Source organism: Hippichthys cyanospilos, chromosome 7, assembly GCF_059441005.1.
Source record: "Hippichthys cyanospilos isolate Australia breed blue-spotted pipefish chromosome 7, RoL_Hcya_1.0, whole genome shotgun sequence".
In the NCBI taxonomy this organism is placed as follows: Eukaryota; Metazoa; Chordata; class Actinopteri; order Syngnathiformes; family Syngnathidae; genus Hippichthys; species Hippichthys cyanospilos.
In genome coordinates, this window is record NC_142375.1 from 21,800,857 (window position 1) to 21,853,869 (window position 53,013).

A 53,013-nucleotide genomic window follows, 5' to 3' on the forward strand; every position below is an offset into this window, starting at 1 on the left:
TACCATTCTCACGGTATTTAACAATGAATGAGAGCGATAACCGAGCGGTTGTGCCAAGTTGAACTTTGATACTTTGTCACCATTCAGGTAAGGGCCCATAACCGTAATGGTAATATTTCACCATTTTGAAAGTTACCTTATTTAAAACCCTTCAAATCTGACAAAACGGTTTTGACAAAAACTTTTGTTTTCCCTCCTGCGTCGTCTGCCTTGGCGGTTTGCAGCGGGAGCTTCCTCTCCATGTGACTCGTACTCTTTGGCTGCCGCATCCAATCACGTCCATTTCCTAGCTTGTCGGCTACTGGACCTCTGTACGTTAGCGAACTACCGCAGCAATTTATTGTTCTTTATTACTGCCAATTTATTGTTCTTTATTACAGCCATTATTGCCCTTTCAGTGGTTTTTTTTCTTTTGTTTTATTGCCTACTTTATTATTTGCTCGATTGTGGAGTGTGTGCGTGTATATATATATATATATATATATATATATATATATATATATATATATATATATATATATATATATATATATATATATATATATATATATACAAATCATTTTTGAGTCATTTTCACACAGTAGCTTCGGCAAGGGTTGACTGTTTGATAACTAATAGTTGTGCCATGTTGAACATTGATATGTTGTCACCATCTTGGTGAAATTTCAGCTCCCTGGTGCCTTCTTTCAATGCTTTCCCTTTGATGTAAAAATCAAAGGATTGGATAAAATACTGCTCAAGTGTTAAAAAAAAAAAAAAAAATATATATATATATATATATATATATATATATATATATATATATATATATATATATTTCATTTTCAAATATAACTTTATATGATCAAGTAAAACGGCTACAAAAAATATTTTTAAATTATGTATTTTATAGCTGTTTTATCAATACTGCGATAGCGTGATATTGTTATCATACCGTCAGATTCTGATATGGTCCCATGCTTATCACCATCTGGGTGAAATTTCAGCTCCCCGGTGTCTTCTTTCAATGCTTTGATGTGAAACACCTTCGATCTAAAGAACAAAGAATTAGACAAAAGACCGGCCAAAGGTTAAAGAAGGTTTTTTTTTTTCCTCATGCAAATAGATTTGTAAACCTACTTTTCAATAAGATTGATTGGAATAATTGATTGGAATTGGAATTATGTCATATGTCCTTTCAGTATATTTTGTATTTTTTTTTCCACAACAAAAATAAAATAAGAGAAATGGGATAAAAATGAAGATTTTTTGCTGGATGGCTGCGGGTATTTTTGGGAAGCTAACTTCCGCGATAAACGAGGGAACGCTGCTCACTGTGCCGCCCAGGTTGGTGTCTGTAAACAATATGGCCGCCACTCATTCTAAAAATAGCTCTTTTAGTTTTCTCATGTCCGAGAAACTTTGCCTAGCAACAAGTGACCAGGATAACTTGGACTAATATAATTGAAATGTGTTTAGGTCCCGATCGTCACACACCACATTGTTTGGCCACATTATTTTGCTGTCATTTTTGATAGTCGAGGAAGGGCAAAAAAAAAAAAAAGGTTCCAGCCAGCGGTGAAGCGCACTCACCACTTGTTGTCTATTTTTTTTTTTCCCTCGGGTAAATAAAGCAGTTTTCTGGTCGGGATTACACCCTGTCTTGGTGTGAGGTCCTTTTCGGCGAGGGAGGGGTGCGCGCGTAGGGTGGGGTGGGGGGGGGGCAGTGCCTGCTCGCGTGCTTTTATCTAAAATGTTTTCTATTTCTGCCTTTTGGAGAGACACTTTGGGCAGAAAGAAACCAGGTTTTTCCTGCTTTTTTTTTTTCCTCCGAGGGCGTGCTGGGGACTTTTCTCAGCATTGTGGTGAGATTTATTCGAGGAGGCTGCATTTTTCCCTGATTTGCCGCTTTGTTCTCGGTAAGTAGTTCCAGCTCCCCCGGACCCCCAACCCTGACTCACACACACGTTTTCTGACTGTGTGTGAGCGCGTGTGTGTGTGCGCGAGGCGGGCCGCGTTGTGACACCTGCTGTTGGGAAAAATAGGGTCAGTAGCGGGGCCCTCCAGCCAGCAGCTGCTTGTTCTCACTGCGAGACCCCCAACAAGCGGAAGAATGCAACGCCCCCTGCCTACAGCGCCACGCACTGCGCTTGTTATCGCAAATACCAAGACGGTAATAATCAGGAATAAACACATCCGCGATCTAGCACCTGTGGATTCATCTCCATTTTTTTATGCTTGCTTTTTTTTGGAGGGGGGGGTTAAAATCCTATAGATATGTAGAAATATACAGTACAGTGGACCCCCGGGTTACGGCATCCCTGGCTTGCATTTATTTCAAGTTTTCTCGTCCCCTTTATGACATATTTCCCGCTTTACGGCATCAAGGACTCTGTCATGACCTGTGGGGTTGGCTGTGTTTGTTGTTTTGCCTCCCTCTTCAGGCGTTTTGAGATCATTGCTTTTATTTTCTGTTTGCGTCAAACTGCCTGTGACTGCACGCAGGGCTTATTGGGCGTCATCATTCCAGCGTCCCTAAAATGCCGATATGCTAAAGACCTGATCTTAGGATATCGTATTTATAGTGCATTTTATTGCTTAATTCCAACGTTAATTGGTTAGCCATGGCTCCTTTTTTATTTTTTTTTTACTGGATTTTACTGATTTTACTGGATATTTTATATATATATATATATATATATATATATATATATATATATATATATATATATATATATATATATATATATATATATGTGAAAAGTTGTAGCATCACCACAAATCTTGACGCCTTAACACACTCAAACTTTACCAATATCCCAAGAAAAACACACATACACGAAAATTTCTTCTGCAGGGTCACGCGTTGTCCTCGGGAAAGGGAAGACGGGGAAGGTGGCCTTGGGGGAGGTTCTCCGCTGTAATTGCAGGGTGCTGGAGGTTGAGGTGTGACCCTGTCAAATGAAAGACGACATAAATAACGCCAAAAAAAAAAAAAGTACATTAAAGCGCTACAATTCACAAACTAGGCCTTGGAAGAGCATTTTGGATGAAAATGCTCGCACTCTCATAAACACACGTACGCACAAAACAGACGTGAGGAGGACATTCTTGGACTTGCAAGGATGTTGTTGCACGTGTTTAGCGAGTCGACGCGCAGGTGCACATGAAAGGAAAAATGGGACTTGGTACAGACAGGAAGAGGAAATAGCTGAGCAAAATGCCCACCAAAGTGGTCTGCGTGCTTCAAGACCACATGCAGAACTGAGGTTGGGGTGGGGGGGGGGGGGGGGGGTCACAAACTCCAGGGGACACACGCACACACAATAAATAATAACAAATAAACTACAAAATAAGAGTTAAAAAATCCAAATTTGTTTTCTTGTCTCACTCTCTGAAAACAGTCAGCTGAAAAATAACCCAAATATGATTTAAAAAAAAAAAAAAACTTTTGGGGGAAACATGAATGACTGACAAGTTAAGCCCATCGTCTTTTGATTCAATTTGGGTTATTTTGGACCCAACAGTTTTTTGAATGTATGAACATGATAACCCAAATTGGGTGAAGAAAGAATTGACCCAAATCCTCTTTAGACCCAATTTGGGTTAGTTGTCACCCAACAGTTTTTTTTTTAAGTTAAACAAAGACACTTGCCAAACAATTGGGTAAAAAATGACCAAAATAGGGTAAAAAAAAAGGATTGACCCAACATGTTTTGAGATGAAATTATTAACTCAAAAAGTTGGGTTACTCCTCTACTAACCCAATTTGGGTTATTTATTGTTGAGTTAAAAACATGGATCTTAAAAATTTGAAAACAGGTTGTTCAAAAATAACCCAAATAGGGTCGAAAAAGGATTGACCCAACGGTTCAAATTGGGTCGAGAAAACCCAATGTTTTTGGGTAAAATTATGAATTGAAAAGTTGGATATATATATATATATATATATATATATATATATATATATATATATATATATATATATATATATATATATACACACTTTGCATTTCGCAGAAACTGTGTGCGGAAGGGCCTGATGTCCGTATTGATTCCGGACCTGGGCGAGCAAGTATGAGCGAGCGAGCGAGCGAGCGTTTGCCGCCTCTTTGCTTTCCTTTGGCGCTTTTGCATCATTGCATCATCATATTAGGCACGGCAGCAGCCTTTAGACATGGAGCTTTGCGCGGATTAGCATGCGACGCAGGCGGCCCTGCGTAACAACCAAAACAAGGATTAGCGCTGCGGCGAAGGCGATGCTAAAAAAAAAAACGAGAAAAAAAAATGCAGCGCCAAGGAAGGAGTGAATAGGCAATATTTTTTTTCTTCCCATGTTGATGCTGTTTACTCATTTCCATTTTGGGAGAGGATTTATTTGGAGCCCAATTGGATGCCTTTCAGTCATTGTGTGTGGGTTTGAAATTTTTGTTTTTAGAGCGTAGCCAGTTTGGCAAGTTAGCTTGTAGCTCTTGTTAATAATCCAAGGTTTCACAGTGAGATTAAATTTTTTAATTATATTATTATTATATAAATATTTAATACAAATTCTTATATAATTTTGTATTATTATATTTTTGTTTGATGATTTGATTTTTGTATGATACTACACGTTACTAATAAGTATATAAAATTGTGATGTGTCTACCTGGGATTTTTCAGGTATTAGCTCATTAGCATAGGTTTCTATTGTCCACCATACGAGGATTCCGCCTTATTTTATGTATATATATATATATATATATATATATATATATATATATATATATATATATATATATATATATATATATATATACATCCAAAACTTATTTTCTGCGTATTTTATTGCTCAGCCCTAGTAGCATGTAGTAAAAAATGGCCAACTGTGAGAAGTGAAATGTTAGCTTAGCTTGTTAGCATGTAGACTAGTCTATGTTGTCATACATTTGGGTGTCCCGCGGCTTACATATCATCACATCTTTTTTTCATATCGAAAAAAATTGGAGCAATACAATTTTAGACTTTAAAAAGAATATTTTAAACCATAATACTATACAAAAATAATTGGTTGAAAATGAGCACGTGACCAAAAGAAATGGTTTCTGCCATAACAGCCTTGACTGACTAAAACTGTACTTAAATCTATGGGGTATAATCGGTGTATAATTTTTTCTCATTCAATTCCTGTGTCATTTTTACCTGCTCTGCGACGGGGGTCTTCACATGACAGATTGAGCCTCAGCGGGACGCTACATTGCATCACTTCGAGGACAAGACTCAGTATTGAGGTCTGAACGCGTAAACAAGAGGCCAATCTACAAAACATGAAAACATGAACACGAATTCAAAAAACAACAACAGAAGACATGAATTTAACACCAGTGCGCTATTAGCAGTTAGCATCGCTAATTTTCGCTTCATTGAATCACTCATGACTTTATATGTTAGCAACTTTTTGCTAGCTGTTATTTTCATGTACTTGTGTTCTTTGGGTGTAGCTGTCAAGCTAGCTGACGGGTTGCTAATTATCAGGACGGGGTGCGTGGGAAGAGCAGCGGTGTTTGTACGCTAATGATGAACATTTTAGTTCATTTACAGTACTGTGAAGAAGTGTGTCCCTTATTCCTGATGTGTTCTGTTGTACTGTTGACCGGTCCCGGTCCGCGGCCCGTTGGTCAGTGAAACCTGCTGTGAGCACCAAGTTGGGGAGAAATGAGGAGTCTGTTAAAAAAAAAGGACGATTGGAAGATCGTTTGAATCTACTGAGATTCTCTACCTCTGTAATAGAGTGGTGTTGTTTGTATGCTATAGACTCCATTTACTGCCACCTAGAGTATGGGAGAATATCGTCTGACTACGGGGGGGAAAGCCGCACTGCAGGCTTGTTTTCGCGTAGTGAATTTCAGTGCAACGGAAATGCAGAAAAGAACATTTCATATTCCGCAGCAGAAGATTTTTCCTTCAAGGGGGAAGGAAGAAACAAGGAAAGGCTTCAATACCTGAAGATTTTTCACACTGCGGGGTTATTTTTGCTCATTTCGTTGCAGAGGAGTTTTACTGCATTTTTGCATGTGTAATATATGACACTCCGGCTTTACAGCAAAACCTAATTACATTACTTTTGTAATGCATTACAACCAACACTGGGGATAAATAATGCAAAAACGCAGAAATCATGAAGGGGTGAATATTTTTTCAAAGAACTGAGCGAACCATATTCTCCCTAGTGCTCTTATCGGATCAAAACACCCCCAAAACGGCATTCAAACATCAATGGATGGACGTTGATGTTGGTGTTTACAAGTTTGGAGCCAGCTCAAATGTTTGGTATACAGTCCCCGTCCGTGTTTATTCCCAGTCCAGTTTTGGGAAGCGATAGACCATCGGACCTCGGAGGCTCCGCTGGGAGAAAAGAACCATTCCAAAAAAAATGCAAACTTTTGATTCACGCAGCTGATATATGACGTATAAACTCACATAGATTGAAGAGTTTGGATTGGATGCCAGTGGACAAGACGAGGGTTGCGTTACCACTCACAATATTGTGTGTGTGTGTGTGTGTGTGTGTGTGTGTGTGTGTGTGTGAGGCAGTGAGGTGGGTGGTCTGCACTCGCTATCATTAAACAAGCCAAAACCTCATTGGTATTTTCAGACGGAAATTAATATCTACACCGTGTGTATGTGTGTGTGTGTGCTTCCGCAGGAAAAAAAAAAAAGTGTAGTGGAAAAGGATCACCCACATTTTCCCATGTTTATCAGCATCCTTGCTTTTTTTTTTTATTTAAGAAAATATCTGAAAGCCACACCTCAGATGAACGTTTTTTTTTTCCATCTCAGGTTTGTTTTTAACCCTTGAGCAGTATTTTGTCCGATCCTTTGATCTTTACATCAAAGGGCAAACATTGAAAGAAGGCACCAGGGAGCTGAAATTTCACCAAGATGGTGGCAACATATCAATGTTCAACATGGCACATCTCACAAAAGATATCATTTAAAAATCTTTTTGGGCGAATTGCTGTTTTTCTACGTGATAAAAACAGTTTTATTTTTAAACAAAATATATAACACAGCATTTGTTAAAATAACAAACATTTACCATAATAAATTCAAATAAATATGTAAATAAAATTGAAACAAGCCTTTGGTGAGCAACACGAGCTTTGCTCACCAATAAACATATACACGAATTATTTCTGATTGAGCACATCCTATTTTGACTGAAATATGGGCACTTAATTCGTATAAAATAATATTTAAAAAAATGATCAATCATTCAACTATTAAGTGTACTATTCTGTGTTTCTGTGTATCAATTAATACTGTAGTACAATGTGGATTTTCATTTTGCATTGACTGCCCCTCGAGTTCATTTTAGCTAAGATAGCCAAAGTTTATGATAGTGTGTATATGCCAAAAGACTGGAATTAATAAACGCCAAATGGAATACATTTCCGCGTTCTCTAACCGGAGCACTCGGCTGCTTACCTTGTCGCTCTTAATTGAATCGGCTGGAGACGTCATAACGTTTACGTGGTCCTCTCCGTTTTATCTTGTGTGTGAACAAGGATGGACTCGAACGTTGGTTCAGTCTGCTCACTTCTTTTATTGAAAACAATGCCGTGACAACCTCAGCTAAGATGAGCTGCTGTTAGCTGCAACAGGGACTGGCTGCTAACAGCCAACTGACATCCGGGGGGTTCCGGTCCCCTTTAACAGTGAAAAACGGGGGAATCACTGTAATTCATCTTGTTTTGAGATATTTTTAGACTCCCCCCAATAAAAAACAAGTACAGTGGACCCCCACCATACGAAATTATCGTCACCTGGCGTGCAATAGGAACCTATGCTAATTAGCTAACACGTGCAAAACCCAAGGTAAAATTTGAGGAACAAAATAGTATAGTAAGTACTACATATATGTAATATACATGTATACAATGAAATAACATCATAAATAACAAATATATAAAGAAAATAATGAATTTTGATTTACCTTTCGAGCAGTGCTTCTCAAATAGTGGGGAGGGATGGTGATGCCGACCAATAGCAGACCAGCATCTTAGTGACGTCGCACCAACAAATAGCACACCAGCATTTTAGTGCGGTGATGCAAATGCAGGTTTTTTTTTTAAATAACTTTATTTAACAACTTCAATTTTACCAGTCACAGAGTGATACACACGCACACTCCGTTATATATATATATATATATATATATATATATATATATATATATATATATTATTGTATAAGTTTGAATTTTGTAATTGTTGTCGATGCCATAAAACGGGAAAAATGGCGTAACAAGACGACAAAAAACTTCGTATTTTACTTCATAACGTAAAAATAACATAAGCAAGGGAGTCCGCAACCCGGGGGTCCGCTGCACTTGGGTATGAATGTCTGGAGTCTTAAAAAAAAATATCAAAATATGTCTGGGAATGAATGATTTAATAACAACAGTTTTTTTTTGTACAAAAAGAGTATCTTATTTATTCTCGCTTCTTTCCTCTTGAAAGTAAACACCGAAAACACTTGAGACATGCTATAAATTTTAATAGACATATTGATATTTCTGAAGAGAAAGTTATAACCCCTAAATTGTATTTACAATACAATGAATAATAAAAAACATTATTTAAAAAAAAAAACAAAATGCACACATACAGTACAAAGACATAATTAAATAATTATTATCTCATTTTGTGTAACTACTACTTAAATAATGAAAATGGTTATTCTATTCACACCATGCCATCTCAGCAGCTACAATGCAACAACGTTCACATTAAGTGCTAAAAAAAAAAAAAAAATCTTTTTCAATTTTACAGCATAGAAATTCCATTGTGGACTCATTTTCGCCCAGGTAGACTCAATATGTCAGCAAACGCACCGACGAGGTCATTAAAAAAAAAAAAAAAAAAGACATTGTGATAGCATTTGATGACAAACAAACGCTAGCATGGCAAAAGCGTAGCTGAATATTGGGGGAAGGGCGTTTAAAAAGCCAGCTACAACTACACAAATTGGACACGAAGCTTGACGTAAAATGGATTTTTATAAACACCGATCTCTCCCATATATTATTACACTTAGAAAAATAAAACCCCCTCTATCATAACAATAATAACAATTCTATGTTTTTTGTATTTATTTTATTTGCATTTTTTTTTTAACAATGTTAAGCAATGGTTGGTAAGCACTATAAGGGGAATATACATGGCCATACACTAGCTTTTCTCTTCCCTTTGTGATTTGGACATCCACTAGCCCCTTTTACACGGAAAAAAAAAACACACCCACAAAATTTGTTAGTTAGAAGGATTACACACATGGGGGAAAAAAAAAAACGGTTTCTAAAGCTTTTGGATAATCTTGTATAAACCCGGGTCAAATTGACCCAGGATGTTGTGACTATTCCGGGGAAACAAACGCAACACAAGCATATATTTAGTGTTGCCTTTTTGTTTCTTTTTGAGTTAAAAAAAAAAAGGGTTCCAAGTGTATTTTTGACACTTTCGGATAAATGCACATACCTCCCTCCGGGTCATATTGACCCAGAGGCAATATTACTATTCTTGAGAACTGAACACGTCACTGATAAAAAGCAAACACATTGGATTTGGATTATTCACATTTGGGTGACTAAAGGCGCGCCGGGTTAAAACGACCCAGGGACATTATTGCCGTTCTTGCTATTTCTCTGTGTGAAAGCCTGTTTGCTGGATTCTGTGTCGGTGTCAGGGTGTTGAAATGGGATGCTGCGTTGCTGTATGAAAGCAAAGTTTCTTTGAAAAGACATTCTTTATCTCCTTTCATGACCGTGACAATTTTACAGAGGTCCGTTATATGTGTGTAGACGTTTGTGGTAATATCCTGCCTTTGCTGGCTTCTGTGTGAAAGGCAAAGGCGTAAAAACGCTGGCACCGAGCCCTTTTGCAAGTCTCCGTGTGAAAGAAGCTGGCGGTGGGAGGTTTGTTAAGGCAAAAGGGGGCAAAAGTTTTTTTTTTTTTCATGAATGCAGAGCTGGAAGGTGTGTGTGTGTGTGTGTGTGTGTGTGTGTGTGTGTGTTGGGGGGGGGGGATCAGCCATCCAGCATCTTTTTTCATCCTGTGATGAAAATGTCCAAGAGTTGCGAAAACAGTCTTGTGTACAAAAGTCATGACGACATCAAGGCAAAACTTCTTGTGTGGAGTTTGCATGTTCTCCCCGAGCCTGTGTGGGTTCCCTCCGGGCACTTCCTCACACATTCCAAAAACATGCATGGCAAGTGTATTAGACACAGGGTCCTTAGGTGTGACTGGATGAGTGTTGGGTTAGGGTTAGGGCGGGCATTTTCCGGGGGCAAGTAGCTTATCGTCCAGTGGGGAAGCGTAATATCCGGTGATGTCGATGAAAGGCAGCTGTGAAGGGGATCCTTTTTTTTCCCCCCAATGTTAGCGTGGGCTTAAAAACGAAAAGAAAAAAAAAATATATACCTCGTTGGCCAGTGGCGCTAGGTAGCTGGATGTAGACGGGGAGGATGAAGATCTCTATACGATGTAGCTCGTCAGGTCCAGGAGGTACGACGTCATGTCGATGATGTGATCCAGGAGGCCGTCCTTCTCCTGGTCGTTGGGCATGCCCCGCTCGCTCTGCTCGCACTGGTCGCCCGAGTAGCCGCTTTTGCACAGGCACTTGTTGGGCTCCATGCACACGCCACCGTTGCGGCAGTTTGGCTGGCATTTGGCTGGAAGGGGACGGACAGTACAGTATTGAGCCATCAGACGTATAAAGTCAGCAGGGGGACGCGGGACGAGATCTCGCCAGATTAGGAGGCTTGGCACAAGATGCTTTTACTTGGAGAGTGCATTTCTTAATGCCCTGACAGTAAAACTCGCCAAATAACGTATGGACACAAACGCTTGTATTTTTGACATGAAGGCTTTCACTGGGAATCAATGGGGGGAAAAAAACACTCGGGAGCTGAAATTTCCAGCAGATGATTAAAACGTAAAATTTCAAAATACAATGATTCCGACATTTCTCGCTGGATCTGCGAGATTTTGTGTACAAAAATATTAACTGTCCAAATTTTGGACCATATAAAACCATTATAATTACAGTTTTTGAGATGCATTTTCATCGGATTTAAGACACTGTTCTTCCGGCCATTTTTGCAATATTCTGTTGAGCGGCGGTCAAACTATGTCAGCAGACAGAAAATTCTTTGTTGACGTGTTTCATCTCAAGACAGTAGGTGGTGGTAGAGACCAGTTAATGGCTATATCTTCAAGTGTCAAGTGATAATAAATTTAACCTACATATGTATGGATAGAAGTGATGCCATTGAACAATTTGGGTGGTTAAAAGAACAAAAGTATTCATAAATAACTAATCCTTACACCTTTAAAAGCTTTACAAAATGCAAAAAAAAAAAAAAAATGCAATGTGTCTGTTAAACGGCAGGACCCGATACAACACAACATTGTCCTGGTCGCGATCGCCAATCAGAGCACTAAAAACATTATACTGGCATTATATTGTGCTGCGCCCGTTGCCAACATTTAGCACGGAATATAGCATAAATTAGCCGCTAGCTAGCCAAATTGCAACAATGAAATGAGAATCCCCTAATTCAGCTGTCAGCAACATGCGCTTCCGGAGCCGCATGTGGCTCTTTCGTTCTTATGTTGCGCCTCTCTGTGGTTTGGGAAAATGCTCGGTTCTGTTCAATTGCGTGGACGGCGTAAAAAGCCATTGCAGTCAAATCTCTTAGGGTGATGAGGGCAAAAACGAAGGAAACGCTATCTCCGTATCATTTTCTTTTTCTGCTGTTTGGAACATCGCCTCACTCGAAAGCTAATGTATTGTATAATGTAATGTATAATGTATGTAATGTAACATTCAATGTGACGTTTGTTTTCTTCACGTACCCCCGTTTGAGAAGCACTGCTCTAACAGCCAGGTCCATAAAAATCGGGGAATGGGCACAATTGTCATGTTTTTGGCTCGAAAAGGATTTCAAATGGAAACGGTGTTGGAATTTGTATATATGCCTGCTACTTTTGAAGGCAGAAGAAGAAACCGAGACAAACGAACAGCCATTAATCAAACTTTTCATTTTGTAATACTTGGTTGCAAATCCTTTGCAGTTAATTACGGCCTCGAGTCTGGAATGCACATGTCACCAGATGCTGGATTTCATCCGTGATGATGCTTTGCAAGTTTTTCCCCTCGGTTTCGTCCTCAGCAAGAAAAGTGCATGCTCAGTGGGATTCGGGTCGGTGATTAACCTGGCTGTTGCGCAACATTCCACTTTTTTTGTCTTGAAAATTTTTCGGTTGCTTTTACGGTATGTCTTGGGTTAATGTCCATCTGTATAGCGCCACGCAATTTTGAGCTGACTATAACCGGACCGTAAGATTGTCGGGAACACTTTAGAATTCATCCTACTTTTGTCATGAAGAAAACAAATTTCTTTGGCGGTCACACATGCCCACCTGCGCATAAAACAGCGAAGAGCCAATTGTCCGTTTACGTACGTACGTTACCTGTTTTTGTCGACTGTATGTTTGAGCATGTATATTTTAATGGGGTGCGCCCTAGGTATGTGTTAAGTACGGAAATGGCCTCATAATCGAAGCTGCATCTACGGTGAGCCGTACGGTGCAGAAAATACGGTACGTGTTTTCGTTCCTACATCGTTTACCTGATCGGGGAGTAAATATTAGGGATGGACGAGTGCCAATGACACTTTGGGGTGTCAAGCCAGTATCTGGCCTCATTTCAGGGTATTGGTAGTCACGATAGCAGAAGATACTAGTGGCGGCCGCTCTCTTGGAGCACTTTTACGATGTACCTTTTCAGGTGAAATTTTGTGAACGAAAAGCATTTGTGATATCGGCACTTGGTGTCAACATCTCAAGAGTTCAGTTCGTGTAATGGTATCGGACATCCCAAGCAGATACCTTCAAGTTAAAAACGGAGGGCGGTTTGTTTGTTCCCTTTCACTGCGGTGGACAAAGAACGGATTCCCGGACTGGACGTGCTAACTCCGGCCAGCGGACAACAAAGCAAACGACAAGCACGTCGGACTGCTATCTTGCTAGGACTGGGAAAGATGTTTGACACTTTTGGCATAACAGGCACTAAGGTCCTAACACATTGGATGAAATTTGAAGAAAACGAGCCTCACCAACACGGCACAAGGGCCCCTCCCAGCCAGGGCTGCAGCAGCATTTGCCAGTGGGAGTGCAGTGACCGTTTTTGCAGTGTCTGGAACAAGCTGTCATCAGCAGCTCAGGAGGCTCCACCTGACGCTGGCACTCCTTGGGGATGAGGGGCCTGGAACAGTTGGAAGAGGGGGCAGAGGCAAAGTTAGTTTGTGGGTGAACTTTGGTGGACATGTCTATCATAACAGAACCCGAGAACGTCTCCACGGCCCGTGGCTGAATTCAAATAGGAAGCTGGGAGAGATTTAAGTTTGAAGTTTTGGGCAAATTAGAGGTTTACAAAATAAAAAAATAAAAAAAAGATGAACAGATCCGAATGAATGTGTTCTAATACCATAAAAAATGATTGAAATAAGTGAAAAAAACGATGATTATAAAGGGCAACGTTTCCTTGTAAATCTTTGATGAACATCTTATCGTTTTACAAGGAAGCTACTGCATATACAGTAGCTAGCTATCGTGCAATGCTAACGCTATCGCTAGCAAGTTCACCTGAGGCAAAATTTTGACTGAAAATTTATTTGTAAACTCAAAACCTTTTCCGACACAGGCACAGTTTCAAATTATTTTGCTGGAGAAAAATTAGGCCAACAAGTCTTTTTTTTCTTTAACCCGACCATTTTTAGTATGCCTTAAAAAAACGATTCAACGAAACAATGCTAAAGTTTGAACAAATGTGTCATTTTTGCAGTCGTCCGAAAAGTGACGATTTTTGCGATAACGGGATTCCGTTGGATGCCGGCGGCTTGAAAATTGTCTTGCCATGTATAAGAAAACATTTCCACCTCTTATCACTTCTTTTATATATTTTATAGGGTCATTTTAAAAGTAATAATTTAGATTGATGCGTGGAGGTGAAGAAGGGGCAGATTCCCATGCTCTAATCAGCATCCAACTCCAGTCTCCTTCCCTTTGGGGGTGGCAGGCATTTTTTTTTTTTAAAGGAGTAAACTAGGGGAAAAAAACTAGAGAAAGAATCCCTAGGGGATTGTAGGCGTAAAGGGTGTGCGCAGGGGGGTTTTCTATGCCAAACACTGTTAATAGCAGGCGAGGGGTCAGTGGCGCAACTAAACGGTGCGTACGGGTGCCAGGGTTGCTGTGAAAACAGCACCTGCTGGTAACGCCACTTGACAAAGGCAGCTGGGTCAACAGCCACTGTGGGAATTTTGCAACTTTGGGAGGGGCGAGTACCACAAAGTCCTTGCGCTGGAAACACTTGCAAATGCTAATCGAAATATGATTAGAATAAGGCAAGGGTCCAGAGCCGCTTGGTTCGGATGCGTAGCATTTGAATTGCGGTCATTGACGTTTGAGTGATTGGCTAATAAGGCGGCATCTGTAGGGCGTGTTTGCTGCGACGGGACACGAAACGTGACGCGAGACAGCCAATCAGTTTCGGGAAGGGAAAAACAGGAAACATACATAAATATAGTACAGTGGGCCCCATGTTACGACATTAATCCGTTCCGCGGTTGGGCTCCTAAGGTGAATTCGCCGCATGGCGGGCAATCCAAACCTATGTTAAATAGCTAATGCGTTTAAAACCCCAGGTAAAAATATCAATATTGTACATACATATTCAAAATAGCTACCAAAATAGTATAGTAAGTGCTACGTATATATAATATACACGTATACAATCAGAAAACGTCATAAATAAAAAATATAGAAAGGATTTATTTACCTTTGAGTGGCGCTTGTTTTGGCCATATTCCCTAGTAAGGTTAGCCTAGGCTAGGCTAGCTTCATATTTCTTGATTATCTCCAGCTTGGTTTCCATATAAATCATCTTCTTCTCTCTTTGACATCACAAGCAATCTTGTGACTCATGGCTAACCCTTTCGACTTGAAATTAAGTCAAATAAAATGCACTATAAATACGCTTTTGTAACCACTCACAATCGAACAAAGCTTTTCCGTTCTCCATTAACCACGAAAAATGGGGCTCACTGTGTGTGTGTGTGTATATATATATATATATATATATATATATATATATAATCTTATATTATCTTATATTTTTTCATCTATAGCAGGTAGGTCTGGAACATCGACGCTAAATACGTTTTTGTAACCACTCACAATGGAACAAAGCTTTTCCGTTCCCCATTAACCACGAAAAATGAGGGATCACTGTATGTGAGTGTGTATATATATATATATATATATATATATATATATATATATTATCTTATATTATCTTATATTTTTTCATCTATAGCAGGTAGGTGTGGAACATCGACGCAAGCTTGACCGTATGTGCATTCTTGTGGAAAAAAATTGGTGTTAGAGGTTGCACGTTAAGTATATAAGAAGGAATTTTCCTGTTTGACAATCAACGTCACACAAGTCATATATCGGCGAACGTCTGCGGCTTCTTGTTTATACATATGTATTTATCTGAGTGCGTTTATGTATGTGTGTTTGCCGTGCGCAGATATAAACTGTGTGGGTGGCGGGCACATGCGAACGTGCACATCTGCGGGCCTGTGTGAGAGTGCGACGTGCTAAATCCCAGCATGGTGCCCCCCCCCCCCCCAAAAAAAAAAGTCCTTTATTTTTCTGTCTCTCGTAAATCTTTCAACGTCTCTCCACTGCGGTCCCCACTTCGACAAAGCTGCTTGAATAGAGGCTGCTACAATACACAGTAAATATTCTTCCACAATTCAAATAAGGAGTCGAGATACAAAAGATGGCCACCGCCTAACAAAGCTCGAAAAAAAAAAAAGAAACCGCACTAAGGAAAAGATCGTCAAAGCTTTCAATGATGAATATCTAAGTTGGGACGTGAAAAGTCGTGAAAGTTGTGAGATTGCAAAAAAAAAATGGGACACGTGGTTTAATGAATTGTGATGGTGTGAGGAAAAAAAAAAAGGGCAAGGCTCGAATAGTCGTGATTAAAATTTTGAAAGTTAGACCAAAAAAATTGCGGCAATGAAGTCATTAGGATATGAGACAAAAGTTTACGTAATGAAAAACGTGGGAATTTAACGTCATACAGATGTGCTTTTATGGGAACAAGTCGTAATGTTACAAGAAAAATGTTGTCTTTGGGACCGCAAAATCATAACGTTACAAGAGAAAAAATAAGTTAACAACAGTAAAATCATCATAATTTAAAAATAATGTTCGGAAATTGTCATGAAAAGGTCATAACTTCAGGAGAGAAAAAAAAAAGTACTTTTAGAACCGTAAGACAATATTTATTGTAATTGAGTCGTAAAAAAGTCGGAATTAAATCGTTTTGAGAAAAGGACGTTCGTGAGATTAAAATATATAATATCTGAAAAATACCAAAATAAATCACTAAAATGAGCTTGTATGTGTGCTTTTTAACGAGCAGGATTCAAGATTAAAGATAAGATTTACTGACCTGATTTTGACATTGGCGCATTCGTCAAAATTAGCGCGATTGGATTACTTCAATGACACCAAAAAAAAAAAAAAAAAAAAAACACACAAGCAATCCCTGACAAACAAAAACGTTTAAAAAAATCATACGTATTGTATTTTTCCCACTATAAACCGCAACCTCAAAATTTGAGCCCTGCGGTTTATAGTTCACACCTGTAAATGATCATAAATAAAAATCCATGTAGTACAGGTTGATTTTTTTTTAATAAATAAAATTGCTGTTTAGACTAATTTGACTTGGCACACACACTTTGCAAACAATACAAATTTTTCCCCCTCATTCTGTAAATGCTTTTAAAGGCGTAATAATTAGTTATTTAGGATTTTTTTTTTCCTTCAACCGCTCAAAGTGTCCAGTGGTATCAGTTCCAATTTATTAACGCCCACATAAAATTGAAACATGCTAAGGTCTGTGGAGTGACAATGACACTTAAGGACATAGCCATTAACTGGTCTCTACCGCCACCTACTGTCTTGAGGTGGAACACAAGTCAACAAAGAATGTTCTGTTTGCTGACATAGTTTGACCGCCGCTCAACGGAATGTTGCAAAAATCGCAGGATAATCAACGTAATAAATCCTATTAAAATGCATCTCAAAAATTAAGATTATAATGGTTTTATATGGTCCAAAATTTGGAAATTTTACATGTTTTAATCATCTGCTGGAAATTTCAGCTCCCTAGTGTTTTTCCCCATTGATTCTTTTATGATATAATAATATATATTTTTTTTTTTTTAAATTAAAGGAATTGCCATAATTTTTCACACAATGACACAAGGGTTAAAAGGAAGAAAACCTAAAGTAAATTTGCAAGCGAAAAAGTACTGGTCACGAATAAAACTTTGCAATCACCATGCTAAGAAAGCAGAACTTTCAATGTATAATATTATATAATTGAAATGTATAACTCAGCTTCACTTCACTTTCTGCTTCGCTTTTAAATCTCTCGCAGCCCCTCGGGCGCACATACCGCAAATTGGGAATTCGATCATTCCGTTGCAAATGTACGGTGTCGGCTATCGCATTTTCCTCACGCAAGCTGCCAGCGCGTGCAGGAGGATGCGGCTTTAAATATCTTTTGGGAGGCAGAATTAGACGCCGAGGAGCCATAGTGGAAGTGTACCCAATAAAATGGCCACCGTCACACGATCCTGCGCTGATGCAACCCACGAGGGCGCCGTTAATCACCCGTCCTTCAAACCCCCGGCCGACGCCGAGCGGTCGTCACTCGACGGCCCGTCCTCGGCGCGAAACGCTAACCGGAGAGCGAGCGTTGCGTTTCACTATGTTCGTATCGGGTATTGCTAACGGCGGGGCTGGGCGGACGTGCGGCGTAACCGGCAACGGATCCGCACGCCGGTTATTTTCAGCGCAGTCGGACAGCGGGTTTTATTTTGCTGAGAGCGGGGGAAAAACTCCAGGGCACCTGTTAAGGTCCGCCCGGCGACTTTGACACTTTGTCATTTATTTTAGCACATGCTCTAACGCGGTGTTTTTCTAACCTTCTAAACCAAGTACGCTTTAGGGTTAGCTTCACACTGCAGCCTGAAGTGACCCAATTCCGATATTTTTACCCCTATCCGACCTGTATCTGTTTTTTTTGATGGCCGTATGAACGACGTGGATTCCAACCCCCCCCCCCCCCCCCCCCGCCCCCCAAAAAACAAATATGCAACCAGACAAGTTTACGATACTTATTCATAGGATATAACTAAACATGTAATTTAAGCAAATTATGTACAAGTTATGAAACGTTTATTTTTGCACAATCTACGAATGTTAAAGTTCAAATCTATCTAAAAGTCAGTATCGCAAACTGCACCGTTTTTTGGAATACAGTAGACCCCGCCATACAAAATTAATCTGTTCCAGAGCTGTTTCTTGAGGCGAAATTGTCGTATGGCGGGCAATAGAAACCTATGCGAATTAGCTAATGTATGCAAAACCCCAGGTGAAAACATCAAAATCTAAAATACATATTAAAAACGAGTAACAAAATAGAATAATAAGTACTACTTATATATATTATACGTGTATATAATTAAAAGAAAAATGAAATTCGATTTACCATGAATTAAGCTACTTACGGCTAGCGAGGCTATCAACGCCTTCTTGATTATCTCCAGCTTGGTTTCCATATAAATCATCTTCTTACTTCTCTCTTTAACATCTCTAGCAATCTTGGGACCCATGGCTAACCCTTTCAACTTGGAATTACGCAGTAAAATGCACTATAAAAACGCTTTTGTAACCACTCACAATCGAACAAGGGACGGGAACTGAAAGTGCAATTACCTAAAAACGCCTGCAGACGGAGACAAAAAAACACAAATCCAGCCAAGCCCCGAGGGTCATGACTTGTTTTGGGCACAAAATATCATAAAGAGGGGATGAAAAAACTCCAGGTCGCAACATGAAAATAACGTAAGTCAGGGACGTTGTAACACGGGGGTCCGCTGTACTATATAATTGACACTGACAAGGAAAGGGGCTATGAAGTGGACCACATCAATTTTCCTCTTTCGGAAATAGCATCACAAGCCCCTTTTACACCGCCCGTAAAAGCCGGCATAACGTTACCGGTATTTCTTATAGTAAGGTCTCATGTTTGACCGCTGCTCTCCTGTGTGCAATGTGCGCGTGTATTTTTTGCCGCGTCAGTAAATGGGTGATGTTTAACAAGGAACAGCCAACGGAATGGCTCGCCGATGAACTATCTCCCGTTAAATGAAGAGAGACAGATTAAGTAGAAAAAGCAGACTGGGAATCACACTTGAAATATGTTATGCAGCTGATCAGTCGCGGGTGACGACAGTGCCACCCAGGCATCGCCGCAATTAATGACACTGCAGATGTTTCAAAAAGGGGCCCTGATGATTTGCTCCGTATTTATGTTTTCTGGCCTCAGCCAGCGCTGGATGCCTCCCCCCCAACACCCCCCAATCCCGTCAGAACAATTCTTTCCACCGTGGACTGGGCTTGTTTAGTCTGTGTTGCAGGAGCCATGCTACTTTATTATTAGGATAAAATACAATTATATCAAGATAGATTATAAGACATTTACATTTTGATGATGATAATACTTAATACAATGGGAGGGGACCATTTGGTGAAAAGGAAAATTTTACAGGACAGTGAAGCGGTTGATATTTCACGCTGTTTTCGACACAATTGACAATTTAAAGTGTGAAATAGAGAATGAACCGTATATCACACAGCAAAAGATTGTTTTGCGTTTTTCTCAAAATGGGTAGGCACAAGGGCACAGGTGTCAATCCCCAGTCCTCGAGGGCCGATATCCTGCATGTTTTCGAACATCATCTCTCAAACACACCGGCTTCAAATGATTAGACTGATTTTGGGGCTCCTGCACTTGCTTGCTAATAAGCTAATGATTTAAATTGGGTGTGTTGGGGAGAGAAAACGCGGGTGCGGATGTCCCAGGGAAAAGGCTTTGTTTTTGTCACGCGAAGTGTAATTGCAATACAATAAGAAGTTTATTCTATTTTTTTGTAAGTTTGAGGCACTTTGATGCACTTTTTCAGTTTTAGACTAACCTGTAACCCATATAAATGCTGTAAAAAATATTTGATATAAGTTGAAGGTTGATTGAGATTTGTTGTTTTTCTGTTAAATAAATACATGTTTAGGTATATTTGTTCAATTTTTATGGATAATAATCTTACTTATAGTAAGTGCGTCAAGTGGTGGTGGGAGACGTTTTCTCTTTCCTCGGAGGGGCTTGGCAAAATATAATTGAGAAGCACTGGACTAGACAAAGGCAGGTACCAGATTCTGACGGAATGAGAACCTTGAGCAAAAATTTCACCGCGGCATAGTATCACGGTATTAAAAATCAGGAACAATTTCGAAATTGTGTGCGCGTGTAACTGCCGCAGTAGTTTGCAACTTTTTTTTTCTCGGCCTTTGAGCAGATTAGAACGGGTGCGGCGCCGCTGATGAACTGTAGAAAGGTGCTTTGTGTTTCTTTTCCTATTTCATACCCCAGCGGTTTTTCTCTTTGTATTTACTAGCATTTTGCCGTACGAATTTCATTTCATTTCAGGGGAAGCAATCGCAAAACGCAAGAATACGCGAGTCAAATTTGGAAGACGTGCCGAAGCGTACCTTTTGGGGTCCACCAGCTTGTAGAGCTTCCCGCTGTGTGACTGCGCCACGCTCTTGCTGCTCGCCAGGATGTAGCCTTCACCTGAAAGCAAACGGAAAAACGTTCGAGTCGTTTTTTGTTTTTTTTTTGGTTGCGTCGAACACTCTCGAGCGGGAAGCGCGCAGGGATCATTTAATGAAGAACAGCAAAATTCCAGAAGGGGACAAAGTGTAAACATGTGTCTGCGGGGTTCCGCGCCTTTTTCGGGACGCCGTCCCGCGGGCGGGAAATCTAAAGGCCTCCTTAAAAACAAGCCGGCGTGACAGCTGGCGCGAGAGCGGTGATCAAACATTTATGATGGCCGTTGTTGAGTGAGTGTTTGACTTAATCAGAAACACTGCAGCTGACAGTTGATAATCCCGCCAGTGAGTGGTGGGCCGCAGCTGGTATAATGTTCTGTATCACATTAGGCCGCTCACCTCACTTCACCCGAGCGCTCCCAAATTGACGGCAACACACTACACCCGTGCAAAACTTTGCGCCGTAGGTGGCCCGCCAGGCAAAATGAGAGGACTTTGGATGAAATTGTTTGACGGGAATGACATCTAATCTGGCGGGAAGTATGCATTTAATATCCTGCTGAGTGAAAGGTAAAACCATATTTCCTCAAATGGTGGCCGTCCCTCGAATAGAAAGCCAACGAATGGCCGGCCGGGTCATCCGCTGACAAAATAAACGCCTCCCTCAAATAGTAACTTTGCTTGTTAACTGTTGTTTACCAAAACAGGAGCACCTACTTCGCAAAGCGTGGCAACAGCGGCTGACAATGGTTTAGTTCAGTTTTGTTTTAGACTATCGACATTTTTCGATTAATTAATCATTTTAAAAAGTGAAAATTTGAAAATGAGCTCAAATGTGAAATTGGGCTTTTGCACAAGTGCTAGAATGCTGGATGGGTGGTTAACAAGATTTAGCAAGGTTTACGATAGTTACGATTTTACATTATTGTTGTCTGAACGTTTGGCACAGGTTTTAGCACAGATTTTTTTTTTTTTTTACATTAATCAGACCATTTAATAAACTTATTGGGTTTGTTATTTTGATTAAGCCCTGTGCAGTACAGTGGACCCCCGGTTTGCAACAACCCTGCCTTACATTTTATTCACTTAGGACGTGGACTGCCACGATTTTTCCGTCCACTTTTATTCTTTCCTCATTTTTTTCGCCTTACGACATCAAAAACAACTTGTCTTCTCAAACACGGCGGTCGGTGTGCATGCGTGACTGCGAGTCGCGCGTCACTGCATGCGTCACTGCATATGTCACTGCAATGCCGGTGCTATTGGTCGGCGTCGCTAAGATGCTGGTCTGCTATTGGTCGGCCTTACGGAGAATTTGCATTTTTTTAAAAATCTTGTTCTTGCACTTCAAGTTCTATCAATGTTTTTTTTATTATTATTTCTTTTGGGTAAGTTGTTTTCTTTGTTGTATTTGTTGTGTTTCCTTGTATTTTTTGTAATTACATGAACCACATCGACAGGTGTAGGTATAAATGTTGAGCGTGTACTCCTTATTTCTTTTTAGAACTGAAGCAGGGTAAAACCTTCCTATTCTATTGGCAGATAAATGTAATCATTTGACTTAAATATTCCTCAATTCATGACTTTGTGTTTTGGACGGGAGGCTATTTGGAGCAGTAAACCTGCAAAATATCACGTTAGTGCTATTTGTCTCGTCGTTGCCGAACTGACCCAGTTCGTCCTCTCCGAATCCCAGGATGTGTCCAACCAGCATGGAGCCACAGGAGCCGGAGGAGCCCAGACAAAGCGGTTTCTCCTGCCACTGCTCGCTTGCCGCAGACGCTGTTATCGACGACTTTTGTAGTATCCGCAGGTTACTGAGATAAACACATAAAAAAAAAAGTCAAGTATTTGCTTTTAGCCAAGACTTTGCTGCCATAAAAACACCACAACAAAAAGTACATGAATATATGAAAATTTCACAAATAGGCCGGGGATTCACGGTATGTCACATGACATTGTATTGACATCAACGACTAACTATTATGGGCGGCTTGGTGAAGTAGTTCACAAGTTCAAATCCAGCAGGTTTATGTGTGGAGTTTGCATGTTCTCCCCAAGCCCACATGGGTTCTCTCCGGGCACTCTGGCTTCCTCCCAAACTCCAAAAAAAAACCAAACAAACATGCATGGCAGGTGTATTGTCCTGAGGTGTGATTGGCTGTTGGTCTCTGTGTGCCCTGCAATTGGCTGGCAACTGGTTCAGGGTGTCCCCCGCCCATTGCCAAATGTCAGCTGGGATAGGCACTAGCAAGCTTGCATTCGATTGAGCGAAGCGGGATTCAAAGTAAAAAACATTCAGGAGACGCTCGGAGTCGGACAGACGCAAATCTACGACACTATGAAAAATAAGGAATTCATTCTTGCTTAGTGTTGTGACAATTTACCATTTCAGAGGAAATTGCTTGTGGCTCGACGCACAAGAATCAGCAGACATCAGCCATGATCAACGGGACAATTCCATGCAATTAGCAACACAAATGTTTGAAATGCAGGCAAACATTTTCATCAAGCAAGAAATGAAGCCAACACAACAATTCAAAAGACTAATTTTTCCCCAAGATAGTCAAAACTCGATATTAAAAATAAAGTGTACGACACTGAAATTAAGTACAGTGCTGTACTGTATTGGTGTTACTTTATGAACAGTCCATCTTTTAGACCATGTGTTTGCATTTTCCCGTTCATATACCGTACACGTTCTAAATACTGCTGTTTTTGTTTCATAAACAGGTTTTGGACAATATATTTTTGCATTTTATTGCTTGCGTTGTGACACATGTAGTGTATTTTGTTAACAAACTCGCAGGACATGCGCCGTTGTTTCCCACATTAGGTAATTCCGTTATAAGGAAAGATCAGACAACGCAAATACGATACTTACTGCATTTCCTACAGCGAGAAAGCTTACAATCAACTACTTTGGCCACTTTGCCTTGCCCAAACCAAAATGGAGCCGCTTGAGACGTAACTGCATCACGACAAAGCCAAAACGACACAACCGCAAATTGTGATGGAATTAAAACACATAGTTTCAAACCCGATCCCAAAGATCCCGACAAGAGGGGAATTTTCTCGCCGTTACTTGCTTCCTTTTTCGCCTGTTGGATCATCGGCGAATGAGGATGAATTACAAACCAAAGAAAAGTGTGAACGGCGCGGGGCAGGATGTCTCATCTCTATTTACACTGAACTGGCCGAGCCACCCGTGGCAAGAGTAACACAATACCTGCAGCCTGTCACCCACCCCCACGTGTTTGGAATTTTGTATTTACCCTGACACCGCCCGATGCAAGAGACGGACTGAATAGGCGGACAACCGGGAAGGAGAGCCGCTATCTTCAAGTAAATCCACGAATGGTGTTCCGAACTTGTAAATCTGAGAACTGTCAAAGTCTCTGCGGTTTAAATGTTGGGGCCTTTTGGTAGGGACAAAAGTGTGTGTCATAACTTTACTGTGTGATGTGGTACCAGCAAACCTGAAAGCTTTCAAAGAACAAGTACAGTGAACCCCCGTGTTACAACCTCCCTGACTTACGTTATTTTCATGTTGCGACGTGGAATACTGAGCCTTTTCATCCCCTCGTTATGACATTTCCCCGTTGTGCAACTGTCATGACCCTAGGGGCTTGGCTGTATTTGTGTTCTTTCGTCTCTATCTGCAGGCGTTTTTAGGTAATTACACTTATTTTCAGTTGCCGTCCCTGCAACGCGGCACTACAAGTCTGCTCTTAGTCGGCGTCTCCTCACGGAGATGGCGGTCTGCTATTGGTCGGCCTCACTCGTTTCAAAATGGCGGAACGGTAAAGCTTTGTTCTATCGCGAGTGGTTACAAAAGCGTGTTTATAGTGCATTTTACTGCTTAATTAAATGCTGAGAACAAATGGATACAACAAATGATCAGTCTGACTTCCAGGAGGAGTTGAGGAGCAAAATGTTCTTACCCAAGCTTATCTCCAAACACGTAACTGCCGTACAATCGTCTGGACTGGCAACCCCTGTAGATGAAACCCCCCACTGGTGGTGCTCCTCCGATAGTCTGCAGGTCATAGACGGAAGGTTCGTTCTCTGCACGAGGGAGAGGACATTTGGGGATTTAGTCACTTGGCAGTAATCAAATAATTGCACATTCACGGCACCAGGTGGTGCAGTGGCGCAAAGTGAAAGACATTTTGCAAGAAAATTATTTAAGTATGAAAACGAATGCTGATGATAGATTTGGCAATTTCTTTCTTTCATTTTTGGGATTGCACAACACGTTTTTTTGCTAAAGGGAAAAGTCCCGTTGTGAAAAATTTATGGCAACAAATATGATTTTGTTGTAGAGGCGTTACCGTACTTAGCTTGTCAGATGGCAACTGCATGGATAGCTGTTAATGTGCAGATTAATGTGTTCTTAATGATCAACAATATGTTTTAAATATAATCGTAGGTCTAGTTATCATTCAATTATATCACGCGGGGAGTGGCACTTCTCCGGGGGCGGCCATGTTTTTTTATAGCTAGGGACAATGGTAAATTTAGCTCCTGCAGCACCCCCTGCTGTTGTAATGTTAAACGGTCTAAATCTTACACACTGTCCCTTTAAGGACAAAGTCTGTGTTCATTTTTTTTTTTTTTTTTTTTTAGCATATTTAACTGACAAATACATTGTTAGTTTGTCGCTTCCAAGTGAAGAATCACAGTGTGAAAAAGGGCGGTGAGAAACTACTGTTAAAATGACAGTAGGATAAAGCCAAACAATAGGGCGATTATATAGGATAGTGAAGGTTTTCGTGGAAGAAACCATTAGGGTCCGCATACGGTCCACACCACATTGACTTTGGCGGACGCCCGCACCGTCGCCCCGTCCGGTTCATAAGTTTGACGCTGATGTAATGCGACTTATTTTTGGAGCGTGATGGAAATGTGAATGACGGCCGGCGCGCTGATTTCTCCACGGTAATGACTTTCCAGTTTAGATAATTGGCCCCTGTCGCGGAGCATCCCTCATGGGGGGCCGAGCATACATTTGGGTTGCCAAAGTCGTGGTTATTAAGACAAACAGCCCTAATTTATTTGTGGAAGATAAGTGGGTTAGAAATGGCAAGATTACCATTTCCTTTTTTTTCCCCCCTCTCATTGTGAGCGGAACCCCACCGAGGTTTACGTTTTCAACAATGCAACGCAATCACCCTTGCGGTTAGTGCTGTTGACAGATCAAAATCTACAGCGTGGATGCAATTTTGCACTCTCTTGGCATGGGTGGGTCGGGGTTGGGGGGGGCTAATGGGGGCTCAAAGTGTGTTTGTGCATACGTGTGTGTGTGTGTGTGTGTGTGTGTGTGTGCGGGGGGGGGTGTTCTGGCACGCTCATTATTTTTACATTTAACCTTCTGTTCCTCGGCAGTGGTACAGAATTATTTCTCAACATGTCAAAGCGCTATGTTCTTAGAAAATGACTATTGTAAAAGGAGAAGGCGGGGTCAAAGTTTTTATAATGTGTGGAAAATGATGCACTACGTTTCAAACAGTATCAATGTTAAGGAATAAAGGAATTTGTAAATGACACTATTTAAATAGTGCTTTGACACCATACCTTTGGGGTAAAAAGAAAAAATAAACATCTCACTTTTGGCATGAGCGAAAAGAGTGGAAAGAGCAATTATCAATTTATACACAGATATGAAACGGACCCTGAGCTCTTTTGCTAAACAAAACGGCAGCAGTCGGTGCGAGAAAACAATACGAATGAATCCATATTGGAGAATGTTTTTTTACCATTTTCACCCTCAACTCGGAATAACCGATATAGCCTAAAACTAAAATCTCGATTGTTGCTTCAGTCATTCATGTGAACAACCACAATTTAACAATTTAGCTAACATGAAAATGCAGCTTTTTACTCATGATTTGAGCCCTGCGGCCTATATACCAGTGTAGCTTATCTGCTGTTTTTTTTCGACTTACAGTCCGAAAAACACGGTTATTTATATATATATATATATATAGATAGATAGATAGATATATAGATATATATATAGATATATGAATAAATAAAACCGGACCTCACCGTAATCTTTTCCTTTGTAAATCTCCAATATTCTTCCTATGGTGGAGTTTTTGCCGCTAGCATCCGTGCAGAGCATGAGGAGGCTAGCGTTCTCTGTTTGGAGTCGATCCACACTGCACCTTCGCCACACGCACACCAAAAAAAAAACGAATGAGTGCATTGTCGGTATTTTGGTCTTTTATGTGTTTGACCAACCTGCCTGGGTCGTGTATGCCTTGTGCAAATATTTCCGGGGGCTGGTTGGTGCTGTTGAAGTACGGGTTGTCTTGCGGTATGGAATAGGGAGACGCGCAGCCGTCCGTGTCCACGTCTACCCTGAGCATGGACCCTGTGAAATCACTGCAGAGAAACACGCCTTTTTCGAATTTGGCTGGATCTTTAGGCCTTGATACCTTTGGACCTTTGCTTACCTGAGTCCATCCATCTCCTCCATGTCGTCCAAAGTGATCATACCGTCCCCCAAGACGATGTACAGCAGACCCTCGGGGCTGAAGAGGAGCTGCCCGCCGAGATGTTTCCGGTGCAGCTCGGCCACTTCCATCAGTACTCGGAGCGTCCGGGTGTCCACCTGGTTTGGGTTCTTTCTGGTGGAAAAAGGAAGAAAGGGGGTCTTTTACAAACAGATGCCGTGCTGTGACATTTGTAGGATATTATGAAAGGCTTAATATGGTATTGCTTGTTTTATGAAATACAAAATTATAGAGTGCGGCAGTATTTTCCTTATTAAAAGAAACATCTGAAACAGTTTGGTTTCCATTCATTTCAATTTGGAAAGATCATCTGATTCTTCATTTTTTGCGTCTTGTGTTTCAAATCTCCCGCATTCTGAGCGGTCAGCGAACGTCTCGGCAGTGTAACGTTGAACGCGGTCCAAGCAGTTGTTTTTGCTTTTCCTCGTGGCGCAGCTCGAGTTTATTTGATCATAAATACCCGAAGTTGGGCAGCATTCGTGTTTCACCAAGTTTACTTTTGTGTGTGTATGCCAAAATACCACAATTAATAAACGAGTCAAATGGAGCACCTTTCCGTGTTGTTCAACGGGAGCACTCGGTCGCATACCTTGCCCCTGTTTATTCAAAGCTGGAGACATCATAACTTTGACATGATTCTCTCAGTTTTAGTAATATTCACGTGTTTTTGTTAATATTCCTGTGTGTGAGCAAGGATGGACTCGGTCGACGGTTCAGTCTGCTTGCTTCTTTTATTGAAAATAATGCCGTAACGACCTCAGCTAACACGGGCTGCTGTTAGCTGCAACGGGCACTGGCTGCTAACAACAGAAAACTGATATCCGCCCGCTAGCTCGTCCCGTCACGGTATTTATTCTAAGTAGGAATACGGTCGATATAAAAATGCACATGCACGCTTCAAAACTTATGTGGCTGACAGACCATAATTCCTCAAATTGTCAAAAAAAAAAAAAAGTTTAAGTTACTGGTTAAGACGCACTCATACTTTTGGGCTTCATTTTTTGGGGGGAAAAAGTGTCTTATATTTGAGGAATTGCGGTAATTTGAATTCTATGATTATTATGCAATGGTGTAATTCTATGTATTTATTACAGTTTTTGATGCATTTTAATAATTTATCGCTACTACATTATAAATTTAAATGGATTTTTTTGAACACATTCATTTTTGAAGTAACGGTACCGCTGCAGTTGTCTCTTGAGTTCCAAGCCTCACCTAAAAGAATTAAACACATCTCTAGAAGCACCCCCTTATTTTTTTTTTTTTTTTAATTTTATGTTTCTTTCCGTCACTGATAGACAAAAAAGCTGACGCGAGCCCAAACAAAACCCATCGGTGGCATTAAAAAAACCTTTTAGAAATGTCAAGTTGAGACACGAGGCAGACAGTGGGCGAGTGATGACATCATGCTGTCTATTGCAAAGTGAGGCTTTGGCTTCGCTAGTACGAGTAACATTTCATCCTGGCTTGTTTTGAGTGTCTAAAGGTCCTGCAATTTTTTTTTTTTTTTTTTTAAAAGGGGGAAAAAAACAGCTTTCCAAAGAAAATAACGATGCAGCGAACGTGCCATCGAATCCTCTAATTGAGTTATGGCCCAATGCGCCGCAGTCAGTCACCGAGACGGCGTGCCAAAATTGTAATTAAGATTAGATCATTACGAAAAATGGAGTGCCGTGACTGAAAAGAAGTTCGTGAGAGAAGATCGTTTTCTTTAGCGACCCCTTCGAGTCAAAAGACAGGTATACTGTAGAACAGTGGTACTCAAATGGGGGTACGGGTGAGGGACTCCAGGCGGTACTCCAGATTTGAAATCAAACGCACAAACGTGCAAATATCCTTTTAAAAAATGAATTCTTTAAATGTTTCAGGACACTAGAAATCCATAAATCACATTTTATGTCCAGTGGTTTTTTCCATTTTATTATTTTGAAAAACCCAGACTAGAACGGTTGGACCCAACTTGTCACGTGCCACCTCTCGTTACCTGTCAAGTTAATGATTTATTTTTGTGAACAGATCTCGACTATGATCCCAAAGGTGGACACTATAAGTTGAATATTTTTCTGTGTAAAAATGTTTTCTTATAATTATTTTTTTTTGAGAACAGGTCTGAAACTTTACGTTCAATATTTTGTATTCAACATGCTATAGTACGGACGTTTTTGGGGGTTGACTCCGCCTTTAAAGCCTTTCCCTGATTTGCTCGAGATGTTTCGAGAGTCAGACTCAGATCAGTTGTAATAAGTTGTTTCTTTGGCGAACGAGCCCATTTGTGAGTTAGAGAACTTGCGCCCGACCCATTTCTCCGTTACCTGGACACGGTGTACTCCACTACGCGGAGAATGTGGTCGTGTGGGCCGATGGCCCAGCGCTCCTGGTTGGTGGTGTATGAGATGTAGAGCTTGCCATTCTTCTTATAATTGGGATGGAATGCCAGGCTTAGCAGGCCCCTTTCATCTCCGCCCTGCAGTCAGATGGCAAAGCACAAAAGATCCAGGAGTTAATTATGTCCCGCCTCGGCCTCTCCGTGGTCGTGTGGGTTCGGAACCTCCCTCACCCCACCAACCCTCTAATCCCCCTTTTTATTTATCCATCAAATTCCCTTTGACACCCCTCGCATTCTCTCATTATTCCCTTTCGAACCGTGGGCCTGTTTCACTTCACACCTCCACCGAGCTCCTTGAATATACCATTACCCGCCTTTCTAAACCATTTGACTCTGAGCGCAGCCGTTTGCGCCTCGTCCCCGCCCACACCTCTTGGTTATGCGCGCTTGTCCTCGGGGACGAGGGTCTCGGCAGTAGCCCGCCCCACCCCTCCCATGACGCTCTGAGGCCCTCTGAGGTGGCCCCCCATTGTGCGGTGATTTGTGTGTGTAATCTTTGGGGGATATCCGTGAATGCGGCGCTGAGTGGCTCAAAGAATTTATTAGCTCGCTCACAGTTCATAGAGAGCACAAAAGTGCAGAGTGCTTCAACTCCGTAGCGCCCCACCCACGCCGCTACGCCGCTCGTTCGCACTCCTTGGTGGTTTACACAAAATGCATGCAAAATTTACAGCTTAAAAGGGGTGGCATGAAAAAAAAACTAAACAAGGACGGGTTGCCAACCCCCCGCTATCTATTTAGAAAACATCTAAATTGCTCGTGTGATATGTAAACTTTTGTCTCAGCCCCAAAGGTAGCTCTGCCACTTGTCACTACCCTGGTGGTCCTGCCGTCATAGCGCGCTCACTCGCTATAATAATCAGCAATAGCGCCAAGCTAGGTCTGGCCGCACCGGTTGGGCCAGACAGCTTGGGCATGTCGGTGATATTTTTCTCCGCAAAAAAAAAACAATAACAAAAAAACCACACACAACAGAAGCTCATTAGTATGAAAAATGTGTATGAAAGTTCTTCTAGATTGCTGACCATGTGCTTGCATTTTCAATGAAGATGCACAAAGAGTAGAGGCTCTATTTTGTAGACCGCGCACATGTGCGTAAAAAGTAGCATGTGTTGATTTTTGTGCCGGCAGAATAATTTAAAACGACGGGCAATTTGGCAGACCACAAAGCACCATGCAGGGCGTTTACGTTTTCTTTTACACCGCCCCGAAGTGCACATGACAATTTGGTGGCTGAAAGTAGATTAAAGTTCAGACTACGGGTGAAGTTTTCCAGTTATTTGGTTCAAACATATTGTTCAAGTCGATATTTTGGTTATATGTGGTGTAATTTAAGACTAGAATGCCCAGAGAAGAGCCATTTGGATTTCCCACTTCTATACGGAGAATGATCGCTGTCAAAAAGATGTATGCGTTTTTTCAGTAGTTCCATATTTTTTTCCCCTCGTTTATTATTGTTATAATCACAGTGACCTGTAATCGGCCTGCGTGCAGTCCAGGGTGTACCCTGATAATCACCACAGTGACCCTTGACTATTGTGGTTAAATAGTCACGCCTTGCATCCAAATACACAAGACGGATTGCGACTTAAGTTTTCACATCATATAAAGGTTTACTGCACCGCTCGGACTCTTGTTTGGATGGCGTAACATGTATGCAGACAGTTACACAGGCCACATGTGAAATCAAAATGGATGATGCGGCACACTGGAATGTACTAGGAGTACCGATGAGACCCACGCGAGGATCCTCACGGGTTTCATTGATGTTGAGCAAGTTGTTTTGATGCAGCCGACTCGGACAAGATAGCGGCTCGCTCGAGTCACAAAAAAAAAGGTGAGTTATACGGCGCCAAAAATGTCAGGATGTTTAATGGAGCTCTCCGTATGTCGAACCACAAGATGCAGTGACCCGCATCCTTAAAATAAACCAAAGGTAACCCCAATTCCAAGGAGGCCGTGATCCGAGGCCAAGAGGGCAACACCGCGAATAAACAGTGTTGCGAGCGAATGAACTATTGGCTCCCTTGCTAATAACTTCTTGGACCGCTTGATTGTATGAAAGCGGTCCTTTATGGGAGCCCTAAATACAGCATCTGTCAGCAGAATTCCACTTAGGCAGGGGACTCCGAACAAATCTTTCGAGGTGTTATCTTTGCGTTTGTCACAAACACCTGCTGTTGCATTCCTCCCTTCCCTCCACTTGCGGTCTCCAGAGGGATTTGACATTGCGAAAAACGTCCAAATGTTGGGATTACGAAGCTCGAATAAGGGATGAGGAAAGGCCGTATTACAATGTACTGCGGGTTATAAGGAATGCTAACCCATAATAGGCTCTAAATAATAACAGTCGTGTGGGACGTCTTTATCTGCTCCATAAAACTGAAAAATACATCGAAGTTAATACTTTCACTTATTCAAGTCTGTCAAAGTCTTCTATTGATGCTGATTTAATACGAATCTTTTTCCCTCGCAGCCTCATGCGGGCGAAGAATGTTTGATGATCATTTCTAGGAAATCACAGGGGTGTGAGGTCTCCGTCGCTGCTGGTTTGAGGTTTATTCCGCCTCCTAATTCATCACCGAAGAGAGTATCTGTCATACCGAGGGAAGAAGTTGACTAATTTCCATAAAAAATGAGCCCAAAAATTGGCAGTGACATTTCTCTCCCCCCTGAAGAAAAAAATTCTGAGGCCGTAAGTAAATACTTTCAAGATGAGTCTTGTCCAATCACATTAGAGGTGAGGGAGGAAAATATCAAGCAGTTGCGGAGAGACCGCGGTGAGGGTGACTGAGGATGGTGCGCATTTGCGGCGGGGACAAGCGTACAGAGATCGAATTACAGGCAGAACACCCACAGCGCAGCGTCGAGCCCACACCAAAGCGGCACGCCATTGTTTCGCTGCAGCTTAATTGGCACATGGAGGGGAAGAGGAGGGTGGGCGTCCATAGAAGGAGTGGGAGTGTTTTTTGGGGGACCTAGGGCATTACAATCAAAGCATGTGCATGGGACTGATGATAAAGCAGTTATCTGGCCCCTCTCTCGGGGGGGGGGCTCTGTATAGAAGGCAGCTCCATCCTGTTGATGCTGCTGGTAAACACCTCTGCGCGGCTGGAGGGTTTTGCGCAGAACGAGAATCGCGGGATGGAATCATCATAACGTTGGCTTCATCCACATCCAGAGATGATGCCGACGATAAGAAAAGAGGGAGCATGCCGAGCTTCCCGCTAGGGGCCACTTACATATTCAAATGCTCTGCTTGCTTTGACTCCCTGTAAACAAACGGCGAGCGGCATGCGTGCAGGGGGGACAAACTTCCTGCCTGGAAGCGTGTGCACCCCTTCCTCTACATCCTCGAAGTATCCCTGCAGTACCATCTCCTCATGCGATCTGAAGAATTCCAGACACGTCCCATTTCTGCTGGCCTGTACAGTAGATTCTTAAAAGTTCATATGCAAACTCCTGATGCTTGTCTAGTTTCGGGTTTTGAAGCAATTCTTCAAAAATATTTGGTTCCGAGGTTAAACTGTGACCTTGTAAATTAGTCGTTGTTTTATTGAAATGAAGAGGCTAATGATAAGCTAGCAAGAGGCTGACGCTAACAGAAACACTAGCGTGGCTCAGATATTACATTACAGCTGGAAAAAACGTAGCTCAAGTCCGATAAGTCAACCTTAAAAAAATTAGTCGACTAAAAATATCCATCTCAAAGGTCAGTTCGAAACATATTCGCGCCACTGTTTTGTACAACGACCTTTCTTGCAGATTTACGCAAGACTCCTCAATAATAATGTTAAATTGGAGGGTATGCAAAGACCCTCTTGACATACGGCTCCATCGCTTGTGTTAGGGCACCTCCTAGTGGCCAAAAGGCTGGTGCTAACAATAACTGCTCTAGTATTTAGCGGATAATATTATACAATATTAGCGCATGGAGCAGTGACAAACAACCATTGAGGCAACCAATCACAATTAAGGACTTTTCCCACACCAATCACCATCATGCTCCGAAATCATTACAGACGCATGTTTATTTGAAAGTATGGGTCCCCCGCCAAAAATGATGCGTCTGGCACGCGGGCAAACGAGAGCAATGTGTGTTAAAAACAATCAACTGTTTTTATGCAATACGTAGATATTTTTATTCATCAAACCCATTCTTAGCATCATGCTTAACAGAGAATACACACACACACACACACACACACAATGACAACTTGAAGCCTACATTTTCAGAACATGTTGCCCAAACTCCCAAATCGTCCCACTTTTGGGGGGCGTTCAACTGTAATTCAGCGTGACTCCTTAGAGGAACAATGTGGTATAGATTAGGCGGGCCATTAAGCCATCTTGTGAGAGCTAGCCGCGCAGCACAATGCGAGCTGTATGTACAGTTAATTAGCAGAAAATAGCGGCATGATTAGCCGCCGTCACATTTGATGAATGGTCTCTTGTTTGGCATAACGATATAATTGGAGCGCTAATAGCGAGCAGGCACCGCCGAGATGTTCCTCGCGGTTCCTCTGGACATTGCTTCTTACCTTCAGGCCGCTCTGCACCAGCTTGTGGATGTCCAGGAAGGGCTCCTTAAGCAGCTGCAGGTCATGGGTGAGTATCCGGACAAATCCCTCCCGCTCCAGGACAAAGAGTCGCTGGGATCCGTCGCCGCAGTGCACCACGGCCACTGGCTGCCGCAGGCCACTCAACACCTCCTGGGCACAGTAGCAGTTGTGTTTGTGTTTCCTGGGCAATGGTGGAGATACAAGAAGGTCAGAGAGAGGGGAAGGTAAAGGGGGGAGGGGGCGTGGGAGAATCTATTACTGTTTTCTTTTTTTACGTTTTATCGCCTACTTTATTATTTGCTCGATTGTCGAACGTAGTCCGATCGGGGAAGTCAACAGAATAAAAATTTCATTGTGTAGTATTACTATGCGTTTGACAGTAAAACTCTTGAATCTCCTACGCAATCAACATTTACTGCCTGAATGTTCTCCAAAAGCGAAAATAAATCGTGGCCACAAACCTGCTGATATCTTCCATTTTCTCATCTCCCAAGTAGTTGGAATCTTGGCCCTGCGCTTGCTTTCGTTGAAAATCAGGAAAGCACAGGCCAGCGTCTCGTCTGCCGTAGTATTGGCAGAACTCGTCCACGTCGGCCTGGAACAGTTCTGCGCAAAAAAACGAAACAACGAAATCAACGTTTTTTCAAACGACGATTTGAGTGTCTCGTTCATTTGAAGAAAACAGGAGAGGCGCGTGACGGACAGGAACGGTAAAAAGATACGTTTGGGTCAAATCAAACCACCATGAAGTGACAGCAGGCCAAACCAAACGCGGACAGGCGTTTTTAGGCTAAAACTGCATGGAGAGAGACTATAATTTACACTGACATGATTTTGGCTTACTGGGACGCGTGTTTGTGCATATCGAATAATAAATACCGAACTTGTGAAAAACATTTATTGACAATATACACCAGCTGCCAGTCTGATATGATTGCAATGCGGCGTCTCTCGGTGGGTGAGCCTGAAACCAAGACGCTTTCCGAGATTGGAAAGCCTCAGGAACTCACGGAAATGTTTGGCCTTGGGTATATAATAAACAGGACGGAGTGTGTTTAGGATATTAATATTCTCTTTAAAACAAAATGATCATGTATCATTCTGGGAGGTCGATCGGAGAGCCGCGCCGTCAATGTAACTTGTCTTTATGACCGACCAAATACAGTCAAATACTGCGCTGTTACTCGACTGTAAGGAATTCATATCTACTGGGGCTCAAAACCATGATGAAATTTAAAAAAAGTCTATCACATATAAAGGCGAGGCATCATTTTCCGGTACCGTTTTTCTGTAAGTTTCTGTAAGTAATTTAAAGGGATTTTTCAATTACTTAGCGATTGTTAAAAGCGGAAAATTGATATGTCGTCAATTATTAAAAAAATTAAAAGATTTTCAGGTACAAATAATACTTATATAGACATTTTCCCAAATATGATCTCATTCCTGCTGAAAAAGGCAAAATAAGTGGACTATACTGTATTGTTATTTAAAAAGTAATTTAGTTCTTGAGGAGGCGTTTCACAATCTGGATTTTGGAGGTGAGCACCGATCCATTTAAAATAAAACAAGTTACAACCACAATAACAGATCGCCAAAACGATCATATGATGCAGCAATCAGTTTGAGCAATTTTTAAACTTTACAGTCAACACGTGCTTTTTGAACCGGAATTACCGGTAGCTTTAAGATATTTTATTTATATCACTCTGTTCAAAGTACTAAAAAAAGTACAAAGTACTGTTTTTTAATCCATCTCAAGTAGCAGCCATTTTGCTGTTGATTTAAAATGACATCGCAGTGACTAAGGCCTCAGGTAAGGACTAATCGGAACTGAGCCCCGAACAAAATTGATGTCATTTTTAACTCCGCAGAAAGTAACCAAAATGGCCGCCCACTGAGATGGATAAAAACAAGTGTATTATCACGTAACCAAAATGGCCGCCCACTGAGATGGATCAAAACAAGTGTATTATCACACATGTAATATTAGTCAGAACAGGTTCAGCCTTGTGGAGCTTCATACAATACTGAATTTGCTCAAGAAATCATTGCGTTAACTTCAGCTTTAAATGTTTACCGAAATGTCATTAAATATAATGCTGTTTAATCAACAACCTTTGTATGTTTTTTAAGCAATTGGTTTTCTTACTCTACTCAACGAGAACCGAAACGTGACCTTGTAACCAAGGTGCGTAGAAAACCGTCATTTTTGGCACACCCTGAGTATCTACCCTTGTTTCTCTTTATCCGCCCAAAGTGTAAAACCGATATCTCAGCCACACACATACAAAAACAGCACTAGCACAACATTATTCCGAGTGCGCGCAACCTCCGGAGCCCACCTCGTGAGCTAAAAACAATCCAGTCAATCGTGTTTCCTTTGGTCAAAGCCAGAAGACTGCAAGACAAGAGGGGAGCGGAAAGCAAATCCACCTGTGATAAAAACACAAACGGGGTCCCGCCCCGACCCCGTCCTTTAATCTGCCCGAGGCTGACCGCGACAAAACGTGGAGGTGATAGGATATCCCCCACGAACATCTAAACGCAACACGGAGATCAAAGTTGCACGGGAACATATACCACCCACCCGCATGTGTCCGCAGTTATCTTAAGCACGCTGGTGTGGGAGCTCTGGTCGGGGAAGGGAGTGCAAAAGTAAGCATAATGGCGACGGTTGAATGGCGGGAGTGAGACCCAACGGAGGGGTTCACAAGTGCGGCTACGGCATTCGAGGGGAAACGTCGAAGTTGACTAAATCGGCTTTACGGAGGATTTGCGACTCGACGATTTTCAACGCCGAAAAGGACGCAAATAAGTTGATTCCGGATGCACACAATAGTTAGCCTCGTGTTGCTAGCTTAAGCTATTTTGGTGGTAGCTAATATTTGTACAAGCGCTATCTCAGAAATGGGTAAGTTCATTCTATTTTAATAAATGTTACTGGGACATGTTTAATATCCGTCGTTGATTTTTGAGCACTGACAACCTCCTACTCTCAATAGATTGTGGGTGTATTTAATCAGGACTCGTTAGCGGCAGAGTTTCAAAATTAGGACTCAACTTGGACTCAAATTTGGGTGCGAAAAAAAAATGCAATCCCTAAGGTTTATCTACAGTGCTTCTCAACAGCAACAAAATCATTGTTTATGAGTGTGAGCAATTCCAAATATTGCCCGGTGTCTTCAAATAGAATATTAACAGAATTTTTAATTTGACCTTGAACGTTGCATCAAACCGTCTCAAAAAATAAGTTTCAACATGTTTGGTGACCCTTGATTTACCGTCTAAACTGTAAACACGTTTTGATAATAAATACATTAAAAAAAAAGGATCTGATACGTAAAGACAATAGAAGAACCCCGCACGGGATGAAAACGCCAACTCCAAACGGGACGTCGGGAACTAAGACTTAAACCCTTTGAAACATCGTGAACGATCTTTTTTTCTTGTCTGAAGATCAAACGATTCCCAAAACAGTAGACTCATCTTAAACTGTGACGAAACAGCGTGTCAAAAGTAGTCTGACGACACCTGGTACGATCATCAATTACTGGAGTTCTGGCGCGTGAGCGAGCGTGTCGCGGAGAGGCCGAGCGAGCGAGCGAGAGAGAGAGAGAGACAGAGCCTTGTCCATATTCGCGGCTCCCCGGCGCTGAGGCTTCCATCTGGTTATCTTCCAAAGGCAACCTGGGTGGCCCGGCCCAAGTACTTGACATCTTGATGCACTTCAGCAGTTTTACATACACACTGGCTTTGTAGAAAAATAAATGTGTCATTCGTCACCACATATGCTGATCTGCGGCGGCGGGGGCCCGTGGAGAAGGAGCACAACACGGGGTGGGAGAAGAAGGGAGAAGGGGGGGGCATCTTTTCAGCTTTTTTTTTTTTTTGCTTCCCTTTGACTCCCTGAGCCCACATGCGTGTCAGCTCCCGGGCAGTAACTTCTAACCAAGCGTGCCACGAGCTAACGTCGCAGCATGTGCCCACGGGTTACGTTGCGACGGTTGATATTCTGGAGCCGAGCGTATGCCGGCAGGCGCCATCTTGGATCTCCCTCAAAGGGAATCCTGATGTGACGCTGATCTTTTGAGATCGAACGGATTCCGTTATTCTTCTGAAGTGTCTTTGTCAGACAAAATTGTAGCCGTCGGCGATTTGTTTTTCTTCATATTTTTTGATTGTGGTTCGTTTTAGCGAAAATTACCCTAACGGCTCTTTTGATCTCCTCCAGGGTTTGTTCAAGGTCGCCGGAGGATGCGAGATGGACCTCCTTGTGGTGACCTCTAGCGACCTTGAATGAACCCCAACTAGTGCTGGGCGATGATATCAATATATTGCGATACCAAGTGATGCAATAAGCGTGTTGCAACATTGCGTTCGGTTTCCGATATATCAATTTTGTAATATTTATTATTTCGGCTTTCCTATCATGATTTTTGTCATATTGTGAATCGTGTATTACATGTGCATGTCTAAGCGCTTCAAAAACACCGGATGAAATTTTACAACGCATTCGCTTTCGAGTGAGGTCGTGTTCCATAGCAAAGGTGGCGGCGGCGGAGGAGGGAAAACGGCAAATTTAGAAAAAGTCCATCAAAATTCTGAGGCTAGAGCGCGAGCACATATATAACGCATAAAGCTAAGTCTTGTGAGGTACGAAGTTGTCTTGGGTGATTTTCCAAATTTTTATGAGAAACGTCTGAATCGACTTAAAGGGACAGTGTGTAAGATTTAGACTTTTTCATTAAAAAGGAATTAAATAAATGATTGTAAAGTTCAAAAACTTGCAAATATCTATCTATCTATATATATAAATATATATATATATATATATATATATATATATATATATATATATATATATATATATATATTTTTTTTTTTTTTTTACAAACATTGCCCAATATAATGCAACGCGTATCGCAACACGCCTCCTGCTGTCCGCAATGAAAAACGCTCTAAATGTGACACAGTGTCCCTTTAAGAACAATCATGACCTTCAACAAAACCAGAAGAAATCAAAGGAACCTCTGACACGTATTCCACTCACTGGGATATGTTCTTAAAGGGACAGTGTGTAAGATTTAGACAGTTTTTCATCAAAAAGGAATAAATTCAATGATTATAACTGTCAAAAACCAACAAATCTACGCGTTCTTAACGCAAAATTGCGATTTAAATACAACTGCAGGTCTAGTTATCATTGCATGGAGGATGGCACTTCTCCGGAGGCGGCCATGTTTGTTATAGCTACGGACAATGGTAAATGCAGCACCTGCAGTCCGAAACGAAAAGCGATCGAAATCTTAAACACTGTCCCTTTAAGGAAAGACTGCTTTCCACCAATTTTTTTTTTCTCTAAAAATCTCGCTTGTGGTTTTTTTACTCCACGACCGCTAGCTTGCTTTGGCTGGCGTTGTGGTTTATTTTCACACCCACCTGAGCCATCTTATTTTCCGCGCTGATCTCAGAAACCAACAAATCTGCGAGCGCGTGTGGCTGTGACAATCAAGTACAGGAAAACATCTCCGTGTTTGTGACGCTGATTAAAATAAGCGTGCAGCAAATACAAAAACACACACGGGAGAGAAAGGATGCGTTCAAAAGCAACCAAAAAAAAACGGGGAGGACCAGCTAGCAAACAAACGAGGGGTGGTCGGCAACAAACGAAGGTGAGGTCGGACGAGGTAAAACGCGGGATAAATAAATCCATGCGGAACATCTGAGCAACGGGTAGGAATCTTTCGAGGTAACTAAACAAAAACCCGGTGATTCCGAAGATTATTTACCCGGTACGTGTCCCCGGCAGGTGTAGTAGAACTCGCGGCAGAAGTCCTGGCAGAGCTGGGGCAGGTCGGGCTCCCTGTGCGGGATCCTGCCGGGGTCCGACGGATGGAACAACACCTGCGCGTTGGGGGAGCAGCGCGCGCACTTGATCTCCTCCAGCAGTCGGCCGCATTCCGTGTTGTTGGTGGAGAAGATCTGGAGACCACACACGCACGCACACGGCCATGCCTGATTAACGGTGAACGGTGTTAGCTTGAAAAAAAATGTAGCGCGCCGCTCGGCCTGTTTACTGTCTGGACCTTGTTCCAAATTATAACGCGTATATAATTGGAGATAAATAAATATTTGAGTTTTGGTTTATCCGGGAAAGTTTTTGTATGGATTGTTATTTCTGTGTGTTCCGCTACAACATCTCGGAGAGGTTGAGGAATTCTTTCCAAGATGAGCCTGATTAGAGGAGGTTGTTCCAAGTGACTGATGAAGTTACTGTTGCTATGCAGAATGTGATGGAAATTGGAAGGGGAGATTTGAAGAAAAACATCGGACTGCAAAAAAAATATGTCAGGCAAATGAATGAGTTTGAAAAAATGCAAAAATGAAGATCGTGGGAGGCAGATGTTACGGGTAATGACGGTCGCTCATTTAAAAAAAAAAATTGAACTGGGCACTATAATGGTCAAAAGTTTGGAAACACCTTCACATCCTCTCAAGGGTTTGGTTCAAGGAGTGTTTTAAAATGGCTGATGCTTAACAAATCAAGTACTGTACTAAAGTTATAAATTACTACATGTAATAAAATCAACAAATCGATTACCTCAGGTGATCAAGTACGAAAAGTAATTGATTGCTTTAGGCAGTAAAGTACCGTATTTTTTCAGACTATGAATCGCCACTTTTTCCTATGATTTCAGGCCTGCGGCTTATAGTCCAGTGCGGCTTATCTGCGGGTTGTTGTTTTGTTTTTTTTTTTGCTAGCCACCAGGAGACAATCCACCAGTCATGTGTGTACCTGTCCAAGGTGTCAGAACATGTAACAACTAAGACATAGAACTGAAAAGATGTGAATAAAAATTAAAAAGATAAAAATAAAAAAAATGTCTAAATTGGACAAGAGCTTGTCTAACAGTTTGGCTAAATGTGAGACTTGTAAATTTTATATACAGAATACAGAATATATGATTTTGTTTATACAGTATATTCATGAATTATGTTCAATGTGTTTTTATGTTTACGAAAATAATCCATCAAACAAAGGGTGACAAAAGAAGATGCTATTTTAAAGTTTCATATCCCATCTTTTTGCGTAAATATCTGATGTTATGACCTGCGGCTTATAGTCCAGTGCGGCTTATCTGTGACAAAAAAAATCTTTTTTTATGCTGCGATGCCACCATAATACCAAATACCATAATTGATTACTTTAGTGATTAAATCCTGTAAGTATTGAATTACTTAACTATTAGATTGCTTCAAGAAATAAACGACTTTAGTACTTGATTACCAAATGTAAGCACCCTCGGTATCTATTTACTTTAGTTATTAGTACCAAATTCATTCCGTACCAGATTTTTTTAGACCTTTCTTTGACCAAGCACTTAAATTAAGGAAGCGGTTCCTGCTATTGAATGTCTGAACTCCTAAAAAAAAAATGTAAAATTGTCTTTGGGAGCGAATGAGGCCGAAACTTAATGTATTATTATTCATTTAAGTCATTCCAGGTCATAAAGTTGACTGAAAAGAACAAGTCCAAGTGACTTAAAAGTAACGTGTCTGAGAAAGTTGTTCACATTATTGAAAAAGTCACCTTTTTAATGCGCGATATGATAAACGACTATCACTTCATGACAAGAATATTCCAATGCTTTTCCAGAGGAAATATCTCAAGAAAATCCTTGTACTTTAAAGGTGGTTTCGGGACAGCCTTATTCACGGATGAATGCAGCGCTACTGGATGGTTCAGATGGATTGCGTTCTGGATGGCTGCTGGACGGTTTGCATGTCCCAAAAAGGCTGCGATGGCAGTAAGGAGGCTATGGAGTAATGTTTGGATTCCAATTAAAGGAAGTGAGATAATGAGCCCCTTTAGAATGGCCGAGGTATCAAAATGAGCTTCTGACCGACCATTTCCCTGCCACGGTCAAAAAAAAAATAAAAATAAAATAAAAAAATATTTCACCCGGGGGCTGGTGCAAGCTATGAGTGGAGATAACTGCTTTGTATATCTATAAAAATAACTTAAACGGACAAAATCACCCAACCCAGACGACAGACGATTAATTGTGTGTGTGTGTGTGTGTGTGTGTGTGTGAGTGTGTGTGGGGGGGGGACTGGCAAACAAATAAAAAACAAACAAAAAACAAAGGCACACCAGATTATAAGGCACACCTTCAATGAACGGCTGATTTTAAAACCATTTCCATATATAAGGTGCACTGTATTATAAGCTGCATAGAATAGAAGCTGCAGTAGTGGCTGGGGTTGCATTATGCATCCACTAGATGATAAAGGGAACGTCAACAAAACAATCAGATGAGTCAGTCAAACTTTATGAATAAACAATCAGAAATTAAGAAAAAAGATGAATTTGTGGAAGGTGCTATCTGAAGAATGAGAGAATTTGTGGAAAGTATGATCTGAAAAATGAGGAAAAAATACCTCTGCATGAAAAGCAAAATCTATAAAATATATCGTTTTGTTGATTTAAAAAGAATTCCGGGATTTATTTGATAAAATTTAGCTTTCTTTTACAAAAAAATTGCTTTTTTTTGCGCCTCGTCCCCATATAATTGCATCAAAATTTGAGCATATATAGCATGTCAAAATTTCAGTGTTACAAAAAAATGTATTGTTAAAAAATACATTCATAACTGAAACTTTTTTCCATTTTAGACTAAGCTGTAACCCGTATAAACACGATAAAAATAATTAACAGTTGTTGAAAGTTGATTTATATTGCGTTTTTCTGTCATTAATGTTCAAAAGGATACATGTGTAGGTATACTTAAACAATTTTCATCAATAATAATCTTATTTATAGTCAGTGCATCGGGGGGGGGGAGGGGTTCTCTTTTCTAGGGGGGGCCTGGCAAAATATAGTTGAGAAAAACTGACGTAAGCAAAGGTAAAATCATACAACGGAAGGACGGCCTGACCAAAAGTTTGATTTGTCTTGTTAAAAAAATGGCCGACCGATTACCATCTAAAAGTAGTCATCATATATAAATCAATAAATCAAAAACAATCAGCATGCCTTTACTTCCTGGTACTTGGAGGCCTTACCCCATTTCCCCCCACATAGTTCGACAGTAAATCAGCCTATACCGAGCGCCAATTTATCCCTTTTGGGTTGGCGAAATCCTTTTTGTATTTTACAACTCCCGGCCGCACGACAAGAGGAACGAAGGAAGCAAATACTATGAGTTCGACTTGGGGGGGGATCGTTAGTAGGCCGAGAGATAATCCGAAAAGAAATAAACGTGATGATTTACGTAAGAAATTAGCTGCGATAAAACGCGACGTAATCTGGTTTGGGTCGGGAGCGGTTGGCGCTTGGGCAGGCAGGCGGAGACAGAGGCAGAGGCGGAGGCGGGCTGGCAGCACTTTGCTCCGTGTGAGGTCCGTGTGTAAACACAAACGGAGAGATAGACAAGCACATCGTTCCCTCTCACTGGTATCAACAAATTAGCAGTCTGTCCAAGTCAATTAGCGGCGAGGACCCAAGGCCAGCCTGAGGACAGGCCGTACGCTTTTCCCTGATTGCGGAACAAACTGCCACTGAAGGGGAAAGACGCTCTGTTTGGAAGCTATGTTTACCGGGAAAAAGGTAGCCACAAGCGCCAGCTGATTATGCTAACGGAAAATTGCCGACTGTCCAACATCGGAACCTCAAAGTTGCAACCGCCGATAGGTTTTAACGTCCGAAAGGCTGAGAACTTTTGGTCGCTCCGAAGATGCTTACGCCCGGTCCGTATTCCGCAATTTCACATGTTCGCATGCCTAATTTTGAAATATGTTCCACTTTCTATCAAAATCCTTTATAACAAATATATTTCCCAAAACAAATGTACCGCATTTTCCGTGTTATAAGGCGCACGGATTATAAGGTGCGCCCTCAATTGATGACACATTTTAAAACTATTTCCCTATATAAGGTGCACCGGATAATAAGGCGCACCCCCAATTAATCACATATTTTTTTTCACACATAAGGCGCACCGGATTATAAGGCGCACCCTCATTAATGAAACATTTCCAAACTTTTTCCATATATAAGGCGCACCCTCAATTAATGACATATTTTCAAACTTTTTCAATCACAATATAGTAATACTCAAAGTAATAACAATAACTCAAATAATAACTCTAAACTCTCAATAGCATAATAACTCAATATGACCATCCTTGTTCAACTGTAAACACGCAAAAGAAACAAGTCAAGCTTACGTTATCAGTTCATTCCCCATCTACCAATCCCAATCTCAATATTGATCCATGTATAAGGCGCATCTGATTATAAGGCGCACCATCAGCTTTTTAACAAAAAAATAAGGCTTTTAGGTGCGCCTTATAGTGCGGAAAATAATGTACTCACATCTCAAGACAAACTTATCACGTTTTGTGAATCATTTGAACAATTGACGTCAGCAATGTTAGCATGTTTTGTGTTTTTACAGCGCTTATTTTTACACTTGTATGATCATTCATAAAAAATGTGACTAAAAACGATAATAAACAAGAAAAAATATGTTTCCGTTGCCTAAAAAGGAATGCTGATGCCCTGCGGCGTGGTGGGCATGCCTGCCCTCCTGCTTTAAATTGCCTAGTGACTCCGAGTGGCGTGAGCTGGCAACGCTTCCACGCCAAGGGGCATTGGTGTGCTCTCAGCCGTGCCCCGCGTCCATATGTTGCCGGGACCCGCTCCAAATTTTTGCCGTCCAAAAAGCCAAAAGACAAGCGAGGCTCTGTTTGGGTGCTTTTTTTTCCTTCCGGTTGTGGTCAAAAAAAAAAAAAAAAGTCAATGATGGTTAATTTGTAAAAAATGGGGCATTGGACCGCATTTTTTTTTTTTTTAATTCAAACGACGTGGACTTTATTAGAAGTCATTTCAATCATCATAACAGAATTATAAAAATGACTACTCGCGCAAATTGGAGTTTTTTTGTTGCTGCACTATATACTGTATATATATATATATATATATATATATACATTATATATATATACATTATATATATACATTATATATATATACATTATATATATAATGTATATATATATATATATATACAGTGTATATATATATATATATATATATATATATATATATATATATACAGTATATATATATATATATATATATATATATATATATATACAGTATATATATATATATATATATATACATACTGTGTATATATATATATACTGTGTATATATATATATATATATATATATATATATATATATATATATATATATATATATATACACAGTATATATATATATATATATATATATATATATACAGTATATATATATATATATATATATATATATACAGTATATATATATATATATATATATATATATATATATATATATATATATATATATATATATATATATATATATATATATATATATATATATATATATATTAGTATTCCCGACTACAGACCTCTGTAAAAACAGAAATTCCCAAACCTGGGAAATAAACGAATGAATTAAATTTTCTACGAATATATTACATTAAGGATCGACCTGTCTCAACGGAACTTCGGGTATTCGTAAAGCGGAACCTTTTCGACGGGCCGCATTAGGAAGTTATCGCTTGATATAACGGAAAAGTGTCCGCTCTTCCTGTTTCCATCTAATATCATCGGATCCAAAATGGCGACATGTGACTCCTTATTGTTATGAGTCTGGCTGTAAATATGAAAGAATTGTAATGTTATTCATTTACGTCCTGTAGATGATGGCGTCCGTAAGAAAAAAATGAGCATCCGATTGGTAGACGCTCAGTCGCAAAAACTCAAATCTACGTCTTTGCAAAACAAGGAATTCATTCTTGCTTAGTATTGTAGCAAATTTACCTTTTCAGAAGAAATTTAGAGTGTTTTACATCACGGACAGCAGGAAGTGCTGCAGGTGCTGCATTTACCATTGTCTGTAGCTACAATAAACATGGCCGCCTCCGGAGAAGTGTTGAATAATTTAATGATGACTAGACGTACAATTATATTTAAAATATACTGTCGGTCATTAAAAACACATCCATCTGCAACTTTTTGATATTTACTATCATTTAATGTATTCCTTTTTAATGAAAAATGGCCTAAATATTACGCATTGTCCCTTTAACCGCAAAAAATATGGAATTATCGCGCGTTATCGGAAGAGTGTTTTAACAGAGGTTGATATGAACATTGCCTGTCGTCCGCTATTTTTTTCAAGCAGATATAACTCCTTTTAAGACAATTTGAAGGTACACGGCCCCTTGGCAGAGGTCTGAAAGGAACACTTGTCATTCAGTGGCAGCAGCGATGTAGGCAACACTAAGCCCCCAACAAAACACTTGTCCTCAGGGGAATAGGTGTAAGTTGGTTAGCAAAAGGAGGGGAACACTCCTCGAGGCATTAACACTTTGGATGAGGTTGATGACTGCGAGGAGAGGGGAGGGAGGGGGGGGGGGGTGTTGGAAGGGGGTGATGTTCTCCAGCTTCTCCCATTAGCGAAACCAACAAACACAATGGCCTTGTTATTCTTTGACCATAATCAGAATGGGCTCCGTGTGTGGGCAGTGTAGCTGGGAGGAGAAGTCGAGTCTTTCAAAGCCCTTCAAATCCCTCCTCTTGCTCCTCGCTTATTTGCATGACTTGAGGAAATTAAATGATGCAATAATATGGCTTTTTTTTTTCTCCCCCACTTCTTTTTACCCCCGCTGCCACCCAGTCGCCCCTGAATGATTCCAGGAGTGGTTTTACATGAAAATAGCAGTCAGGCAAAGAGGATGAGGGGAGCATTCAAGAATGACACATTTCATGAATATGTTAGTCGCTTTTTTTGGTTTTGTTTTGTTTTTTTTGATCACCTACAGTAAGTTACTGTGCTTCACTGAAGAGTCTGGAAATTAAAAGTTTAGATAGGGGTCACGTGATGGACTCTTAGGACACTATGTAAATGTTTAATCACTCATATGATTATGCATACAGTGCACAATAAATCAACTTCAAATCTGAGGTCAAGAATGAGGATTTGCTCAACTATTGTTTAACCCTTGTGGCATTAAGGTTTCATCATAAAAGAATCAATGAAAAAAAAAACACTAGGGAGCTGAAATTTCCAGGAGATGATCGAAACATGTATAATTTCAAAATGCAACCATTCTGACATTTCTATGTGACTGCAGCTGGACGTGGGAGATTGTGTGTACAAAAAATAATCGTTTTACAGATTTTGGACCATGTAAAACCATTAGAATTCCAATTTTTGAAATGCATTTGAATAAGATTCATGCCATTGATTTTCCTGCGATGTTTGCAACATTCCGTTGAGCGGCAGTCAAACTATGTCAGCAAACAGCTGCTCTAAAAACCACATCATCTTACGCAGTATCTATGTAATATCAACAGCGGCCAGTAGGGGCACCATAAAAACAAAGATCAAGCACAAACGTATGAACTGTTAAACTATATCATTTCCAAAACATTATTTCGGGTGCAGCCCACGGAGCCCGGTACCAGTTGATCTAGGGACCGGTACCGGTCCGCGGACCGGAGGTTGGGGACCACTGATGTACCATCGCATGGTACATGCGTGAAATGAGACACTATGGCACCATTTTAGTCTGTTTAATATCCTTTGCACTTCACTATACTCCATGAAAAGAAGTTGTCCAACCACATATTTTGATAGTGACACTGTTCTTTCACTGTATATTTGTCGTTTTATTTATTTTTAGTTAATCTTGTTCAATACAAAACGTATCTTATGAACAAATGAGGGGAAAAATTCTGAAATTTTACATTAAGGAAATGTTAATTTTGGGATGTATGGGGGACGAAAATAATATTATTTTACAGTTATTTTTTTAACATATATTTTCAACAATATATTTATAAATGTCCGTCGCTGGTCGAGAATTGGCCAGCGTTATAAAAAAAATGAATTACATAAACTGTAATCGATAATTGTTTTTAGTTAAATACAATGACTTTACCGGGTGGGTTCCCCTGAGAATTGATTTTCCTGCATGTGGCCCCTGAACTAAAATGAGTATGACGACTCAGTATGAGCAGTTATAAAACGACATTGCATAATCAGCAACCAGGTGATTTTACGTACAATTAAGTGAGTACAACGAAGGGGTATTTTGAAACGGCACATTCGACAAGCTTATGTTTTGGACTCAGATTATTCCGTTTAACTTGATTGTTAGTAAAACTACACTTACATGTAAGACTACAAACTAAACGCGTGCAAAGTTACCAAGGAAGAAGAAATATTGTTTGTCGATGAAGTTAAAAGGCAATCGCGGTTCGGTTCCCACGCGAAAATGTCGGTGGGTGTACATCAGACAGACACAGTGGCGAAACTTGGTAAAACCCATATAGTTAACTCAAGTAGTTAAACGGAAGTTGTTAACCTCGAAAGCCGGTTGAGAATCGCTGACCTTAAGCTGGTAAAACCAACAGCGTCCGAGCTGTCACTATTGGCAACGACCGACCCAAGAAGCCAAAGTGGCTGGTAACGTAAAACAGAGCCAAAGTGACGTAAACGCGCGAAAACACGTTTCTCCGCACGAAACGGTCGCTTTACGGTACAAACCGGGATTCTAGCCTGGAGGCGAACCACCACCCCTCGAAAGCCACAATAAAACAGCGTGACGAAGGTCGTAAAAATTCCCCAATCCCGCTCTTGTAAAAGCTTACCCGTGCATCCCTGCGGTGCGCGATCTGGTACGCGGCTCTCCTGGTGGGACAGCAGGACACTCGCGGGTAGAACCGGTGGCAAACTTCGCCCCCGGCGCCGGTGGCGGTCGTGGATGTGATCGCGGATCCGCCGTCCAGGAGAACTTTCCTCTCCCGCTTCTTGAGGCGCTTGGGCAGGCTGCCGTCGTAGCAGCGCCGCCGCCTGGCGCTCAGTTCGCCGCCGCGCTCGGGTCCGAATTTGGCGTCGCCGCACTCCCAAACATTAACAGCGATAGCCAGCACAAGCACAAACTGCAAGTGCTTCATTGTTTATTTTCTCGTTTAAAAAAAAATCTGAAGGATCCAAACAAATAAATCCACGATATTTCCTCAAAAACTGGCGGATGCACAAAAATTCAAGAGAAAAACAATGTTATATTACAAAGCAACGGAGGTTTATGGCATTTACAAGTACAAGCATGCTGCAGGTGCCTGTCTCCTAATAATACTAAAAAATACGAGCCGTCTCCACGAAAACAGCAAAAAGGTGGCAATTTATCCACAAAAGCAGAGCCCGGGCGTCCCTTGCGGAAGATAATATTAATGATACTCCCTCGATGTGTGGATGCATTGAGGAAAAAAAAAAACAAGGACAAAAACAGTGAAAAAAGACAGTAAAAGTTCCTTCTTTTCTGCAAGTCCCTGGAAACGCTCACATGTTTTGCCCGTGCGCTTTCCTCCTTCTTTTTAACCAGCGCGCGAGAAGAGCGCTGTGACGTATACGCGTCGGGGGCGCGCGCAGCACACACACAAACACGCGCACGCACTCGAGCGCGCGCGCGCACACGAGCTCGACCGTCACCTGGCTGCAGGGAAGCGAGACCGCGCGCGCAAACACGCACCCTAATATTTGCGGTTCGTGTTGAACATGTACCACGATCTTGGCATTCAAATGAAATCCGGCTGTAATTTGTTTTATACAGCCTACGGTAATATTAATAATACGATGCAGGTATAACATGCCATTTAACACAAATATGCGAGGATATACTGACTATTATGTCCTATGATAGTTCGTTGAAATCAATATTTATGACAATAGCCCCCCCCAACCAGGAAATAATGCAATAATTTCCAGGGTGAACCTCTTAAGAGCTTGGATTTTAACTGCACGTGCGCTCTTCATCCAAACTCAAAAATAAGTCACCTCCCACTCAAGTCTTGAAAGTGACAATGAGGTGGAATTAGGGGGTGAATCGTCCAATGGTGTTTCGCCGTTCTCAATGGTCACATAAGTGTAACAAGGAAGCTAACCACGGTTCATCTTCGAAACAAATTCCCCAAAAACCCTAGGAGAACTTTTAAGATGACTGAGAGAGATGTAAGGGGAGCAACGGGGAAGGACGCGCCCCAATTTTTTTGGGAGAGGGAAAACTGGTCGATTGTGTGTGTGCATATAAATGTGTATATAGTCACTTTACCGCATGCACACATGCACTTTACAAATCCTGCACAGTGCAGGAAAGCTACTAAATACATAAGTTGCACTACACGATTTTTCATTCTCGTATATAGTTTCTTGTACTCCATCTACTCCAGAATATCTTCAGAATGTGAGTCCATTGATTAAGTGCTTCATTATTACTGCCCTTATTGCTCCATTAGTCCCCCCCCCCCCCCCCCCCATTATAGCCTACTTTATTATTTGCTCGATTAAGGAATTTAGTCTGCACGGGGAAGTGAACGGAATAAGAATTTCATTGTGTCGTATTACTATGCATATGACAATAAAACTCTTGAAATTTTTCCATTGTTAATCGGGACGACTCATATGTATTTTCCGTTAACTTGCCACGGATGAGTGACTCAATGAGTCAAACTTTGGAATTGAATCGTAATAAAAACATGTTTCAAAGATTGTTGTAAAGTCTTCTTTTATCCTTTTGTACAATTTAATCACTTTGAACAAGAGAGCATTGGCTTTTTTTTTTGGGGGGGGGGGGGGTGCCTTGTAGAGGGGCGGAGCTACATGGTGGCTGCAGCCTTTTTCCCTCTAGCCATTCCCACATCTTGGGGGACTGATTTTAGTGATTTTTCTGCCATTTATACATTTTTGCACAAAACTCTAAACACATAGCAACATCAGATATTTATGCAGAAAGATGGTACATTTAGAAATAATAGCAGCACAAACATTTTCACTCAGATTGGTAGAGTACTGCACCAAGATAACAGTAACATGCCTGAATGCATTTAGTAGTAGAGAGTGCCCCCTGATGGAGGGTAAAATAGCAGCTTTTCTAGAGTCGCTTATCCTCACAAGGGTCGCAGGCTTGCTTGTGCCTATCCCATCTGGCGTTGGACACCCTGAACTGGTTGCTAGCCAATCGCAGGGTACAAAGAGACAAACAAGCATTCACGCACCCAATCACATATAAGGACGATTTAGTATGTCCAATTCACCTTCCATGCATATTTTCGGCGTGTGGGAGGAAGCCGGAGCGCCCAGAGAGAAGCCACGCGGGCTCGGGGAGAACATGCAAACTCTACACAGGAAGGCCGAGGCCAGCTGGATTCAAACTCGGGTCCCTTTAACTGCGAGGCGGACGTGCAATTTACTGCGCCACAGAGCTTCCCGTAAAACAGCACTTCAAACTCATTATCAATACTTTGTGCCCCCTGGTGGCTAGTGGAAAAACTGCAGATTTGTCCCACTGGACTATAAGCCACAGGGGTTAAAACGTGAGAAAAAAGCAGCGACCTATTGTCGGAAAATTACACTAATACAATTAATTTATTCAATTTGCCCAAACCCTGACTATGAAAAAATTGTTGGGCTACCCAACAAAAAAATTGTGGCTCCACCCTCCCCTTGCGTAAAGTGTCTTAGTTTCCTCTCAACATGGAACAAATCCCTTTTCACTCCCCCGAAGAGTCACCCCACAAGCATCCAAGGGATGACGATGGTGGCCATTACGGGAAACAACGCTCCCGATTTTTTTGTTCTCTCAGAGAATTGGCACCTGCTCTTACTTGGGGGTCTCCATTTCTAGGAGGGGGGTCCGGTTTAATTGTGGGCAATTATGGAAATGACCGGCTACGAGGAAGATACGCCCCCACGGTCCCCCCCCCGACCTTTCGCATTCTTTACATTTGTCGGCTCATTTCACTGCCTCGTGGATTTTTCGCAACCCAACTCCTTTGTGTACGCCTTTCAAGAAGAATATTTACATAACTCGGAGAAAGAACAACAGCATTCTTTCGTAATTTCAGGGCAAAGATTTTCATGTGGAATTGGTGCACCCATTTTCGAACACGGTGGTTCTCAACTTTTGTACCCCCTATAAAATATGTTTTCAGTCAAGTACCCCTTAACCAGTGTAAAGCATTTTGGGGTGGAAAAAAAAAGAAGTTAAAAACATGCCATTAATGTCTGATTTATTAAAGTTTAGAACTGTTTAAACTATATTTATATTTCCACAAAAAAACTAATCAACATAATGTGTCCTTTTTTGGATCATAGAAGAGATCTGCTATCATGAAAAATAACTTAATTATGAATAAATGTTTGTCAACAAAAAATAAACAACATAAAGTGTCAGACCTGTTCTCAAAAAGAAATGATTATAAAGAAATATTTGACAAAATATTCAACTTAAAGTGTCCTCTTCGGCCATCATAGTCGAGACCTGATCATGAAATTAAGTATTAACTTAGTTATTAATAAATATTTGTCCGCAAAAATACTCGACATAAAGTGTCAGTCCTGCTCTCACCAAAAAAAATTACAAAAACTGTAAATATTTGTCCACAGAAAAATATTTCACATATAGCATCCTCTTTTGGAATAATAAAAAAAAGTCATTTACTTATTGATTAATCCATATTTATTGAGAAAAAATAATCAACATAAAGAGACATGTTCACAAAAATAAATCATTAACTTGACAGGTAACGAGAGGTGGACAAGTTGGATCAAACCATTCTAGTATGGGGGAGAATCTAAGTTTTTAAACTAATTGAACTAAATTGAATAACCTAAACATAAAATTAGTTTTATGAACTTAT

At 41.0% G+C, this 53,013-nt stretch overlaps 1 protein-coding gene and 1 long non-coding RNA gene across 2 annotated transcripts; both read right to left on the bottom strand.

Moving 5' to 3' along the window:
- Nucleotides 1-898: 898 nt before the first annotated feature.
- Nucleotides 899-5,305, bottom strand: LOC148421600 (uncharacterized). The gene is made up of 3 exons (XR_015866271.1): nucleotides 5,161-5,305; nucleotides 2,818-2,933; nucleotides 899-1,032 (listed from the first exon to the last, which is right to left on the bottom strand). It is a non-coding gene; the product is annotated as an uncharacterized LOC148421600 (long non-coding RNA).
- A 3,186-nt stretch (nucleotides 5,306-8,491) lies between these two features.
- Nucleotides 8,492-49,670, bottom strand: hhip (hedgehog interacting protein). Its single transcript, XM_088420415.1, has 13 exons — nucleotides 48,967-49,670; nucleotides 40,039-40,231; nucleotides 34,711-34,855; nucleotides 34,229-34,430; nucleotides 29,614-29,765; nucleotides 27,242-27,415; nucleotides 27,027-27,170; nucleotides 26,832-26,950; nucleotides 24,725-24,848; nucleotides 22,452-22,597; nucleotides 20,721-20,802; nucleotides 13,139-13,287; nucleotides 8,492-10,690 (listed from the first exon to the last, which is right to left on the bottom strand). Exons 1-13 carry the CDS (start codon nucleotides 49,270-49,272, stop codon nucleotides 10,494-10,496), a joined length of 2,133 nt encoding a protein of 710 aa, XP_088276541.1. The 5' UTR covers nucleotides 49,273-49,670; the 3' UTR covers nucleotides 8,492-10,493.
- Nucleotides 49,671-53,013: the final 3,343 nt, after the last annotated feature.

What these genes read in the sequence shown, in the direction of transcription:
- hhip (XM_088420415.1), bottom strand. Translation starts at nt 49,272, where the DNA reads ATGAAGCACTTGCAGTTTGTGCTTGTGCTGGCTATCGCTGTTAATGTT. An exon ending in TGGTGCAGAGCGGCCTGAAG is followed by an intron (nt 29,766 to 34,228) that starts GTAAGAAGCAAT and finishes ATCTGACTGCAG; the next exon opens with GGCGGAGATGAAAGGGGCCT. An exon ending in GGCATACACGACCCAGGCAG is followed by an intron (nt 26,951 to 27,026) that starts GTTGGTCAAACA and finishes CGTGTGGCGAAG; the next exon opens with GTGCAGTGTGGATCGACTCC.